Genomic DNA, 70,895 nt, shown 5'->3' on the forward strand with positions numbered 1-70,895 from the left:
TGCCCCCACCCAGCAGGTCTATGGAAGTCTAGTTGCTCTTAACTGTAATCCTAGGAGCTAAAAGAGGCTCAGAAATGTCTCCCTGACCATTGAACTTCCGCCAAATGACCTTAATGGGGAGACTGAACATCTACTCTTTCATTCTGAGGGAGGATAAATCTCTCTTGAAGAAGGCAGAGGAGGAGCGCTCACGAGGCAGAGGCAGGCTGATCTCTGAGTTCCAGTGAAACCTGTGGGAGGCTGGGGTTGGCTTAAGAGCAGCAGGAAGGGCAAATTTAAGCTCTTCTCTCCTTGACCTTTGCCCTCCCTGGAGCTCGAGGCTTGAGTGCAGCAGCAGCCTTAAGTATAGAGGGCGGGGTTTCACACACTTATCGGTTTCCATGACAGCGTGAGTGTTTCTGCCTTTGGCGCCGTGGCTTTAGCGTCTATTTATACCTCAGGGCTCATCCCTTCAAACAGCGGGTCCTCCAACAGCAGCTACCATTCCGCGCACTCCCTGAAACACACATTCCAAGGACCTAATCACCGCCTTTCACGCTTTCCAGATCTCGTTTCATTTTTGGCATTAGATCATTTTCCAAAATAGATCTTTTCTTCTTCCTCTCCCTCCCCCCCCCCCCTCGTCTCCCCGGCTGCCTTTTCTAGGGTTTTCCTAAATGCCTTTTCTTCTGCGTGCTCACATTCGTTCTAATTATAAACTAGCACGCATGGTGGCATATGTTATCTTCCCTAGGCTGGGTTGCAGAAAGCACTGACAAGCAGAGAAAGAAAGGCTCCGTACGAAAGCCACCTTTACTTTAGGACACGGAAAATTGCCGTTGCTGCTGCAGTATTTAAAGAAATAAAGAAAACGGGAGTTTGATGTGGAGCTGAGGCCTCCCTGGGTTTCCACCTCTCGATAAACAGGAAGTTTCGTGGGACAAGTAATGCTCTCGTCATGTTTGTAATCTCACCTCTAGTCCTTGCAGTGGAGGGCGGGAGTGGATTAAATGGCATCTCTTCCGATTTCAGGTAATACCCGTCAGCGCTGCAGGGGCTCAAGGAAATAAATCAATGGCAGCTTATGACAGATAGTCACGCGTGGGGTCCGTCCTGGAGCTTCCCCAGGAGCTCGTTCAAGACTTCAATGTAGTCTCTGCTCAGCGTTTCCTTGTAAAAACTCAGCCTCTTTCTTTTTCCTCAATTAATTAGCATGAGGAAAATCACCCAATACTTTATCACTCTGTAAGACATAATAACACACTTATATGTTTTCCTATATATAGGGTGCATACATTTTTTTTTTTAAATAAAGCCTTCGGCACTTCAAACAGAATGTGTTATTCTGAGCCCAGAGGATAAACCAGTGCGTGTGGCCCGTGCTGTGTAGCCTGTTCTTCCTTTATCAGTATTAGGGGCTGAGAATACTTTTTCATATCGATAGACCTCTTTCCAGCAGATAATCCTTAGCCCGTCACACGGCTGACTGTACCGTAGTTGTCCTAGTTAGCTTCAGCCGTCCTAGGGACAAGCCCAGTCCCGCGGGAAGAAGGAACCTGAATTAAGGAATTGCCTAGTTCAGATTGTCTTGTGGGCACGTCTGTGAAGCATTTTCCTGATTGATAGGCGTGGGAGGGGCCATCCCAGTGTGGGCGGTGCCACCTGGGAAGTTGTCCTGGGTAGTGAAAGAGCCGCCTGAACTCAAGCCAGGGAGAGCAGTGTTCCTCCGCGGACTCCTGCCTCAAGTTCTTGTCCTGACTTCCCTCAATGATAGACTGCTGCCTGTAAGATAAAATAAACCCTCTCGTCCCCAAGATGCCTTGGGTCACTCCTTTATGGCAGCAAAGCAAGGGAGCCCAACCTGGAAGGACAGTCGAGTCACTGTCTAGGGTGTCTCCACTTTAAAACTCAGCATAGCAACTTGAGCTCCTTGTTTTAAAATCTACACCCAGCTCTATTTCTCCAAGATAGATTACTGTATATAGACACAACTTCTTAAGTAAGAAATGCATTGGCTTTTAAACTGTGGACATATACTTCTGAATTACCCCAGTGAATTCACTGTTTTAGCCGCTAAAAGGGAGACTGAGCTGGGGATATAGCTCATTGGTAGAGTGCTTCCCTAATATGTACAAAGTCCTGAGTTTGAGTTCCAGAACCAAAGAGGGGGAAGGGTATTTGTCTCATTGATTTACAAAGGTGTTTTATCTATTACAACACTACACCTTTGCCATAAATCATATAAACTCAAGATTTTTGTTTTAATTTTATGATACATTATTTCTAGGTAGATAGAACAGAACAGCCTGTATTTTTTTTTATTTTATGAGGATTGATTTTGATGTCCTCTTTAGAAAATGATTTCCTACCTTAAGAGCAATCATTTCCACTTGAATTTTACTCTGGTTCTTTTATAGTTTCTTTTTGGCACTGTTCCCCTTGCTTTTCCTTTCTATTATTATGGTTTTGTTGTTGTTGAGGCAAGATCCCTCTAAAAGGCACAGACTGACTTTGAACTCACAATGCATGCCAGGCTGGCATCAAACTCATGATCTACCTCTCTCAGCCACTGAGTGCAGAGATCACATACATGGATCAACACACCCAGATTCCCATCATATTTTGAAATATATAGACTACTACTTCAAATATGTAGGGAGAGAAATGCAGTCTAACTCATGTGAGCTAAGTAATTTTATACCTAATACCTTTACCAGTGAATCCCATGCTTTTCCCACTAATATGAAATGTTTCCTTGTTTGTCTATAATAGAGTTTCTGGTGTTCCTAGTCTCTACAAGTATGGCAGACTACTATTTATCAGTCACATGTTATAGACACACCTGTCAAGCACCTATATGTCCTCAGACTCCTCTACATGCTTCTTCTATTTCATTTCAGTTAACCATTACAGCATCTCCACGGGGAAGCTTTGTCTTCAAACTCAGGACAGTTCCCTGGAGCAGACGCCAGCAACATCTCCACACAAGCCCGTGTTTTATAGACTTTGAAAAATAAGGTATTTCGCGTCAGTTAGCTGACTGCTGCTTATGAAAAAGAAAATCTCCCATGGCAAATTATGCGAGTCAGAGCATAAGAAGCTAAATGGGGTGCACTTAGCTGGGTTTAATAGCATACCCTTCTGGAATTCCCATCACTAGTGCTAGGTGACTGTGTAGGAAAAGCTTCCGGGAAGACTCCTACCGCCTACTCTGTGGATCAAGCCAGCAGCGTGTCAGGACACGGACCGGGTCAGAACTTTTCTATAGCTGTGGGTCAGTCCTACAGTGTATGTGTAGTAGAGGAAAAACAGTGTCAACATTTGCACAACTTGAAGCCAATCAGTCTGATTTCCTCCAATCCATCAACGTACAAATTTATGAGGAAACTTTGTTCTCAGTTATAGTTGATCAAGATGAAGTCTACTATCAAGACTATTCTTGGTATGTCACTGACTTCAATTGGATAATCATATCCTTTTTGTGAAATCACATAGAATACATTTATCAGCCTTCCCGTGTTTATAAAACACACACATCTGTACTGTAAACGTCTGTGACAGCTCCCACAGAGAAGCATCAGTCTTCCCTGGATTGCGGAACACCCCACAAAAGAGACTGTCTCCACTCACAACTATGAAAGCTGACGACATTTGCTCAACAACCAATAATAATTTTCTGATCATTTTAGAATATAGTCTTTCTGCTTTCTCTCTAGAAAACATTCTCTTACCATAGGACAAGTCGGAACTCCGGGGCACAGCATTACAGAGGTGTTTCAGTGACTTCATTCTTCCTCTTTCAAGTGTGCCGGAAGGTTTGAAAGACTTCTGTATGTAACAAAGGCTGCACAGGCCAGTTTCCTACTTAGCTTTGCATTATTTTTTCTTAAAAGTTCCTCATAAAATATGCATCTATGATGCAGTCATTTTACAGATGAGAAAATGAAATAAAAAGAGGTCAGGGCAACACTGGTTAATATACTGTCACTAACAGTATATTACTGTTATTAATTAGTATAACAGTATTTTACAGTACTGAAGTGCTGACCTAGGCTGTCTGTAAACAACCACGCTCCATTCTATCTCAGCTTTATAGTTCCGAGGACATTTTGTTTTAATTGTCTGTGTAAGGGTGTTGTGTCTGCCATTTCTGTGTATGTTTGCATACCACTTGCATGCCCGGTGCCCTCGGAGGCCAGAATAGGATGTCAAATCCCCTGGAAGTGGAGTTACAGATGGTTGTGAGCTGTCGTGTGAGTGGTGGGACTTGAACCTGGGTCCTCTGGAAAAGCAGCCGGTGCTCTTAGCTGCTGAGCCATCTTTCGAGCCCAATCTTGGGGAATATTGCTTGAAGAGCTTTCCATACTAGCACACATGATACTCTGCAGAGGGCTCTGATACCACCGTAGCCAGCAGAGTAACAATCCACAGGGGGCAAAAAGGCCATCTGCTCAACCTGACTAAGTAGCCAGTGTTGGATCAAACTTTGAGAGTCTGACCAAAGTAGTTTAGTTTGTAAACAAGGAAGTAGTTTAGTTAGTTTGTTTGTTTTTGTTTTTCCAGACAGGGTTTCTCTGTTGCTTTGGAGCCTGTCCCGGAACTAACTCTTGTAGACCAGGCTGGCCTGGAACTCACTGAAATCTGCCTGCCTCTGCCTCCTGAGTGCTGGGATTAAAGGCTTGCGCCACCACCGCCCAGCCCAAGTAGTTTAGTTTTTTAGGCATATTTAAGCACAGCACAGTGTGACGCTATAGCCAATAAAGCTTTCTGAAGATCAGAGTGTGGAGCTAAACCACTAGTTAGCCATAGAGGCCAGGCAGTTGTGGCTTTTAATCCCAGCACTTGGTAGGCCGAAGCAGATAGATCTCTGTGAGTTCAAAGCCACCCTGAACTACATGAGATAAATCCAGTTTAAAAGAGAAACAGAGCCAGGAGGTGGTGACTCACAGCTTTAATCCCAACACTAGGGAGGTGGAGACAGGATGGGATATGGCTGGGCAGAGAAAAGAGCTCAGGGCTTTCAGTCTGAGGATTCCCAGAGGCAGGATACCCAGCTGGTTGCTCTGCTTCTTTGACCTTTCAGCTTTCACCCCTAATAGCTGATATAGCGTAAGTTCTAATAGGTCTTAATAATAAAAGTCCAGAATCAGATATGGAGGAAAATGCTGAGAGATCAGAGAGACGAAGGAGCAAACCACAACCACCTTACCTACTCAGCTTCCCAGCTAAAAAGAGACTGAGTTCCTGTCTCCTCCTGCCTTATCGGTTCCTCTCTCCGGCCAGTCCTATCACTTCTGACTGTCTGTACTGACCTCCAGACCTCTGTGGTTAGCTAGTGGCTAGCTAGCTCTGCCCTCTGATCTTCAGGCAAGCTTTATTTGTACAATAAGATATCACCACAATCTAACTCCGGGTTTATTATTAAGACCAATTAGAATTCACACCACAGAACAATTTGATGAAAACATTCCTGGTGATAATAAACTCAAACCTGCATACATAATAAAGCAGATATAAATCCCCTGGAGGAATAAAAACCCTTTGCCAAGTACATGTGCCACCTTCCATAAAGATGGGTTCTATAGACTCACTGAGAATCACAAGCTTATGGTAGAGGTCTGTGGGAGGGCCCAGTGTGGGGTCTCGGACCACACAGAGAGCACACGGATCACCAGGCAGTCACCACCTCTTCTCCCAGGCTCCTGGGCAAGCCTTCCTCCAAAGGAACACCCCTGTGTGTTTAACATTTTGGGTTCCCTAGTGCTTATCTGTGAGCCCAAAGACCTCCATGCCTCCTATAATACTCATTTGATAAATGACTATACTTTTAGACTATATAAGTAAACCATAATTTAACCAGTTCCTTCTTGATGAATATTACGTGCGTTCTGAGAATAGAACTCAGGTGCTTTCAAGGCAAGCACATTATTGACTGAGCCATCTTAACAAGATTAAATCATTCTCCTAATTTTGTTTGGTATTATTCATTGTTAGCATACTGAAGTATAACTGATTTTCCCATAGGTTTTTTTTTTTTTCTTGGAATCCTGAATTGTCCTGACCAGCAGGACACGAACAGGATCCGAACCCTGGAAGAATGGGAATGAAAGGGACAAGAGACACAAGAAATGGACAGCAAGTCTGAATTCTGATCAAGCTGCAAACTTTATTTTTTTTTCTCAGGAGCATTTTATGGCAAAAGGACAGGGGGGAAGGGAGGGTGCTGGAATGTCAGGTCTGGAGACATCTCTGGCTGAGAGAAAGACATGAAGGGGATACTGAGGGTCTGTGAGTGTTAACTAACAAAATAAATGCTAATTGCTTCTGAAGCCTGGGGCCTGCAGGTCTCACAGGGAGATAAGATACAGGGTTAATTTCCTAGGCCTGGAACTTGCCCTGCGGAGGTGAGTATCTTACTTAATTTGTGACTAAGATGGCTATAATCAAAATACAGGTCTTTGCTTCCGGCACTGAATTTGTTATCTCTTTGAATTTTCATACTTGTGTGCATGTATTATGCATAAGAGCTCCTGTATTCCCTCCCTGATGCCCTCCCTCTCTCCTTTCTTCGTTCTGTTGAGAGGCCTATGCATGTAGCCCGTCCTGGCCTGGACCTTGCTGTGATGTGAAATTCACGCTGGCCTTGAGCTGACAGTCACCCTCCCACAGACTGTTAAATTACAGCATGTACCATCATGTCCAGCCCGTCCGTAGGGTTTTCCTACACGTAAGACAAATGTAGACGGTTTCCTCTTGACTGACTGGCCTGGCCAAATCCCCAGTACAATGTTGCATATACGCGGCAAAAGCAGATGATATATCCTTGTCTTATCCCTGACCTTATGGAGAAATTTTTTCTTTAAATTATGAAGTTAACAAAGAATTTTCTTTAAGCCCTTTGTCAGGGTCAGTGTCTTAGAGTTTCCTATTGCTGTGAAGAGACACCATGAACACCGGAACTCTTATAAAGGAAAACATTTAGTTGAGGGGCCTGCTTACAGTTTCAGAGGTTCAGTTCATTTTCATCACGGCAAGGAGCATGGTAACATGTAGGCAGATGTCGTGCTGGAGGAATAGCTGAGTGTCCTGCATCTTATAGTAGCAGGAAGTTGACTGATCATCACACTGAGGGAAGCTTGAGCAAAGGAGTCCTCAAAGCCTGCCCCCAGAGTGACACACTTCCTTCAACAAGGACATACCTCCTAATAGTGCCACTCCCTTTGGGGTCCAGTTTCTTTCAAACCACCACAGTGAGGTTGCCTTTTCTGTTCCTAGTTTAATATCTCTATAATAAATAAAAGAATAACTCATAATATTATTTTAAAATATAGTATAAATTTTTCTTTTAAAATGTATTTTATATAATAAAATGATATTGGGAACTGAAGATGCCAATCAGTTGATAGAGTATTTGTCTAGTGTGCATAAGACCCTAGTTCACCCCCTAAGTACATGAAAATGGGGGTGAGGATGTGGTGGTGTAGGTAGGAAGTTCAAGGTCACCCTCTACCACACAACAAGTTCAAGTCTAGCCTGGGATTCATGAATATGTCTCAAAAATGTGTTTGTGTGTGGGCGGGGTGTGGGTGTATTTTTTTTCTCAAATGCTTTTTCTGAATATAGTGAGATGATGATATGACTTTTGTCTCTTATTCGACTTACATGGTATGTATTATACTAATGGCCTTATAAACTTTGCATTTCTGAAATAAATTCCTTTTGATAATGGTATCTAATACTATACAGTCTTTCTGTCTGGGAAATAAACAACAAATTAGAAAATAGCCTCGAGTAGAGGCTGATCTGATGCTCATTTCTCTCAAGAATTCTGCTCCCTCAAGTTTCCAGATCTCTGTATCCATTACACAAGAGAGCTGGTACTCTCTCCTGGATCACATCTGAGGCAGGTCCTTCTGAGCCCTCTCTTCGACTAGGCTTCAACAAAGGCCCCTGTCCTGCCTTTGGTCTGTGCAGCCCAATCTTAGCAAGCATCTTCCTAACCTTCATGTGTCCTTAAAGTTTCCATCCGTTGACTCTTCTGCTTTGGTTTTTGGACACACCTCGCTAGCTTGCTTTGCTGAAGTTTCTCAATGCCCCACTGTAGCAATCTTAATGAAAGTCTTCTGTGCCGTTTCATCAAGTATCAGAATAACCTGTCCCTTAGCAGTGAATGCCCTCACGCAGCTCTTTATGTATTTTTCATCTCTGTATGGTTGAGGGTGGGAGAGTGAGCCAGAAGCGAGTTGCTACATTGTGACAGGGCAAGACAGTGCAAAGATTCCTCCATCTTGCTGAGGCCATTTCAGTTGTAACCAAAGTTTGATCTCTTCGATGAAGAATCCCACAGGAAATTAACAAACTCTGTTCTAGGAAATAGAAGGTCAGGATGTCCTGGATAACTTAGCTTCTCTTAAATTGCCTGTTTGGGCAGAACCCCCTCCAACTAACCACTTAGCTTGTATAAAATTGCTTGCTTACCTGAACTCCTACATCCCCCCATCTCCCCACCCCACCCACACCTAGCATGATGCCAGTAAGTGGTTTTTGCCTTCAAAACTTCAAAAACCCTGTGTTCTAGACAGTCTAGACAGCATCAGGTGTGAGATGTATCTGTTATCTCCACATAACAGCATTGTGGCTGAACCCATGCCTGCTGATTTCTGTAGCAAGAATACATTGTTCTGGATTTTTCTTATACCATTACAATTCAAAACAGTAATGGAGCTATAAGCAAGGGCTCAGAGAAACTATCAAGGGGGATGGGGGCCAGAGAGGAGAGAAAAATGGCAGAAAAGCAAGGGGACTTTTAAGTGACAGCAGAGTGGAGAAGCTGTTGGGATTGGTTGGGAAGTAGGTGCCCTTGTCTGAGGTAGTTGACCTTTGGGGCAAGGTTAAGGGAGGTTCCTGGAGGAGGATTTTTTTCCCTCCAGACTGTGTTTCTCTGGAAACACAGAGTTCCAGGGTGCCCTGGAACTCACTCTGTGACCAGGTTGGCCTTGAACTCAGAAGTCCACCTGCCTCTGCTGCAGAAGAATGCAGGGACTAAAGGCGTGTACCACCACCTACTGGCTGGTTCCTGGGGGGTTAAAGGAGATTCCTGGTGAAGAGCAGCTGCCTTGGGAGATCTGCTTTTCCAGCTACTGGAAACCTTTGGCTTGTTTATCCAACAACAGACCTCTGTTTACCCCAAATCCTCCTGCTTAGGACAATGTCCCCAGCACTGCCATTTTGGGAAACGGGGGACTTTGGACCTGACAGGAACTAATTTTATTGTGGGTTGCTTTTTTTTTTAAACTGTTTATTTCTTTGAGACAGGGTCTCACTCTGTAGTCCTGGCTGGCTGAGAACGTGCTTTGTAGAGTCAGGAATTCACAAGAGACCTCTGTCTCTCTAGTTCTAAAATTAAAGAGATTGGACATTGTGTTCCTCCCGCTTTGTAGATTTTTTAATTATTAATTTTTGTGTGTTTGTAGCTGTGTACACACGTTGGAGTACACAGTCAATTGTGGATGTCAGAGAACAACCTGCCAGTCTCTTCTGGGATGGAATGCAGGTCTTTAGTCTTCGCAGAAAGCACCTTTACCTGCCAAGTCATCTCTCTGGCTCTGTGTATTTATTTATTTTGAAGACAGAATCTGTCTTAGTTAGGGTTTACTATTGCTGTGAGGCGATACCTTGACCACAGCAACACAGCAACTACTACAAAGAAAACATTTCACTGAGGGGGCCGGAATACAGTTCAGAGGTTCAGTCTGTCATGGCAGGGAGCACGGCGGCATGCTGGCAGATGTGATGCTGGAGCTGAGAGTACTACATCTTGCAGGCAACAGGACATCAACTGTCATACTGAGGAAAGCTTGAGAAGAAAGGAGCTCAAAGCCCGCCCACAGCGACACACTTCCAATGGAAGATGTGCCCTCCAGTCTCAAGGTCTGGATTAAATGAGTATACCTGGCGGTGGTGGCGCACGCCTTTAATCCCAGCACTCTGGAGGCAGAGACTGCAGGATCTCTGTGAGTTCGAGGCCAACCTGGTCTACAAGAGCTAGTTCCAGGACAGGCTCCAGAGCTACAATGAAATCCTGCCTCAAAAAAACAAAACAAAAAGAGTGTGTCATCCAGTCCCCTCCAAGACCACATTTACTGATACTACTGACTGTATGGGAACCAAATACATTCGAACTACCACAGGGTCTCACTGGTTGGCCAGGAATTCACAGCACTCGGTAAGCCCCTGCCTCCTAGGATCAAAGGTGTGCAGCACCATGCTCAGCTTTTTAAATTACATTCCTTTATTAGGAATGTATTACCTAGAGGTCAAAGGGCAGTTTGCTAGGGTCAGTTTTCTCCTTCTCCTAGGTCCTGGGGATTAAACTCAGGTCATCAGGCTTGGGGGCAAGTGCATCTATACTTTTAAAACCCTACAATAAGCCAGGCGGTGGTGGCGCATGCCTTTTTTTAAAAAAATATTTATTTATTATGCATACAATATTCTGTCTGTGTGTATGCCTGCAGGCCAGAAGAGGGCACCAGACCTCATTAAGGATGGTTGTGAGCCACCATGTGGTTGCTGGGAATTGAACTCAGGACCTTTGGAAGAGCAGGCAATGCTCTTAGCCTCTGAGCCATCTCTCCAGCCCCTGGCGCATGCCTTTAATCCCAGCACTCAGGAGGCAGAGGCAGGCGGATCTCTGTAAATTCAAGACCAGCCTGATCTACAAGAGCTAGTTCCAGGACAGGCTCCAAAGCTACAAAGAAACCCTGTCTCGAAAAAAACCTATAAATAAATAAATAAATAAATAAATAAATAAATAAATAAATGAATGAATAAATAAATCCTACAATAGATCATTGAATTGTACACATTCACCAGACTGTTTCGCGTTTTGGTAGTTTCAAAATTAATAATAGAGCTTTTACAGATTGTTTTAATCGCCATAAAAATGAATATTAAAATATGGAAAGTCAGGAAAGATTGTTGCGGTATCTTGCTTTTATTTTGAAAGAATCATCTTAAATTTGTTTTCCAATCCCACTACAGAATCCAAGTTTAGGATTCTGGGATTAACTGACATTGTAAACCGGAAGTCTTTCCTAACTATTCTCACCTAGTAAAGAATCATTTTCTGGATCTATTTTTCCTTCTGCCTCTAACAACTGATTTATCTTGCGATCCACTTATTACTGCAGAAAGGAAGGCATATTACTTACTCAAGAGAGGTTCCTACATGACAGCCACACAGAAACACTGCCTGCAGGGAGATTCACACAGCCTTTCCCGCTTGTTTTGGAGGGGAGAGGAGTAAGACAGGGTCAGGCATGAGCAGTTTGGCCTACTGGGTTGATTTGTTTTGCTGGGGAACTGAAAACATGACCTAGGAGAGGGTTGAGCAGGAGGGGCCTCAACCACAGTAATGGAAATGGAGGAGGAACTCTCTCTCAGGGCGTAGGAGATCTGCAGATCCGTAGACCTGGGAAGAGACCAGCGGGAGTCCTAGCCTCTCAGCTCTGCTAATGGGGTTTCCAAGAGCGGTTGCAGCCATCAGGGAGGTGACAGGGCCACCATCTCATCTCATCTCATCTCATCTCATCTCATCTCATCTCATCTCATCTCATCTCATCTCGCCTGGAGTACATCAGGGCGTCTCCCCTCCACAAATCGCCTTGCCATGCCCTCGAGGTCCCTCCACTTCCAGCTCCTCCACCAAGAGGGCTGGGGCCGCGTCCTCGCGTCGCAGCAAAGACGAAGAGGGAGAAGGAACCCCGCGGAAAAGGGGGCCGCCGGTGGTGAGCAGCGGTGGGCGGCGGCCTGCGAACGAGCACGCGGGCGCGCGCCTCCACCTCCTCCGCCCTCCCGCGGGCGCGCGCCTCCCGCCTCGGCAACGCCGCCCTGAGGGAGGGCGGGGGCGCGCGGCCGGAAGCGCCTTTCCCGGAAGGCAGGGGGGCGGCGCCGGGCTCAGGGCGGCTGAACGATGGCGGCGGCGCGCCGACTGGCCGCTCAGTGAGCCAGAGCCGCGCAGCGGGAGGATGGCCTCGCTCGGGTCGGCCGCGGCCGGGGAGCCGGCGGCCGGAGCTGAGGCGGAGCTAGGTCCTCCGGCCCCTCCGCCGCCGCCTCCACCGCCCGCGCCCTCGCCGTCCGCTCTCGGGCCGCTGCTGCCCCTGCAGCGGGAGCCGCTGTACAACTGGCAGGCCACCAAGGCGTCGCTGAAGGAGCGCTTCGCCTTCCTCTTCAACTCGGAGCTCCTGAGCGATGTGCGTTTCGTGCTCGGCAAGGGCCGCGGCGCAGCAGCCGCCGGGGGCCCGCAGCGCATCCCCGCCCACCGCTTCGTCCTGGCGGCCGGCAGCGCGGTCTTCGACGCCATGTTCAACGGCGGCATGGCCACGACGTCGGCCGAGATCGAGCTGCCGGACGTGGAGCCCGCCGCCTTCCTGGCGCTGCTGAGGTGAGCGGCGGGCGCGGGGAGCCGGTGGCCGGCGGCTCGGAGGGAGGCGACACCCGGCCGGGCCTGCGCCGACTCCTGAGTGACCTTGGGCCAGGCGCGCCGGCCTCCCTCGGTTCCTTCCCGGCCGGAGATGCTCGGGAAGGTCGGCCAGTGTCGCCAGCCCCAGCGGTGTGTACTTTGCCGTTGAAGGGCGCTGTCATATTCTAGTGCCGCGCTTCAGGATCAAGTGGGCAGAGTAGAGGTCGGGGGCCGGCTGTCCTGATTGCCCACTTGCAAGATTTGTTTTTGTTTGGAGGATGGGGGTAGCGGTAGGATCTTGGAGGACTGGTGTTTTCAGGTTCCGTACTGTTTGTCGTCAAGACCCGGCAAAGTAATAGCCGTAACAGGTACCAGCTGACCTGCTTCGTGTTTCTGCAAACAAAGTGACATTTACTGTATCCGCAACCCCGGTACTGGCGTTGAGAGTTTGCTTTTCGATGCTCTGAGGGTAGGAGATTGATAGCTGACCAGTTTCCTCTAATGGAAGGGGGGGCGTTATTAGTTTGTATTATTTGTTTTCAATCACAACAGTCCTGCTAAGGAGGTATGGCGTGTTGTTTACCCCAATTTTACGAGTGGGACTGAGGCCCAGAAAAGCAACTTGGTAACTGAGCCAGCTCCCAGAAGACCATGTGGGCTTCATTATGCTAGGATGGTTTTGGCTGCCTGAGTGGTATGTTTTTAAGATAGCAGTCTTGAGTAATTCTGACGTACACAGGCAGAGCAGTGCAGCAGAAGCGGCCACAGAGGCTCTCAGCTTCGTTGCAAAGATGCATACGGAGTGGACTAGAAAGCCAGTAGAAATAGATGTTAAGATTCCATTAATGGATGGGTAAAGGACAAGATAGAGAAGAGAAAATACAACTAAAGTATGTTTAACCTCATTAGTAAATGAGGAAGTGCAAATTCAGATAGTGAAGTTTTTCTTCTCATAAACCCCCACCAGTTTTTTTGTTTTGTTTTGTTTCGTTTCAGGTTTTGGTTTTTATTTTCTGGGACAGGGCTTCATTTTGTAGACCTGGCTGACTTGGAGCTCAATATGTATACCAAGTTGGCTTCGAACTCATAAAAATCCACCTGCTTTCACACACACACACACACACACACACACACACACACACCCGTGCTGACCCATTAAAGACTTTTAAAAGATGACTGTAGGAATGAACACATTCTGACAAGGATGTTGATGGAAAGCCTTGGGAAAATAGTTGGACATCTTAGGTTTCTTTTCCACCCTTAGGAAACGTTGAAAAAAAATCTTCTGTAGCTTTCTTCATAATAATGGGGAGAGAAGCCAAGCCAAGGCAATAAAGAGTTCCACAAGCATGATAGGGCCGCTTGATGGACTCTAATGCAATCGCTGTGATGTTTATGAAAACGCAGGTAATACTGTGGAGAATGTTTATGATAGCATTTTGAATTTCCTGCATGCTAGTAGCAACTGGGAAGGAACAGAACAAACGTTATGTACCTGGAGATAGGACAGAAGGAAAACCAATATGCCAAGCAAGATGTGTCGGATTGGAAAGCTGATAGCACCCTTTTCTTTTTTTGTTCTCATATTTCTAGCGTTTAATTCACTTTGATTTATGGGATAGTTGTGCAGCCTGAAGGCTAGTATCTGGGTCATTTGGATTTTGAAGTTGACTAGGAGGACTAGATATTATCTTGCTTAATTATGCAGTTTAGAAGGCTTTCTTAAAATGATAGGGCCAGAGAGGTAGCACAATGAAGACCTGAGTTAGCTACCTGTGACCCACGTGAAAGGAGAGAACCTGCACCTACAAGCTGCCCTCCACCTCCATGTGTGTGCTGCTGCGTGCCTGCCTACACATACATCCATGTGTGTGCCGCTGCATGCCTGCCTACACAAATTTCCAGGAAACAAAAAGAATAGAAAATGATTCTTTGGCCACCTGCGCCATGATCCACTGGGAGGTTAAGTTTATACTCTCTCCTTTTGGTATCATGTTTAGATATGAAACCTTAAAGCATTGCAAGTACTTTTCCTAAGTGTTATTTACACTGGCTAAATTTGAGAATTATAGATCTAAAACTGTTAGTGCTAGAATAAAATTATAGAGGGGGCTATTTCATACTTTTGTTTCTAATTTGTATTTTCATTGAATGTGCTAATCTGTTTTACTAGGAAATAAGTGAATTTTAGAACCCTTGAAATATACAGTGACATTTGAGTTCTCATTTTTTGTTTTTAGTAAATTATATATTTTCATGATATTCAGGTTCTGGTCATTTTTCTATTCTGAAATGAATGGCTAGACTAATTTCTACTTAGGTATTAATTAGCTCTGAAATATTGATATCATACTTAATACTGTATGACAAAGAGTCTGGTGGACCTTGCTGAACAGGAAAAGTCAGCTGAGCTATCTTTATTATGTTTTGTTTGTTTGGCTGGTTTTGTTTTGTTTTGTTGCTGTTTTTGGTTTTGTTTGGTTTGGTTTTGGTTTTGGAGACAAGTTCTCTCTGTGTAGCCCCGGCTGTCCTAGAACTCACTCTGCAGACCAGGCTGGCTTCAGACTCACAGATCCACCTGCCTCTGCCTCCCGAGTGCTGGGATTAAAGCAGTGTGCCGCCACCACTTGGCTTTATTTTTATTGTTTTTACAATCTAAATTAATTAACATTACTTACAGGTTTATGAACTTGGGTTTTAAACTCTTTAATAAACTGTTCACTTAAAGCCCTCTGACTTCTAAACAGCATTCTTGTTCATTTGAGAAATACTGTGTCTCCCTGTGCAGCTTATGTTTTTGGTGTAGGATACAGCAGTGAACAAGGAAAAGTCCCTGCGCTCATGAAGTGAATAGTTATATAAGGGGAGACTAGGACAATACAATATTAAGAATTGACAGTATTTTGATAAAAAATGGTCACGCCATAAGAGAAGGAGCTTTCTAAGGAGAAGGGAAAGCATGTTTTAGACTTTTAACTTTCTCCTGTTAAACTACCAGAGTAAACTCGTGTGGTTTAAGGAGATAAAAAGATGACAGTGGTAAAAAGATCAGCGGCGTGCTGGGCTTTGCCAGACTGAGGGAGGACTTTTGAGTTCCATCTCAGGTGTGAGAAAACTGGTAGAGGTTTTCTTTCAGTGGAGTGCAGTGATCCTATTTACATCTTAAAAACTCGGCTGTTTCTGGTGATAGAAGGGGAGTAAAGGGGAAGCAGGGCCATAAAGGAAGAGGTTTTGCTGCAGTCTGCCTCGGTAAGAGATGATGGTGAGCTGCCCCCGAGGGAGTGGGTATGACGAGAAGTGGTCACATTCTGGTTATATTTGGAGGGTAGAAGCAGGGAAAGTCAAGAATGAATGGCAGTAAATGATTTAACGGAATGAAACGAACTTGGGAAAGAGTGGATGGTGAAGGGAAGGTTGAGCCTGGAGACCTCGCAGCTCACAGAGGTGTAGGGAAAAGGGAGATGAAGCAGGATAGATGGCAGCTATCAGGGAAGTGAGACAGGAAGCCGGAGCATCCCGAGCATCCCGAGACCAGTCATAGGAAACGAGTGTGGAACATTTCCTGCGTGCTCTTCCTCAGGACTCCTTGGGAAGAGACCTGTGGCCTTGATTTGAAGTTGTAGTTTTGGTGCTCTTGTTTTCTGCATGCATGTTTCTCCGTGCTTGGCCATGCCCTGGGTTTCTCTAGCCAGACTGCTGTCTTTAGACAGTGTGTGTTAGCGCCTCCCTCGAGCACTCCTGTCTCAGTGATTCCCTGAGTCACTTAGGGACTTTTGTCTGTTGGATACAGTGTAATACTTTGCAGGTATTAAAGGGCCTTGTGATGTGATCCCCTTCCCTTTTCCTCTGTCTACTCAGTGTCCCCACCTAATTACTGGTGGCATTTCCTTATTCAGTGTCTGCCTCCCAGGGCCTCTTCTAACTGTATATATAGCTTTACCTAAAAGACAGTAATTATTATACTTCAGGTATAATTTTGGGTTTCCTTTTTTGATTAAATCACTGTTTCTTTCCCCTACGGGCAGATTTGTACACTAGTTCATTTAATCTCTTGGGTGTTTTGGTTACATGTTGCCCTAGAACAAACCACTCTAACACCTGGTGGTTTTAAACAGCCATTTCATTATCTTCAGAGCTGTGTGGGCTGATGGGATCACCTGGGTGATTGTTTGGCTTATCTTTAAGGTTTCATGAATTGATTTCAGATAGCATCTAAGGTTGGCATCAGGTGGAGGATTTGACTCAGATTCTGAGATGCTTTACACCTAGTCTGAGATCCTTTCCATCTGTCTCTTCTGGTCATTTCTCGGACAAAAGTAGGAGGTGTCGGGTATTCTTAAAGTGTAGGCTCCAAACTGACACATTGGCTTCGTGCATTTGTTGATGAATAGTGACTGGGAATTATGTGACCCAGCAAAGGTCTATGTAGCAGCATTAATGTGGGAAGGCATGATTTAATGTGAGCATCTTAAGTCTTTGCATTTGTAAGATATTTTTATCTGGAAACAGAACAGCTAGCTGTTAACTACTGAACTTAGAGTTGACTCCGGACACACATAGAAAATCAGAACGTGAATGACAAAGACAGACAGAACATATGCATTTTAAGGGAAACATGAGTTTGAGGGAAAAGAAGAAACCTAAGCATTTCTGTTAAGTGTCTTGGAAACCTGTGAAAGTTTCTGTAGCCATAAAACAAAGGCATAAAGTTGTGGAGGGAAGAGGAAAGATTAATCAGGAACAAAGCAGGAGCTTTTAGAAATGTGAATATCATTGCCAGTTTGGAGGTGGGGTAGGACTAGAAAAGAGGGAAAAGAAATACCCTAAAGTACAGAGGAAAAAAATTTGAATGAGATCAAATTTAATAAGCAGATAGCATTTACTCAGATTGACTTGTACCGGGCTCTACCGAAAATCTGTGTTTCAGCTTGTGGGCATCCTCACCCTCACTGCCAGGAGGTACGGCTGCTCTCATCTCTGTGGAGGCCTATAGGGTGATAGTTTGCTTACAGCCACACACCACGTACACGACAGCACTGGCTCAGACCCACATGATTCCTTTTTCTTTTCCTCTCGCATATGTATTTTTTAAAGATTATTTGTTTATTTATTATGTATACAGTGGTCTGCTTACATGACAGAAGAGGGCACCAGATCTCATTACTGATGGTTGTGAGCCACCTTGTGGTTTCTGGGAATTGAACTCAGAACCTCTGGAAGAGCAGCCAGTGCTCTTAACTGCTGAACCATCTCTCCAGCCCCTCTCACGTGTATTATTAATAGAGATTTGGTTGAGTCCATGCATATGTAACCTGTGGATACAGGCCAACTGGATTATTATTATTTTATTCCTCTAAATAAAGCCACAACACCCTAATCTGTGGCCATTGAGCTAATTCTGGAATGACTATGAAAGATTTTAAAGAATAAGAAGGTTTTGCTATCAAGAAATGACTCTTAACATTTGGAAATGCGATCTTAGCGAACTGTAGATTTACTCAGGTGGACATCCTTTGATGAAGGAGGCATTAGTGAACTACTGTTCTAGGATGCAGCTATGGAGTGCTGAAAAGAGCCAGAGTTTCACTTGAGGGACATGTATTTGTTTGGTCTCCTGAGCACTGCTTAACCTCCTCTGAAAATGGAAATACTTCGTACCTCTCAGAAATAAGAATACGATGTTTGTACAGGTTTGTCTTACCCTGATGTAAATTTCAGGGGTTGTTTTGTTTGTTTGCTCATTAAAGTTTAATTCTGGTGGGATTGCTTTGTTTAAAACAATGTTGATCATCTATTTAAAATTTTCCATTGCTTTTCAGATTTTTGTATTCAGATGAAGTTCAGATTGGGCCAGAAACCGTTATGACCACTCTTTATACTGCTAAGAAATATGCAGTCCCCGCCCTGGAAGCACACTGTGTAGACTTTCTCACCAAACATCTTAGGGCAGATAATGCCTTTATGTTACTTACTCAGGTAAGTAAATATAGCTAAAATAGTAGCTTAAAAACTGGGCATGAGCTGGGTGAGGTGGTGCATGCCTTTATCCCAGCTCTTGGTGTAAGTGTTGTAGCTTGGATGGAAAGGTATCCTGGCAGTCAGGAGCCGAAGAATCCCAAAAAGTCACACCACACAACAAACTTTGCAGGAGATTTATTGGAAAGGAAACACTAGTGAGAGTGGCTGCTACTGCTTGGGGAGACAAAGCAGAGAACTGGGCAGAACACAATTTTATATAGGGTTTCTTTGCGGGGGTGAGGTAGTTGGGGGAAAGCTTCCAGGGTGGTCTGATCTGGGGACAGGCTCAGGGATGGGTGTGGGTTTTTTCCCTAAGGAGCAGAGCCTGGCCTCTGTCTGGGAGTGGACAGTTAGGGCCTTTAGGGAAATTTGTGGAGGGGAGGGAGTGGAGCCTGGCCTGTGGAGCTCCTCACTAGTCCGGCTCAGCCTCAAGGGGTTCCAGCTGCCACAGGTTTCCAAGAAGTTGCTTATAAGACGTCTCTGCCCATCTAAATTTGAGGCCAATCTGGTCGATCTGCAAAGTAAGTTCCAGGACAGTCAAGGCTTCACAGAGAAACCCTGTTTCAAAACAACCAACAAAACAATAAAAACTAAACATAAACATAATTATATATAAATATTAATATTTCCTGTTTAATTCTAGATCATTATTTTAAAGTGTGTAGTTATTTTTGTATATATAGTTAACTTGTGATTATTTGGGAAAATATGTATTTATAAGATTTTTAGAATAGAAATTCTCATGAGTGGGCATATACCCACACAGTATGCTCATATCTGCTATACACATGTGCACACACATGCACAGAAACTCAGCTGTTGAATCCACTAAACTGAATTTTATTGGGGCTTAAGAGATGGCTTAGCAGTTAAAGAGCATTTGCTGCTCTCATAGAGGACCTAGGTTCAGTTTCCAGCACCGAATGATGTATGTCTTAACCTTTTTAGCTCCAGTTCTAGGGGATCCAAAGCTCTTTGGTGTATGCAGACAGCAAGCACACACACAGTACCCATATATATGCTTGCAAAATACTCAAACACATAAAATAAAAATAAATCCTTAAGAGAAGAATTTTACCTAAAATTAAGTGAAGACTGCAGTCATGTCATGTTATGGCTGTCATTTCTAGTGTGGTTGGTTTGTCGGGTGCCAGAGCTGGTGCTCTAAACCTCTTTACTACAGTCTCCTCACAGCAGGAAATGTTAAAACAAACAAGAAAACGGATCTCTTTTTATCCTTAACAGTTGATGTTCTGGTTCTGGTGATGGTAAGACTAAAATTTTAAATACCAGTCTGCAACATTTCTAACTACATGACCTTAGACAAATAGATGCACATCACTGGACATTGGGTGCTTTCTCTAATCTAGAGTGTGCTCAGGATCAGACTAAGTGATGAAAAAGAAAATGGGCTGTAAAGAATATGCATATGAAAGTCAAAGCAAGATGGTTGATAATGTGAATTCATTGCTTGGTGAAACATTGGCATTCTTTAGCCTTCTGGTTCTCATTGTCAGTATAATTAGCAATTACAGTCGTCTACAGTATCAGCTTTGTGCACAGCCTAAAGTAACTGAAAGTAAGCTGGCTTTCTTTCTGTGTGTAGGCGCGGTTATTTGACGAGCCTCAGCTGGCTAGTCTTTGTCTCGACACGATAGACAAAAGCACAATAGATGCAATAAGTGCAGAAGGGTTTACTGACATTGACATAGGTAAGTTCCCTGTGACCAGAGTGTTTGTATTTTAAATACAGTGATGTCTTGTCTGCCTTGTTGGAAAACTATGTGTAAATTAGTGTTTTTTCCAAATAACTGAAGGATACCTCCATATGAGTTGTTCTTTCTTTCATTTTAATGAAAATATTCCTGAAAGTCCTAACTACCTCAATGTGATCCAAAATGTGCCAGGTAACTAAGATTGCACACCATCTTCATGGGATTGTACTAGGGTCCTAGAACAAGTAAAGAGTAAAACGTGTTTGTTCTGTTAACTAATCACTGGTTAGAGTTGTCGGAACAAAATATGTGACCATTAGGTTTTAGCATGTCAGTGGGGTAGCTAGCATGTAGTAGTAACGTTTACCTTTCTAAGTAGGTACAGACATGTGGAAAATAATTACTTGGCAACTTCAGAAAATGGAGATGTTACTTTAAATTGGGTTGTGTTAGGAAAATTATGGCAAAAAAGTTCTGATATGAGCCTTAAGGAATGGATAGCCCTTGGACTGGGGATGGCTTAGTGGTAGATTACTTGCCTGGCGTGCATGCGCCTTGTTTCCATTCCCAGCACCACAAGAAACAAAGTCCCCGTGTAGTGAAGATGGCAGCAGTAGAGACAGTGGCACTACGCAGAGTATATGTAAAGTCAGGAAGTGCTGGCAGGTTGTTCAGGTGGCAAAGGACTATGCAGTGACGGGCTTAGGATTCAAACTTTGTTTTGTAGAAGAAGAAAGCTAATTTCCATAGCTTTAAATGATCTTTTTTTTTTATGGTGAATTGGAATTATATGTTTTAGTCCCTCTCATATAGCCTGTTTCCTGTTTCATTTGTAGATTTTTAAAAAGATATTTCATACAGAACAGTCAAAAGAGCCCTGTTGATTTCCTTCCCTGTTTTAGGACTCTCCAGTTCTCTTCTGGTGTTTTCAGTATTCCCCAAGATGTCTGATGCTCTTAGTCACAACAGGAAATGCTCTTCAGTCTAATATATTTTTAGACCTGATTGCTCAAGCTTAAACCCCAGAACCTAATCTTGATTATTCTTTTTCATTTGTGCCCCACGTACAATCTCACCACTAAGTACCCATGATTCCATGTTCAAAACAAATCCTACATTTGACTGTTTCTTATCTGCTGCTACTGCCTAATATAAACCAGCGTTCTTTCTCATTAGGATAGCTCAGAATGATCTTCATAAATAGAAACACCAGGTTGTTTTATTTCTGTTTCCACTGCAGTAAGAGTATAATTCAAACTTCTTACAAAGCTTAGCAGATCAAGCCCTGTGTAAGGCAAGAGAGATTAGGCTTGGCTATAGCAACAAACCCAAAGTGTATTCTGGCTGAAATACAAAAGCAAGGTCATTTTACATTCATGTGTAGAGAGTGACGTCAGGAGGTAGTTCTTGAGGCCTGATCACTGCCTGTATGTTACTAGTAGATGAGAGGGAAAATAACCACATATTAAAACACTTTTCTCTGAAATTGCTTCTTTGTGTTGTCTGGTACGGGAGAATTATCTGTATTCTGTCAATCATGTATTTTAATAAAACACTGATTGGCCAGGCAGGAAGTATAGGTGGGTCAATCAGACAGGTAGTAGAGGTGGGTTGATGAGAACAGGAGAAGGCTAGGAAGGAGGAGGCCCATTCCTCCATTCCTGCCCAGACCACAGAGAAGCAAGATGTAACCTGCCCAGCTGGAAAAGGTACTGAGCCACATGGCTAACACAGACAAGAATTATGGGTTACTGTAAGATGTAAGAATTAGTTAATAAGAAGACTGAGCTAATGGGCCAATCAGTTTATAATCTTATGGAGTCCTGTGTGTAATTTTGTTTGGGGTTTGCCGGTTGTGGGATACTGGGTGGGACAGAAACCCACAAACAAGCAGGCGGCCCCTTTCATGTTACAGTTGTCCTTTATTTCATTGTCCAGAATTCAGTCCCAAGGTCTACCTGACTTTAGGACAAGCTAGTCTGTGCAAGACTAGTCACTTCCAAGATGAGAAAGCAGAATTGTGATTAACAACTCAACTCAATACTATTCTCTGGTCTTCTGCTTGTTCATTTCTGTTCATTACACTGGGCAGGATTCATTATATTTCAAACCTTTATTCATTGCTCTTTCTGACTGGAGTCCTTTTTCCTTGAATCTTTGTATGGCTACCTGCTTCTCAGGCCAAGGTTAATTGAGACAGGCCATGTCAGACTTAATTAAGCTAAATACTAAAACAAAATTCCTGTTCCTTTACTCTGATTTATTTTTCTCGTATTTATTGATAGTTGAGAGTCTTAAGTAGGTATTCATCTTCTCTCCCTCCCTCTCTCTCTCTCTGTTTTTCGAGACAGAGTGTCTCTGTGTGTAGCCTTGGCTGTTCTGGAATTCACTCTGTAGACAAGTCTGGCCACAGATTTACAGAGATCCACCTGCCTCTGCCTTCCAAGTGCTGGGATTAAAGGCGTGCGTCACCACTGCCTGGTTTGCTTCTTTTTAAAGTGTTGGCTGTCTGCTTTCCTCTCCTAGACTCGGTCTTGTTTACCACTGTATTTCTAGTGCAGAAGACAGCAGAACATAGTACGTGTTGAGTTAATACCCTGACCAGCTGCCAGATAAGGATGTCTTTTCTCTTCACCTCGTGGTTCTCACTCAGGAAGCCAGGATGCTCCTTTTCACTTAGCTCGTCTTATACCAGTGCAGTGAATTGTGTAAGGTCTGACACCTTACCCTTTTCCAGGACATTGAGTGCACTTCTTTTATAGTTGATGTAACATCCATTGTCAGTTTACCTGGACATCTCTCAGGTGCCTTGGGAAGAATGTATACATTGCGTTTTACTGAAGGCCAGGACTAGGGCACTGTTGACTTGTTAATGAAGCATTGTTTAATCTCAGATGTTTCCTGTTCAGGGTCTCTCAAGTGCTCCTTTTGTTTTTCAGCAACTCGTGAAATTATATGACCTGCATTACATGTGTGCTTTACATGTGGCAATTGTTTTATAAATAGTTCTTATGTTTTTCATGCCATTAGAGCCTGGGAATCTTACTTTGCTGAGTAGATTCTCCATAAATACTTGCTGATTTGTTAACACTCACTGCTATATTATGTTTACGAATCTTATTCTGTTGTGTTTTTATCATCTTAGGCTCGGCTATAATTTTTTTAACACTTGCCAGTAGAAACCTGCCAGTACAAGGACTTACGTGTTCCCCTACCTATTTCCATACCACAGGCCAATTTGCCAGACATGTGCTTGTTAAATTTGGGAGTTCTAAAAGTGTAGGAGTTGAGAGGAAAAGGCTCTGGGTTAAGGAGTTCTTGGATTTAGGATAGTTTTTTCTTCTCTAAGTTTTGAGCATGTGTTCCCGAGGAAGAGTTTGCTGTCTTAGGTTTCTCGCTTTAGAAATAAGATTCTTTTTTGCATGGATATAACAAAATAAATTTGGGCCAGCAAGAGAGCTCATCTTGTAAAGTGCTTGCTGCTGGGCCTGATGTCTGGAGTTTGAGCTCCAGGACCCGTATGGTAGACTCAGAGAGACAGCTCCCATATGTTGTCCTGGCTCCCACCCGTGTGCTGTGGTGCATGCACACATACACACAAATAATTAAAATATTCACATTGTGCCAAGAACAGTGTGATGTGCTATATCATATTCCAACTTTATTTTTAACTCAAGTTATTAATTAGACCAGGGGTCTGTTTTTCAGTTGAAGAGATTAAATAGTCTGTTCATTTTTTGAGGCAAGGGTCTCACTCTGTAGGCCAGTCCATCTTGGAACTCACTTTGTAGTCCAGGCAGGCCTTGAACTTGTGGCGATTCTCCTGCCTCTTCAGAGCACTGGGATTACAGCAGTTAGCCACCGTGCCCACCTCATTGTATATTTTTTAAAATTAATTTTATTTTATACGCATACATGCGGGTGTTTTGCCTGTGTGTATGTCTGTGTGAAGGTCTCAGATCCTCAGGAACTCGAGTTATAGACAGTTGTGAGCTGCCATGTGGTTGATGAGAATTGAACCATAGTCCTCTGGAAGAGCAGCCGGTGCTCTTGACCTCTGAGCCTTCTCTCCAGCCCCTCATTGTGGGTTTTTTTTTTTAATTTTTTAAAAATTTATTTTTATGTTATGTTCATTGGTGTTTTGCCATGGGTGTCAGGTCTCCTGGAACTGGAATTACAGACAGTAGTGAGCTTCCCTGTGGGTGCTGGGAATTGAACCTGGGTCCTCTGGAAGAGCAGTAAGTGCTCTTAACCACTGAGCCATCTCTCCAGCCCCTCATGTGTATTCTTAATCCAACAAATAATTAAGTATGTTAGCTTTCACTTAATTGTGAAAAGCTTTATAGAGTCTTAGTTCAAACTAATTTTCTCAGCTACAATGAAAATAAGAAAAGTTTGATGTTTAAAAAAAAATCCTGGGTACTTTGAGATGGCTCAATGAGTGACCTGAGTGCCCAGCACTCACATGGTGGGAGGAAGAGCCCGCTCCCATTGGTTGTCCTCTGACCTCCACTGACATACCACGACACCACCCTTGACAATGAATACACGGACATTTTTAGACATTTTTGTCTAACCAAGTTTTAACATATTATTGAACCCCTACTTTGTTCTAAAGACTAATATCTTTCAATGTTTCTCACCCTCGATAAGCAAAATTTGACTTTTAGTGTGAATGTATAGACGTCAGAAAGTTTTTTTTAAATAATTTTTATATGTATTTCTAGATAATGTACTTACTCGTGTTTAGTACTTTAGTTGATTTCTGCTACATATAAATATAGCATGCTTTTAATTAATTCAAATTTAAAATGTAGGGCAGGGAGATGGCTTGGTGGGTAAAGATACTTGCTACCAACGTTGACGCATTGAGATTAAGGCCAAGGACCTACTTGAGAGAAGGAAAGAACTGACTCCCCCAAGCTGTCCTGTGGCCTTCAAATGCATGTAGGCATATGCACATACACTAAATAAACGTAATTAAAGAATTTTAGATGTAGCTTAGCTGTTTTATAGTAGCGTCCATTTTACTTAAATTCTTTAGAAAATAGGATTCCAGGCTGGACAGTGGTGGCGCACTGCTCTTGGGAGGCAGAGGTAGGCAGATCTTTGTGAGTTCAAAGTCAGCCTGGTCTACAGAGCAAGTTCCAGGATAGGTCCTACAGCTACAGAGAAACCCTCCTGTCTTGAAAAATCAAACCCCGTCCCCCAGAAAAAGAGTTTAGGCGGGCAGTGGTGGTACACGCCTTTAATCCCAGCACTCGGGAGGCAGAGGCAGGCAGATCTTCTGTGACTTCGAGGCCAGCCAGCCTGGTCTACAAGAGCTAGCTCCAGGACAGGCTCCAAAGCTACAGAGAAACCCTATCTCAAAAAACGAAAAAAAGAAAAAAAAAAAGAAAGAAAGAAAAAAAATAGGATTCCATGAAAAAAATGTTTACATACCTTTGAATAGTTCTTGGGGAAAGATAAAGTACACTTTGCTTTACCAGTCTTTATTAAACAATATATCCTAAATAAATTTTGAATTCTTGTGATTATTAATGTTCATTATATTTTACTCTTACTCTAGAGTGATACATTTAGGGACTCTGGAGTGTTTTACTTATTTTTTTAAGCTCTTATATAAGACAAGATTGCTTTGCTTTTCAAATATGAATGCTTACTTTTTACGATTCTTTGTTAAACTGCAGCTTATCGTATTCTAGCATGCTTGCCTCAGAGCTCTCTTTTCCTCTAAACTCAGTACTTCTGGGCTGCTATTGCTTAAAAACGACTGACCTTACTTTAACAGTCTGCCTATGACAAGAGGAAAGGAAGTCTAAATGAGGATCTATGGGACAGGCTTGACATTATACTTGGATTTACATTATATATTTGACATTTGACTTGGATTTGACATTATACATATTACACAGGGATTTCAAACTTTATTTGTCCAAGATTCAACTTCATTCTTTCTCCCAGCCTAAGCCTATTCCTCCTGTAGTCTTCCCCATCTCAGCTAATACCTCCTGATCCCTCTGCCCTGGCCGTTATCCTTGAGTGTTAGACTCTGACACTCCCACTGCTGTCCTGGTTCAGGCTACTATCACCCTTGACCTGGGTTTGTACTACAGTTCTCTGACTGGTGACGCTTCCATTTATGCCTCCAGCAGATCTCTCCTCAGTACAGTAGCCATAGGCAGACAGGGTGATGTATATCTATAATTCTAGCACTCAGAAGGTAGAGGCAGAAGAATGATAAGTTTGAGGCTAGCCTGGACTATCTAGTGAGACTTGTCTCAAAAATACATACACACTTAACATACATACATATACCATATACATACATTGTCTTAGTCACTGTTATATTGCTATGAAGAGACACCATGATCAAGGCAACTCTTAAAAAGAAAGTATTTAATTGGGCAGTTGCTTATGGGTTCAGAGACTTCATTCATTATCATCGTGGCGGGGAGCATGGAGCTGGACAGTAGACAGGAGCTGCATTCTGGTCTGTAGAATGAGATGCTGGGTCTTGCTGTGGGCTTTTGAAACCTCCACACCAAATACCTTTTCTATGTCTGTTGAGATAATTATGTAATTTCTGTCATAAGTCTGCTTTTGTGTTGTATCATATTATTGGTTTGCTTATGTTACTCTGTTGAATATATCCTAGAGTTCTTGAAAGCTTTGGTCATTCTCAATTTTTTTTCTTTCTGTATAATCGGGATGGATCATTGTCTCCACCTGGTCCTCCATTCTTGGTATTCTTTTCTTTGCTCAGTCATGTCTTTTGAAGGTGCTTTCCACAATGCTTTTTATTTAGTTAACTCATTCCCAGAATTTCTACTTAGTTTCCTTGAAGAATTTTTCCCTTTAATTTTTAATTTTTATTTTATCCTCCAAATAACTGACCATTACATCTGCTTTGATACTTTTTGTGCTGTGGTTAGGTCCTGAATTAATTTCCTTATTGCCTCATTCTCCTGTTTGAGTCTCCATGTGACCATTGATTTTCGTATGTGTGTCTGTCTGTCTGTCTGTCTACCAGAAATCAATGTCTGGTGTTTCTCAATCACTTGTTCACCTTATTTTTTGAGACAAGATCTCTCACTGAAACTAGAAATCACTACCTGGCTACTCTAGCTACTCAGCAAGTCAATTCCCGTCTCTGACTCTCCTGTGCTGAGTTCAGAGTCATGCTGCCATACCTTATACTTTCCGTGAGCTCTGAACCCAGGTTTCCATGCTTGCAGAAGTATTTTACCGGATGACCCTTCTCCCTTGCCCCTTGTTGATGCTATATAAAAGCAGGAATCTGAAATTGTTTTCTGGCATTTCAGCGATCTCATTCAACTTGATTTCCTATGTTTGAGGAATAGTGGACTCGTGAAAGTGTCATAGGGGCTTGTAATCTCATATTTTTTTCTTTCTTTTTTGTGTGTTGGTTGGAGTAGTCTTCCAGCTTTTTATTTTCCCCTTTATCTTACTCTTTCTGTTTCTTTTCTAAGACTTTCTGGTAAATTATATTCATGGGATTCATGTTTCCGACCTATTCAGTGGGGAAGCCAATTGAATTAACACAACCTGGTCTGACAGCAGCTGTGATGTTGATCTGTCACAGAAGATGCTCATCCTGAGAAGGCTCAGAAACAGTGATGGCACTGATGGGGGAAGTGTAGTCATAGATTTTTATAGCTAAGATTATGAATAGGTTGTAAAATGAGGAAGTAATAGAAAAGAGAAAAGCAGAAGAATTACATATCATTGAGAAAGAAAGTATATGGGTCAGGGGTATGGGGAATAGTAAGAAAATAATACATAGTAGGTATGGAAAAAAAATGATAAAAGCCTGTTCAGACCAGAAAGGTGATTAACCAACAACCAAATATAGGTAAAATAAAGAATAATGTTGAGCACTAAAATGGAACTGGAGGTTATTAGGACCATGATTATTTCTGATTCCCAGTTGGGATGAATGTAGTTTCTCTTTCCCATCTGATGTCTTCTGTAGCAGTCTCTGCAGGTTGAGGGAAGACTGGTAGTCTCTCTCAGTCATTCAAACAGGTTGGTGTTCCTTGCTGGGAAGGGTTCCATGTGGAGGCTGGGGGGAGGCCTAGTGGGGACTTCTATTCTGCCAGAGACTCTATTGCTACTCCACCAGTTAGTTACAGCTTGCCATCTCTAGTGTTCGAGGGAGCAGAGGTTCTTTCCATGCTTGGGGTTCCTGAGGTTGAGGCCTAGGATAACCTGTGGTTACCTTTGCTGTGCCCAAGGAGAAGACAGCAAGTTCAGCAGCGTTCTTGCTGCTGCCTGTCTCGGACAGGCCTGGTGAGGAATTTCCTTCAGGCTGTTCTTCAGAGCTCTGCTGGAGAGTCTCCGCACAGGCTCCTCTGCTACACTTCTGCCTCCACTCCCACAGCCTGTGTCGCCCAGGCCGTCTCTCTGCTCACTGCTCACCGTGTCAGCCCCTGATCCTATCTCCTCTCCAGTTCACTACTGTGTTCACAGGAAAGAGCTCCCCCCTGGCTGCTGCTCTGCAGAGGTCTCATCTTAGTCTTGATTCTTTTTGCTTTGGCTCTTATAAAAAGTGGGTTGTTTTTACCCTGGCTCCTTTCTATCACTGGGTGGCACAGAGGAAGCTGCTAATCCACCATCTTACCTGGAAATCCTACTTTTTATTAATAGTTGTATCAAATCTGTAGTTTTGTTGGCTTTTTTTAGTGAGTTTTAAAAACTTAACATAAATAATACATTAAGAGCAAAATGTTCTTTCCTGTATTTTCTTTGTAGATACACTCTGTGCGGTTCTAGAAAGAGACACATTAAGTATTCGAGAAAGTCGACTTTTTGGAGCTATTGTACGTTGGGCAGAAGCAGAATGCCAGAGGCAGCAATTGCCTGTGACGTTTGGAAACAAACAGAAAGTTCTAGGAAAAGCGCTTTCCTTAATCCGGTTCCCACTGATGACAATTGAGGAATTTGCAGCAGGTAAGGCTGTACCTTCACTAATTTGAAACTATTTTCAAAGCAGAATAGAAAGTATGACTTAATAAGTACTAGTTTCATTTGTATCTTAGTTTCATTTTATATAGTTTTATTTAATTATCATAAGAACTATTTAAGATAACATCCACATTTTAGAGCTTAGAGGAGTGAACTAGAAAAGATAATTGCCTTTCCCAAGGTTATAGGGACAAATCTTTTTGCCCTTTATGGGTGCTACTTCTGATTAAAATGAGACAGACTTAATACTGAATTTCAGGTGTGACTAGCACTCACTTGGTGGTTCCCAATCCCAAAGGACCTGATGCCCTCTTCTGTCCTCTTTGGGCACCAGGGATGCACATGATACATAGATAATAGATGCAGACAAAACAGTCATGGAATAAAATAATAAAATTATAAACATCATATACATGTCATTTGTCCATTTGAATATTTCTGTTGAGTGTAGCAGAGTAGAACTACTAAGTTGAGAATGAGTGTGTGTAGCACTAGTCTATCCAAAATGAAAGAACAAAGCTCTTCTAACATGGAGGAGCAGAGCTAAGTTCAGTCTGATTCTGCACGTGACAGTCTTAACACTTTGTGCTGTTATTGTGGCAGTCTATTTTCTATAGCTGTGATTGAAAACTATGACCAAAAGCAACTTGTGGGGAAAGGGTTTATTTCATTTTAAACCCTGGAGTGCTTCCCAGCAAATATACAGTATTGGGTGTAACCTACAGCAGTAGCAACAAAAACCCAACTTAATTTTGTGGTAAAGCTTTCTTTTCAGAGCTGTGGTTAGAGATATTTGTTTTAATTTTCAAGTATTTGAAGATTCTATTTTTATTTTTTCTTAAAATTTATATTCCAGTATAGTTAGAAAATTCTGTGTCATCTCAGTCCTTAGAAACTTATTGACTTATTTTATATCCCAACATGTTCAGTTTTAATAAATAACCATATACTAAGATGAATGTATTCTTAGTTGTTGAGTGCAGAAAAATCTGATGAGTTCTGTGCTTGCTTAACAGCTTGAATAATCCCATATCTACAAAATAAATATTCTAAAAATAGTCTCCAAAATTTGTATCTATCTACTGTCTCCTTTTGTCTTGTCAGTTACTGAGAGAAATAGGTTCAAGTTTTTGGTTTTGGTTGCAAATAGGTCCCCATTTGGTTCCATAAATCTTTTCTTTGTATATTTTAAGATTCTATCAGTAGGTACAGTAAATTTTGTATTTAATTACTTTTACTGGATTTATTCTTTATCTTTATGATACATCCCGCTTTAAATCTAGTAAAGCTTTTTTTTTACATCTTTGACACTTACGTAGTTTTACAATCTTTTTAAAAAGTTTTTTGTATTCTATGTTTTCTAAAGATTCAATTTGATTATTTTAATTATGTGTGTGTGAGAGAGAGAGAGGTATATGTATGAGTGTGGCTGCCCAAAGAGGCCAAGGTGTTGGATCCCCTTGGAGCTGGAATCAAACTGGGTCTCTACAAGAATAGTTAAGTGCTATTACTTATTAAGTTGTTTTTCTAGACCTGTATTCTATATTTTTCCCATTCTTTTAATTAGGTTTTTTATTATCTTTGCTATCAGTTATGTTCCTGTAAACTGTATTTTTAAGGTATCCAATTCTACAAGCATTATCTTTTACTTGGAATATTTGATGTACATTTAATAGGTCATTGATAAATGTAAATTTACGCTTAAAAGGTTATTGGTACATTTGATTTACATTTAATAGGCACATTTGATTGACATGTGATAGGTCATTGGGATATTTGAGTTACCATCTTGCTACTTATTCTTGACTCAGCTCTGGTTTGTGGTAGATTTTGTTTGTTTGCTTTCTCTTTCTCCTCATTTTCTTTAGAAATAACCAAGTGATTTCTGGTATTTTGTTTTCTTCTATTTGCTTGTTAAACATTCTCTTAGTAGTTTCTAGTGAAAAGTAAGAGAAGTTGAGCAATTTTAAAGAGAAATAGTATTTTTTTACTATTTAGTGGATTACTTGATAATACACAAATGCTTCCTTATGAAATTTTAAAGTTAGATCTTAAAAATTAAAACTTTCCAATTAAAATTCCCCATGCAGTACAAAAGATACTTAACCCTCTTCAGTGTTTGTTACCATTTCATGTGTTTTAACTCTATATTTTAAAGCCCATAAGATGTTGTTATCTTAAAATCAGTAGTCATTTAGATCCTGTCAGTTCATCCTCTCTGGTGATTGATGTGCTTCTATCGGATCGTCCATCACACTGGGCAGTTAGCATCCTTACAGCAGGTGAGCTGTCAGATTCTCTTAGCTCTTCTTTCCGTGTGTCCGTCTGTAAACATCTTTTCCTACTTTCAGTTTTTGAGGAATACAACCTCAGTCTAGCAGTTATTGTTCTGTTATGTAGATGTGGTCCTGTTTCCTTTTGGCTTCCGTTATTTCCCTTGGCCGGTCTTATTTTTCCTCATTTTACTATAGAAGGATACGTACCTTTTCTCTGACACTTCTAGGATTCTACAGTATCTTTACTTTCTCAATAGGTTGTTGATGATGTATTAGAGACATGATTTTACACAATGGACATTAATTTTTTGATTTACCGCTGTTTTTGATTTAGCGCATGCTATTTTACCTTCCTTAAGCTTTTACATGTTCTTCATCACCTGAAGACTTTCTTTTTTTCCCTTTTCCTCCCCTTCCCTCCCTGAGACAGGTTTTTTTCTGTGTAGCTCTGGCTGCCTCTGGCACTTGCTTTGTAGACTAGGCTGGCTTCGCACTCAGAGATCTGCCTGCCTCTGCTCTTCTGCTCTTGAGTGCTGGGATTAAAGGTGTGCCACAACTACCCAGTGAGGACTTTCTTTTCAGATAAGGAAAATTCTCTTGCTATAGGCTTGACATGCATTTTTAACCTGAAAAGGGTGTGTGTGTGTGTGTGTGTGTGTGTGTGTGTGTGTGTGTGTGTATGTTGTAATGTTATGCACAAATATGTAGAGGCCAGAGGTAGCCTTGAGTGTTTTTCCTTAGGAACTGTCCACATGGCTTTTCTTTTTGAGACAGTCTCTCACTTAGACTCTGCCTGGCTTTACCTCCCAGTGCTGGAATTGCAAGTATGTACCACCATCCCTGACTTCTTACATGGGTGCTGGGGTTCAGCCTTACAGACTGAGGCGTCTCCTCGCCCTTATCTGGAGGAAATTTCCATCTTCATCTCTTGTTTCATCATACGTAGGTTCAGTTCTGTTTTTTTAGTACTCTCCTTCACTCCTTCCCTCTCTGTCAGCAGCTCTTTCTGATTGCTTTATAGTCTTTCCTTATCCAGAGATTACAGTAAAGCTTGCATCATGTATGTCAAGCCAATATATTTTGTCATTTTATATGTGATTCTTAAATTTATTTATTTATTTATTTGAATCAGGATCTCACTATATAGCTACTGTGACTGGGAAATTGCTATATAGAGTATGCTGACCCTGAACTTACAGAAATTCAGCTGCCTCTGCATCCCAAGTTCTGGGATGTATCCCCACACCTGGCTCTCATACAGAATTTTTTTTAAAATTCTGGGTTTTAAAATCAGTAGACTTCTTATTCCAAATTTCCTAGTATTTTGAAGATTCTTACTCCACTGTTTCTACTGGCTTTGCAAGGGATCTCCTGGCCTCTTTTATGAGGGAGCACTATTAGTTCTGGTAAGTTTAAAGGATTTGGCATTTTTCTCCAATAAGAAAAAGTGAATTGGGAAATTGTGCTGTGTAGTTTTCTATTTCCATAGCTTTCCCAACCACAGTTCTCACCTTGTGCTCGCTTTTCTATCCCAGGAAGAAAGCTTTAGTCCCTGTCTGTGTGGGCAGAAATGTCCCTTGTTCAGATTCTAGTGTTGGACAGGTAGGAAGTGGGAGGTGAAGGGTTCCAGGTACCTGCCTGTCCTGGAGACGATTTGCCACAGAGAGCATGTTCCTTCTGTTGGCTGGAGGAAGTGCTGCTCAGAAGAGAAGACAGAAAATGATTTCTGTTATGATGGAGTTCCATCTAAGTCTTCACATACCTTAACACATTCTTCCAGGTTAGTTTTGAAGATTGATCAAAACTTCAAATCTATGCTAAAATTTTATATGCTAAGTTTATTTTGTATCTCTGCAGGTCCTGCTCAGTCTGGAATTTTGTCAGACCGTGAAGTGGTAAACCTCTTTCTTCATTTCACTGTCAACCCTAAACCCCGAGTAGAATACATTGACCGACCGCGATGCTGCCTCCGAGGAAAGGAGTGCTGCATCAATAGATTCCAGCAAGTGGAGAGCCGCTGGGGCTACAGTGGGACAAGCGACAGAATCAGGTATCTGCCGGAGTGTGGACTGGGCACGTGCGGGAGGGCGGCAGTTAGTGCTTAGCCTTTCTTTAGCCTCCTCGTCGTGTGAGAGGCAGTTAGCCAATATTTCATTCTATAGTTTGCTTAATACAGGATGAGGCCAAAGGTGCACACAAAGAAAAAATAACTGCTCTTAGGAAATAAGAGTAGGAACAAGTGATTTAAGTATTTAGTCAAAGTAAATAGAAAATGAATATAGAAAGAGCACTAGAGAAATTAAATAGACAAATGAAGAACGGAGTGAGTTAATACTGATGAATACATAATCTGTTTTCCTTAAAAGATCAATAGGACAAACCGTCCTAGAAGAAGCAATTCTTCAAATTCCTATTTAGAAATCAAAATGTGACTATCATATGCTAAAATTATTACTTTAATTCTGGGTTTACTCTGTGCTTATAAATTGAACATCTTGATGGAATGGATCATTTTATAGGCAAATATAAATTATCAGAATTGACCGGAGAAGAAAGCCTGAGTAGACCAGTTACCTGGGAGGAGTTAAGTTGTCAGAGAACTGTCATTCACAGAGTTCACAGGTGAGTTTGTGTCAGAGGTTCCTGGAGCACCGAGAGAAGGAAACACCACGTGGTCAGTTCCTAAAGGAAGAGACACGCAGTCTGGACCCTCACCATAGGGTGCAGAGGGAATTGTACAGCCCGCTCTGCCCTGACAGGGCAGCGCTATGAGAACAGATAGAGTGCATTTGGAGTGTGAAGAAGTAGCTCGGTGATCTGTTAATATAGCTCATCACTGTGGGAGACTAAAGAACACAGTGGCTCCTATAGACAGCCAGACTCCGGAGGTGGTAGGGGTGCCACTGATAAAATTTTACCTTTGTACATGGTGATAACTGTTAATAGTTTAAGTCTAGAAAACATTTCACTAACAATGATTGACCACTGAAGAGAAATTAAGAATTGAAACTCTAGCTAGAGATACCCACCTTGCTAGGTTTCGGCAGTCATCAATGCAGTCATAAATTGGAGCCCCATGTAATCAGAAAGGAAGAGACCTATTAATTCTGGATGTACCTTAGTACATAGCTCTAGGAAACTCAGTTTTTCTATAATATATAAATATATAATATAAAATACTGTTTTATACACACACACACACATATATATAATTTTTTATTTTATTTTCCCTAAGACAGGACATCTCTGTAACAGGTCTTTACTGTCTTGAAACTCACTCTGTAGGCCAGGCTAGCCCCAAACTCACAGAGATCCATCTTTCTCTGCCTCCTGAGTGCTGGGATAAAGGCATGCACCACCACTGCCTTTTGTTCTTCTTCCTTTACTGACTTGAAATGAAATTCATATTGTCATGCTTAGGAGATAAATGGTCTGTCTGTAATGCAAAGGAGAAATAAATACAGCTGGTAATAAAAGTGTAAAGTAAAACAATGCAGCCGACAGGAAGGTTCATACTTCAGTACACAGACTTTTGGGAGGACGCTAGCAGGCAAACCAAAGTGTACAGCTCAATGTGTATGTGCTCATACATGTGTCGGCTACAAAGCATGCACATGTTAATGCCTTACATTCCAGAAGTTGACAAAAGTTGAGTCACTTCTCTGTATTCATATTTCCATATCTGAACTTACCTAGTGGCTGAAAGCTGTTTCGAATTCTAAAATCTTTGCTTAGATTTTTTTAGTCCTTTTCTGCCAGAGACTTTATTTGCATGTTCCCAAGCAAGCTGAAGCTCAGCTTTCCTGTGGAGCTGGACCAGGAAAGGACAGTGTGTGCAGTGCAGGAGACTGCTCTGGGCTGCAGCAGCTCTTAGTGGGGCAGCCTTGGTCAAGTCACCGGATGCCTGAACTCCAATTGCTCTTTTGTAAAATGAAGATAACAGTGTAGGATGTGTCGTTCATGGGATTTAAGTGGGAGGTAGATAGGCGTGTCTGTGTGTGTCTTCACATATGACATATGCATGTTTGGGTATAAATTTGTGTGTCTATGAATATCTGTATAATTACCAATGGCAACAATGAATACGTAAGTTTTATTTATTTATATGGTACTTGCCGTTTATGGAAATCACTAAAATATCTTTGGCTTTTAAATAAAATATGATTACAGCTTACAGTCACAACAAAAAGTTTCATTTAATGAATTCTTGGAGTCTTGGTTCTGTTCTGTACATCACAGGAATTGTAGTGTCTCTGGCTCCTGTACCTGAACCTTAGGGTGAAGAGAACCTAACAAAAAGCCTATTAGAACTAATAAAAGAATAATTGCTGCTTTAAAATGTGAATTTGAGATTATTCTTACCATTATTATAAACCCTGTTAAAATAAAAGCCCTCAGTTACAGAAATAAACAGTGGTCACAGTGTGCAGTGACGTAAATATACTTAATGCCACTTACTGTACACTTAATGATGAACGTGGTATAGTTTATATGTGTATTACCTCAATAAGAAACACAAGACTTTAAATGTAAAACAATGAGATATATTGAGTAAATAACATTTTAAGTACATATTTTACTATATTGTAGTGATATGTTTCTATATTGTAGTTATATATTTATTATGTTGAACGTTACTACAACAGAGTAGGATTAAACTTCAAAATGGTTCTTCTGTGTAGATCTAGAGAACCTCCCCTGAAATCACACTTTACTAAGGATGAATTAGCCTCTTAAAGTGTGTATTTTAGAAAGTTCCTTTCAGAAGTCCCATGTTTTTGGTAGAGGAATGGCCTCACAAAATATAAAGTTAATCTGGAAGAATAAATTCTATTTTACCAAAGGGAGGAGCAGCTCAAATACGAAAAAGAACGCTGAGTCTCTAAGGAGTGTTATATGGACCCCACTATAGAGGTCAGAGCCATGAGGCCAGGTGAGCATTTAGAACGGAATAAAAGAGGGAAGGATTGGCCACTGGAGTTGGATCCTTACTGATTCCCTGCAGTATTTATATAAATTAAAGTTTTAACATTAAACAAAAATGAAACTTTGAACATACTACAACAGATGAGGATGATGGGGGCCTCTCAGCCTAGAACAGATCATTGTTTGGTAAAGAATTTTATGTCCCAAGCCATGAAGTTTAAAGATAAATGACAAATGGGGGACTCTTTGAAGCAGTTTGACAAATACCATAAAGCTTGAGAGTGTGCCTTTGAGTTTCCTCAGCACTGCTCCTGGGAATTGAGTCTAAGGAAATGATGGGAGCTCTGAAACAGTTTTGCTATGAATCATATATTATCATATAATGAAGAACTGCAATAAGCTAGATTATCCAAGTACATGTCACTTCTTCCCTTGAAGATGGTTCGATAGTTAGGCTACATGAGTTATCTTAAGAGCCTATGGAGGAGGTGTGATCTAGGTTATATAGATAGGGCAAAGGTCATCTGGGTTATTAGCCGCCTTCAGTCTGGTTGTGGCAGCTTGGAGGAGCCCCTCCTCATAGTAATAATACAAAGGTCACCTGGAGTATTAAATGTCTCCAGTTCTGCTTGTGGAGCTTGCTGTATCCGGGTCCTGCAGATAGTGCATGGACCACCTAGGCTAGTAGCCACCTCTAATCCCAGCCTTCTGGGCAGAAAGCAGGTTATACATCTTTCTCCTTGAAAAGACAACCCTGAATGAATATTTCCTAGTGCTCTGGGAGCACAACTGCCTATGTATGACCTTTGTGTTCCCAGCACCTTCTTTCTCCCTCTGTGTTGTCCGGACGGTCTTGATCTTGCGAGCACAAGGTTTCCTCCTGCTTTGACTTCCTGGTAACCTCAACGTGAAAGTTGTTGCAGCCATGCCTGGCTAAAGCTTGTTTCACTGACTACAGAAACTGGGGAGAATAAAAATAGATAGTTCACTAATGTGTCGGGCTGCTGTGCTATTTAAAGGAGGTGAGTTATAGTAAGCAGTGGAGCTGCGGGCTCAGTGCATGTGCAAGTACTCAGGAAACTGTCGTGGTGTGCCAGGAGTAGTAATAGTGATTGGAACTGCAAATGCTGAGATTACAGGTTACCTGTAATCATTGTGTGTAACAGTCTTTTCAGTTGCTTTGTAGGTAATATCTTTTTTACACATATAATAAATGAAGTAAGATAGATCAGTATTTCTTGACTATTGTGACCAAACTAGACTTGCTAATTATTTTCTGGAGCCTTTGTGAGTTGGTGCCTGTCTCCCCATCTACCACCAACTGTTAGCTTAGTGCATTTACAGCTCTTCCCACAATATAGAGTCAGTATTTGTCCCTCTCTTCTTGTTTATCACTGTCTCCCATATGGCAGAGACGGAAACTGTGCCTTGTTCGCCATTGTTTCCTGACCAACCACACAGACTGAATATGCTAGGCCCTTGGTATGTGTTCACTGAGCTGACAGAAATTAATGACTAAAATGGTCATGAGGGAGATTTGGATGAGGGCAGCACAGAGCCAGCCACTGTAATAAGAGCAGGTATTCAGGTTACAATCCTCTGACTGTACAGAACAAATCCTGCTTGAGGTTCTCTTCCATTCACATTAGGATTTGTGGGCAGTGAAGATGACATTTTCAAAAGTGTCTTTTATGATAATTTTCCTTTTGTAACTAAAATCCAGATACCACTTTTTAAAAGCTATAATCTTCAAAATATGAACACTTAGAGAATTTTTTATGTTATTTTGTAATGGGATCCTTTCTCGTAGGTTCACAGTTAACAGAAGAATCTCTGTAGTTGGATTTGGTTTGTATGGATCTATTCATGGGCCCACGGATTATCAAGTGAACATACAGGTATGCCCAGCCCTGTTATGAAGATTGCGTTCTGTTCCTTACTGCCCAGCTTTTTTTATTTGTTTTAAAAGGCAGCCACTACTTAGCCACTGCCATTAAATAGTTCCCGTCTGGGTACAAGGGTCTAAAAATAAGGAGACAGAATGATGGATTTTCATGTGAAATTTCTTGATGTTTCATCTCAGTGTTGACCAGTATTTAAAAATGTTTAGATACCCTCCATGAAGTCCATCCAGAGTCCACCTAACCAGTTATGTTACCAAGTTACAAGAGCCATTTTAACCACTGTAGTAAAGCCTCGTTTTTCTGGGCAACTTCTCCTAATACCATGTGTCTACCAGCTGAGATATGGTTCCTAACATACCGTAATGCCAAGTCCTATAAATGAATGTTTCCTTAAAATTAGTGTGTGAGTGTGTGGGGCGGGTAGTGGTAGGTACATGTATGTGCTGGTCTGTGCAGGTGGGTGTGAGTGCACATAAAGGTCAGAGGTTGAAGTTGCAAATAATTCCAGAATCACTCTCTATCTTGTTTCTTTTGTTTCGTTTCTAGACAGGGTTTCTCTGTGTAGTCCTGGCTGTCCTAGAACTAGCTCTGTAGACCAGGCTGACCTTGAACTTAAAGAAATCCATGTGTTTGTGCCTCCTGAATGCTGGGATTAAAGCATGGACCACCACCCCTAGCACTCTCTGTCCTCTTATTTGAGACAGTCTCTCACTTCACCTAGAGCTCACTAATTTAACTAGGCTGACTGTCCTGTGAGCTCCAGGGATCCTCTTGTCTCTGTCCCCACCTCTCCTCACCATCTCTGGGGTTGCAGATGTGTGCTATTGCACCCAGCCTTTATGTAACTGCTAGGGATCTTAACTCAGAACTTCGTGCTTGTGCTGCAGATACTCTGCCCAGCACTAAAGCCATTTTCCTAGTACTTTAAGCTTTAGTAGAACCATATAGGGGACTTTTTCTTTTTTTAAGTATTTATTTTATTTTGTGTGCATACACCTGAGGGTATGTATGTCCTGTATATGCAAGATCAGAGGAGGCATTGATTCTCTTGGAAATCAGAGTTAGACAGTTGTGAGTTGCTGTGTGGGTGCTGGAACCTGAACCTAGTCTTCTGCAGGGGCATCTTCCAGTCTTGAGAGCTTTTCTTAGTACCTGTACTGGGTCATCATCCCAGAAACTTGTCACATAGAAAGGATAGTCTAGTGTAGCAGACAGAGATGGCTTCTTTTTTAAAATGTGAAAGTTCATCTTTATATGCCTGTTTGTTTTTTGTTTGTTTGTTTGTTTTTATTTATTTTTGAGATCCACTTTACCTTTCACCCTAAATAAGAGCCTTGTGTATCTCAAGACAGTACTTTGGCTCAGATGAAAATACCAGAGACTTGTGTGGTAGAAAAAGGATTTGATAACTTGCAACATTTTTGAAAGTTATCCATGTCTCTCCACTGCCTCTAGCTACATGGACCACCATTAAGGAAAGATAGATCCTTGGGACTATAGCAGTTCTATCACTCAAAGACCCACCCACACCCCCTTCAATCTCAGCTCTCCAAATCCCATGGGACAGCAGTATTGAAGCAACAAGTACGTGGAGCACGAATAATAAAAACCCAGAGACAGATATTGGGGTTCAAGCTGAAGATCAGAAAAGTAAAGGAGCCAAGGCACTGGAGAGTTTTTACCTCTACCAAGGCTCAAAGGGGCAATCCTATCCTTGGTGTGACTGCAGACTGCAATGCTCTCTACCAAACCTCAGCTGCCTTATATACCTCTCTCTGCCTAGCCATATCACTCCTGTCTCCACCTCCCTAATGCTGAGATTAAAGGCATGTGACTCCTGAGTGCCCGGAACACCTTTGTGTGAGCTCTGTTTCTCCTTTTAGATGATTCAGTCTTGTATAGCCCAGAGTGGCCTTGAGTCCTGGGATTAAAGGTGTGTGCCACCACTCCCTGCCCTCTAGAAGTTTAGCACTCTAATCTTCAGGCAAGCTTTATTTATTAAAACACAAATAAAATATTATAAGTATATAAATTGATGGCAATTGATACAAGAAGGTGTTGAAAATACATCCATATGCTAATAATGGCACCTTGTTGTAGTGTAATGGTATTTTCTAGAGATTTTAATTTTATAGTTAACCTTTTATTGAGCTAATAGATACTTAAAAGGTATATTCACTGAGCATGGGGTGCACACCTTTAATTCCAGTCTTGGAGTGTTCCAGGCCAGCCAGAGCTACATAGTGAGACCTTATGTTTAAAGGGAGGCAGGGTGAGTTATATTAGTAAATCACACATATGGCTCAGCTGTCACAGACTGTACACATCTGTGTAGCCACTGCCTAGCTACACCTGGTACTCTTCCTTCCCCTCTCCTGCAGAGAACCTTAGCTTTAGGTGACTCTTGCCCATTTTAGTACTGTTTCCTAGACCGTTGGCAGGAAGGCAGGCTTGTGAGGGCACTGTCCCATGTATGGAAGCCCTCCTAGTAATTGGTAGGCTCTGCCTTGAGCTTTTCAAGCCGTCCTCTTTAACAGAAGCGGTTTCCTCTCTGTCCAGCTTCTTTATCATCTGAACTGGCGCTGCCTGCATATTTCATTTCCTCTATTGGCTGACTCTCCTGGAGGGTGTCTCATATATTGCTTAGAACTAATAATATAGGAGCTAATTTAAATTATTCACAGACATGGCAGTACATTTGGGGCATTTTAATTTCAATAAATACTGAGGCTGAAAATGTCAAGAGATTATCCTATGAATAAGACATGGGCTAAACATGGAGAAAGATTTTTTTCCCCTCTCCACTCCTCCGCAGATAGAGTTCACATCTCCACTCCTCCGCAGATAGGGTTTCTCTGTACAGTCCTGGCTGCCATGGAACTCACTTTGTAGACCAGGCTGGCCTCAAACACAGAGAGATCACCTATGTCTGCCTCCCAATGCTAAAATTAAAGGCATGCACTGCCATGCCCGACTCAAGTCCACATTCTAAAGTTCACATACCAAACTGTGTTTTGTATGGAGCCCCTCTTCTGCAGCCAAGCCCCCACAGCTTGATGCCTTCCCCACCCTTCCTGTGATGCATGAGTTAAAGAGCTATTTTCTGACCATTGAATGCTTTAAAAAGGCATCTTTGATAATTAGAGATAAGTGGAGAAAAATTAGAACATGGAAAGTTTACACTCTGGGTCACAGCTTCTAAAGCTTCGCATTCTTTCTGCAAGACTATTACAGTTTAACTTAGATGTCACTTCTCTTTAAAAACCATAGATCATTGAATACGAGAAAAAACAAACCCTGGGACAGAATGATACTGGATTCAGTTGTGACGGCACTGCTAACACATTCAGGGTCATGTTCAAAGAACCTATAGAGATCCTGCCCAACGTGTGCTACACGGCATGCGCAACACTCAAGGTAAGAGGCGCCTGGACTCACGTGTGGCTCCTGCCTTCCATGCTTTACAGAGCCCCTGGTAGGGGAGCCTCTTAGAAACGGGGAGGGGAAAGCGGAGCGAAGACACTCCACGGCTTTAAGTGCTGTCCAGCACTGCACTATTCCAAGAGAACAATTCTTCCTAAGGACTGCCCCTTTGTTTAAAGAAATTGAACTTTCCACACAAGAGAAAGTACTGTTCCCTTAAGACTAAGACTTTCCACAGTTGTTAATGGTCTAACTCTTTATTGGTGTTTTTAAATTGTTTTTAAGCAAAAACTCCATATTTCATTGAAGGACTGAATGAAATTTTATATGGAGTCTGTAATGACTAGGGCAGAACACAGCGAGCACTTCCTAGACGACAGTCACTAAACCATCGCTTCTCGTTTAGGGTCCAGATTCTCACTATGGCACAAAAGGACTGAAGAAAGTGGTCCACGAGACCCCTGCTGCAAGCAAGACTGTTTTTTTATTTTTCAGCTCCCCTGGCAATAATAATGGCACTTCAATAGAAGATGGACAAATACCAGAAATAATATTTTATACATAATCTAGTGTTAATGACCATTCAGTCTAATCACAAAGCATAAACAACTGGCCACAAATAGTTGAGTGTCATGAGTATTTATAATTATAGAGTAAGAAACATTTTAGTTTCTTAGAGGAAGTAAAAAAGTTTATTTAAGTCTCTGCATGATTCAAAGGCAGATTTTCCATTTTCTTCTAACCCTCGGGGCAAAGAGAACCAGGTTTGTGTGAAAAGCGCAGTCTTTCCGCTTCGTCTTGTGTGATTCATAGCTCCACTGACTCGTGATCTTTCAGTAGTTTGGGAACTGAAAGATTTTTGTCTTATGTAGCAGATGTGGGTGTTTTCGCTTTTTTAAAAGCTTTTGTTTATACTATTTTGAAAGTTAGGTGAAATGGGTCAGTATTCTTACAGAATTCTTTTTAACTCAAATAACTAATTTTAGAAAATTAAGAAAGCTGACTTTATATTTGGGATTTTGAAATATCGAGTTGTTAGCATTTGGAATAATGCTAAAAGTAAGACTAAAAAACACCCAAGAAAACTTTCAGTGTATTTATAGAAAGGTATTTTGTAATAGTATAGTAGTGTATTGCATAGTACTATTTAAAACTGTAAGTGGAGCTTGTATACAGTGACAATAATTGTTACAAACAGATCACAGGGATGATCTAAGTGGATTCTTTGTCACGTCCATCCTGCTCTGCCTGTCACGGGGCTGCCAGTGAATCCTAGATGACTGAGATAAGATGGAGTGCCAATAGATAGCACCCTCGCACAGCGAGAACGGGGTGGGTAGAGCGCTAAGCCCCTCACAGCTGCTTTGACACCATGAAGCTGTCCAGCCAGTCACTCCTGCTGAAAAGGAAGGAGGCTTTTTGTCAGCTACATAGTTCTAGCCAAGGAGCAACATGCTTGATAATTGTGACCTCTTAATGTGGCTGGCGCGTCTATAATAAGAGTGGGTCAGAAGGATATCTGGCAGAGTGACATTTCTACATTTTTATAAAGCAGATTTTTAAAATACAAGTGAGATAACATTTTCTCCTTGAAAATGATTATCTTACAAAAAATTAACCTTGTGTAAATTAAGCTTAAGGTGTATCAGTCTATCAATAGTTGTGGAAAATTGTTAAAAATAAAAATTCTTCTAAGTATCAACTTAAGAATTTTTTTCTAAGTAGGATATAAAAGATCTCATCAAAAGTAATATTTTGTATTTTCAAGAGGGCAGGGAGATGATGTGCTGGTGGCCAGGGCCTCTTGGAGTTGCTGAAGAAGAGGCACTGTTTTCTGTTTGCCCTGGTACCGTGCTCTCATGTTACCAGCCTCAGTTAGCTGGAATACCCATGGAATGTGTACTTCTGCTTAACCGAAGTTTAGCAAAGACTAGTGGTCGTGGGGAGTACTTCTTCCTTATCAAGCGTTGCACACAGAGGTAGCTAGTGCTTCTGACTCTGGGGCACTCACGTGCCTTGCTTCTTATGAACAACTGTAAAGGGATGTGGCTGATGGAAGCTACAAGAAACAGAACCACTCACTGACATTGGGACATCACCTGGAATCTTTAAAATAAATTTATCCTTTTTGTTTACCTATCTTTTGTCATGTGTCTTTTTCTCTAAAAGTTGAATGTGAGACACTTTGGAACAAAGGTTCTAGTTAATTAAAGTTTAGCTCTTGAGCACTTCTAATTTTAACCAGTACTTACAGAATGGGGCGGGGGACAGTTCAGAGGTACAGCAAGTGCCTAATGTGGTTTGAGTGAAGGACCCAATAGGCTCATGGAGAGTGGCCCTACTAGAGTGAGTATTGATATTTTTCTGTCAGCTTAGCAGCTGCGAAGAATCTACTGATAGTTTAATTCTTCTCTGTGGCCCCGCAGCCCTGCAGTCAATGCCCCCTGGCCCCTGGCTGTAGCCTGTAGGGCCTTCCAATCCCGTGGCCCAGGCTCTGCCATGGCCACAGTATGTAAGTTTAAACTAAGTCTTGATTGTTCTAGTTACCAACAGTGACTTAGAAGTCGGATGTGGGGGTGAAAAACTGCTAGATTGGAGAAGCTAACTGTTAAGTGTCTAGGGGATTTCATGATTTCCTGAACTTTGGTTCCATTTTCTGCCTCAATTTAATTTATTTAAAAAGAAATAGATGCGGTGTGGCTAAATACATGGATCCCTGCCTGAGCCTTCAATCTTGCTGTCCCTAGCCTTTAATGAGCTTTCCTCTCATGAGCACATCACACACACCCTTGTCCTATGGGACTGCTGTGTCTGTGAGGTGAACTGAGATGCCCCATTCTGAGTACAGCCTTCCATGGCTGTGTTCAGCACTCATGCTCCATCCTACCTGTTACTGCATCTGAGCACTGCAGCCCTTTGACCCTCTTGACTTCCCTACACAGACATTTGGTCTTTACTCACTTTAGTGACCCGATCAATATACACCCAGATCAACATGACTGCCTGAATTAAAGGTTGGCGTCTTAGCTGCTGAGGCCAGGCATTCAAAGTCCTGTCATTTGGGATATAGCTCAGTGGCAGAACATGTATCCAACATGAGAAATAAATGATGTAAGTGCACATTGGGGTTTTGATTTCCTCTGGCTTCAGCCTGATGAGATTGCCGGTGCCACTGGGTGAGTTTCCATAGACAGCGCTGCCGTTTTCCAAACTGTTATAGCTATTCCTCACTGCTTACCTTCAGCACCTCCCCACCCCTGGCTGGTGAAACTCCAGGTCCTTTGTCTGAACCCTCCCTCTTTTAGCTCATTCCTGTGCTTTCAAAAGTAAAAGTCCCTCTCAAGCCACTCCAGATTCCTGTTACTTCGCAAAGGGTGAAGTCTTACCTACACATTTCTGTTTATCCGCTAAAACTGCCCCACCTGGATCACCAATACCACTAACTTTTAACCTGTCAACACCTGGTCATTTCAGTTTTTGTGACAATTGTCAGTTGACCACTCCCCTTCGCTGCCATACCACCTCTGGCTAGTGTTTAGCTGTGGCTTGTCTCCCTGACCCTTTTGCTCTGTTGGACCTGCCTGACAGCTCTGCACATTGGGAATGTGATGATGATCCATTTCCTTCTGACCATCTGTTCCCTAACACCCGCACAGGACTCTGATGCTTCAGTAAGGCACAGGTAGCTCCTTAACTATTCCACTTGGATATCCCCAACCATTTCAAACTTACTGTACCCTAAAACCTCACCTCAAACTGCCAATTCTGTTCACTAGCCCCAGACTTGGGCATCTTCGGTCTTAGTTGCTACATGTGATCTTTCTTCCATCTCTGACTATTTAGGACCCAAAGACCCTCAAATGGTTATACACTGTCTCCCATTTAGGTGGCAGATACCTTCCTACCTCTGGGCGTATCTTGTCCATACATTCTACCCTAACTAAGCAAGGCCAGTGCCTGACTTCAGCAGTCGTGTTGACTGGTCTCGGCTCCACTCTCGCGAGCCGTCGTATTCCATTTCCCATTGTAAATCCCCTCCTTTCGCACTGCTGTGCGAATGGCCACGATGTCGCGTGGGGAAGACTAGCGCTGAGGCTGGCTGCTCTTGTCACCAACTTCTAAGGACAAAGATGGCTCTCCACGTGATCACACCCCTGGCAGGCAGGTTCCAAAAGAACGAAACCCGGGCGCAAGGTGTCGCTCTCAGATGAGGGCAGGGTGTGCACGCTGCTTCCGCCCGCGACGTGCGCAGGCGCAGAGGACTCTTCCGCCGCTCCGCTCGGTGGCTCTCCGCGGCGCCGGCGGGCTTGGGATGCTGCAGCTGGCGGTGGGTCGCGGCGCCTCGGCTCCCGCTAGACTCCTGTCTGGTTCCACGATGCCTAAGAAAGCCGGCGCGACGAGCAAGGCCAGTGGCAAGTCCCGTGGTGTGCAGAGGGTGGGCCACGGGGCTACACCCGCAGGGACTAGAAGCGGCGCCTGGCAGGTGGGAGACCTCCCGACACCTTGTCACTCGGGTCCAGGTCTGAGCCTTCTGGACCGCACATTAGCCCGCCTGAGGACCCCTGGCCACGCTCCCGCACTTCGACGGTTGCACTTCCCGGCAGACTGCGTTTTGCCTCCCTATGGTCGAGGAGGCGGCATCCCCTCCTCTGACATCTTCCTTCCTCAACTCCAACTCCTTTCTAGGACCCAGCTCAGGCACTGCCACCTGCTGGCCCCTTCCCCAGCTCCCCAGCTCCCCAGCTCCCCAACTCCCCAGCTCCCCAGCCCTGGGTGCCTTTCTCCATGCAGAAATGTACTGTGTATGTGTACTTCATTGGTTCAGTTAGCACAATTATGTGCTTTATTATGGTTCTCTCGCGCTGTGGTCCCAGCTCCTCTAGGTCAAGGGAGTATCTCTTCATACCCACTGTCTGCATACTGCCATGGAATTTATGAATAAAATGTTCTTACCGTGGCGTGTAAGTGCCAGTCATTATTCTTTCTGCAGCCCACCCCTCACCCTCTCACCCACTCCGAGCTTTAGGGTGCATTGGATATAAATATGACTAGTAAATGGCTCTACTTGCGAGGAATAGGAACTATACAGCAGCCTATAGTAACAAGCTCTAAGGTAGCCAGAATGAGATCCGAGCAGGGCGCGCGCATGCGCACGTACACACACACACACACACACACACACACACACACTTTCAGCTTTAGGCTACACCAAGTAAATGGTAAGTAATAGGCTCTACTTGAGGAGAAACTGAATTAGTTGAAACTAACAAGAGAAAGCAGCATAAAGGTGTGGAGGCCAGAGTCAGGCCTTCCCAGGCCGTATAAACACTGTGGGCTGGTGGTAGGCTGACAGGGACCCTGAGGGACGCTGGGAACGCTCCCGGAACGCTCCCAGGCGGCCGGCTGATAGATGGGAAGCCCGGTTTAGTGAAGGTGAGGGGCAGTAATGGGTCAAGATAAAAGTGCGTTGAAATGTCTTGTAACCTGTAAACTTGTGTGTGTCATTTCAGGGTAAAAACCAAACCAAGGAACCAGAGACACCACTTCCTCCTGCAGGGCCTGTGGCAACCGACCCTAAAGGCTGTGTCACCATTGCTATCCATGCCAAACCCGGCTCTAAGCAAAATGCTGTGACAGGTACATCTGAGCACCGATGGGATTCATGTGTGGGCCAGGCTGTCACTTCACCTTCTCTCTGCCTCGCTAGCTGGTAGCCTAGCCTGTGGCTAGAAATGGTATTTTTAGATATGCTTTAGAGCTTCTCTATTTAAAACCCTATTTTGTCACGCAGAGGTATTTGAAACAGATGTGCAATAGTTAATACCAAGTTAAATGGAAGCCATTGTATCTCTTCCTTTTTAAAAAAGTGCTTTGGAGATGGCCTTGTTATATCGTGTACCAGTAAGTCACGGATATTTAGAAACTGAGGCAGGGGGATCTTGAGTTTGAGGTCTGTCAGTACAAAGAAGACCCTGTCTCTAAACAACAAAGCATTTGGGAGGCACACATAAGCAAACAGATGTGTAGCCTGGACACTGACAGAGAGGAGCGATGCCTTGGTATAGCGTTAATGATTATTAACGTGAAAAGTGAGAGACAGCCTGAGCTCTGAGACCCCTGACTGATTCCTATGCAAAGTTAGTTTGAACTGAATTATCTTGAGAAATATTTATTTTCAAGATAAAGCTTTGTATACCAAATTATTTTTTATATTTTGAAAATACTACACGAAGGGGCTGAAGAGGTGGCTCAGAGGTTAAGAACACTGGCTGCTCTTCCCGAGGTCCTTCCCAGCAACCGCGTGGTAGCTCACAACCATCTGTAATGAGATCTGGTGCCCTTTTCTGACCTGCAGGCAGACATGCAGGCAGAATACTATACATAATAAATAAAATCTTAAAAAAGAAAATAAAATACTACACCAAAACCAAAGCGCTAGATAGGCCTGGTTTGTGCTAATGCCCTTGTTATCTTGTATCTGTTACCCATACTTTGGCCAGTTTTTTTTCCTTCCTTCCTTCCTTCCTTCCTTCCTTCCTTCCTTCCTTCCTTCCTTCCTTCCTTCCTTCTTCCCCCCTCTCTCCCTCTCCTCCTCCTCCTTCTTCCTTTCTCTCTCTCTCTCTCTCTCTCTCTCTCTCTCTCTCTCTCTCTCTCTCTCTTTCATTGCTATGTAGCCTGTGCTAGGTTCAAACTTACCTTCTGCCTCAACCTCGCAAGGATTATAGGTTTGTGCCCCAAGCCCAACTTTTTGGTCAGTATTTCCTAAGCCAAATCTAATATGGAATCAACTGTAAGATACACGAGTGTATATGTACATTCCAAAAACTCAGATCAACTAAACTCTTCTATCTCCTATAAGACATGGTTTGTTTCAAAGATGCTAGGATGAAAAACTGAGCATCCGAGAGATAATGGAAGAGCCACTTTACTGTCTCGTTCTTGTGGCATATATAGACGTGCTGTTACCCGGGGTGCAAGTGTACAGACATGGCCGAGTGGCCCCAGGTGCAGGACCAGCTTGAGCTCGTTTGCAGGCTGCTTTGAGTCAGAGCTTTCTTCCCCAAGAACTGGGAAGTGCTCCAGGGCGCGTACTTGACTTCAGTTGCCTCACCTGTAAAATGGGGATAAAATGGCACCAAGTTATGGGGAAGCCCTTTGGAAAAGCTTGTATGCTCTTCAAGGTAATTGTGAGATAAATGCTAAGTGCCTGGCATGTTGGAGGCATTTAAAACACATATCACAAAAGAGAGGAACCTGGCCTAGTGCTGGGCTTTTCCTGATGTGACACCCTGAACCCTGTGCAGTCTAGGGTGCCGCTTCATCCCTGCACTCCCTCAGTGACGTTGAAGCTGAAGGCCAGCCCAACTCCCTTCCTGGAGCTCTTGCCGTTCAGAGGCAATTTCTAGGTGCCTAAATCCAGGGTGCTCTCTAGGACTCTGGCCCTGTCCAGTTAGGGTGTTCTCTTTTGTGGGTGTGTACTCTGTAACTGTAGGGACCTGTTTATCCGGTTCCCTGAAGTATCGTTTAAACGTTCAGTCCAGTCCTTGTTTGTGCGCAGGAGACTGGACCTAGCTCAGCAGTTATCAACCAAAAGCCTCTGTCGGGTAAATCAAACTGTTGGGCAGTTCCTGGCTCCCTGGAGGAAAAGATCCCCTTAAGAGTGAAGTTTATGCCATGTTTTTCCAGATCTGACCACTGAGGCTGTTGGCGTGGCAATCGCAGCCCCTCCATCCGAGGGAGAAGCGAATGCGGAGCTCTGTCGGTATCTGTCCAAGGTCTTGGAGCTCAGGAAGAGTGACGTGGTTCTGGATAAGGTAGGGCTCTCCCTTCTAAATTATTGCATATGGACCATAGTTCATACGTCCTATAATTTTTGTGAAGCCAGTTTTTAAAATAGTTTTATGTGTATGGCTGTTTTGACTGCATGTATGTCTGTGTACCACATGTATCCCTGGTGCCCTCAGAGCCCAGAGGAGTGTGTCAGGTCCCCTAGGACTGAAGTTACAGATGGCTGTGGGCCACCATGTGGGTGTTGGGAGTCAAACCTGGGTCCTCTGGAAGAACAGCCAGTGTTCTTAGCCACTGAGCCATCTCTCCAGTCTTGTAAGGCCAGTTTTAAAAACTCATATTCTTTTAAATACAAAATTCTGTAGCTTCATAGTCTCTTTCAGCCACACTGCCACTGTTTTATTGAGATGGGCCCTATCTACTTATAGTCCTTTGTTTTGCTCATTTACAGTGTTTTTCTCCTTTCTAAATGCATAACTTGGCCAGGTAGTGTTGGTGCACACCTTTAATCCCAGCACTCAGGAGGCAGAGGCAGGCGGATCTCTGTGAGTTCGAAGCCAGCCTGGTCTACAAGAGCTAGTTCCAGGACAGGCTCCAAAGCTACAGAGAATCCCTGTCTCGAAAAAACAAAAACAACAACAACAAAAAAATTACATAACTTACTTATTGTCAGATTAATCTTGCTCACTTCCTTCAAGACATCACCATATGGAAATACCGAAAAATGGTCTCTGTTTGTCATCTCCATTAAGAAGTTCACCAAGTAATTATGACCCCACGCTGGCTATGCTCGTTAGGGGATACCCTTGTGAAGATTAGTTTATATGACGTTAATACCTTGGTTTTACTTCCGAATCTTCAGAGAATGATTTTTAGGAGCAGGCCCGTGGTGTCTCTGTGGTCGTGCTGAAACAGAGTCTGTCTGCAAGAGAGCAGGCCAAGTTCATGTCTTAAAGTTCTCCATGCTGTATGCCCCCTGCAGTTCATATCTGGGTGCCATTTAAAGTCACTGATTAATAATCAATGACAATTAATAATTGATTAATAATCTGTACCTAAAAGTCCTCTTAACAGGCCACTTCCTTTACCTCTCCCAACCTGTGGCAGATAATGTCTGACATTGGCAGTACTTCAGGTCTGACAGTAGCCTAAAGGCACACTTCCACTCTCTGTGTACACACAGTCCATCCAGATAAATTCCCGCTCAAATTCTGTTCTATAAAAGGCATGTTTCAAGTAAATCTTTTTAAGAGTTGTTTTAGATGATTGTGAAATCGTAGTACTTAGATGTATGGTTGCTTTTTGTTTGAAATTTTCAGAAATGTGTAACAGTTTAGAAAAAAGCAATTTGTTTAAATTTAGGTGTTATAAAAAGTTTATATTAAATTGTCATACTTAATATTTTGAAATTATTTTCCTTTGTAATTCAAACAAATTACTTGAAACTTTCGAATACTGGCCAGGCGTAGTGGGATGTACCTGTAATCCCAGCCCCTGAGAGAGGCAGACAGGATTGGGGTCAGGTTCATCCTTGACTATATATTGAGTTATTACTAATCTGATATGTGATACCCTGTCTTGAGAAAAAAAAAAGAAGAAATTAGAATATTGTAAACCATTCATCTTGAAATTTTAATGCCAAACTTTTATTATAAAAATTGAAGTAGAAAGCCAAGAAACCCTGGAGAGTCATACAAATTTGTTTTAAGGTACAAGTGTCCAGGAGAGAGTGTGCCCAGATGTCTTAGGGTCTCTATTGCTGTGAAGAGACGCCATGGCCAGGGCAACTCTTCCAGAGGAGGAAATCATTTCATTGAGTTAGTGACTTACAGTTTCAGAGATTTTAGTCCATTATCATCGTGATGGGGAGCATGGCAGCATTCGGGGAGACATGATGCTGACTACGCCTTGATCAGAAAGTGACAGGAAGTGGACTGAGTGTCACACTAAGTGAAACTTGAGCAAAAGAGACCTCAAAGTCCACTTCCTCCAAGGACACACCTAATAGTGTCACTCCCTCTGGGGGCTATTGGGGTGAGGGGCCATCCTTGACACCCCGTGAAGACCTGCTACAGGGGGACAGAGGTCTGTTGCTCCTGCAAGTATTAGGATGCTAAGTGTGTCTTTTTCCTTCTGGTTCAGGGTGGTAAATCTCGGGAAAAGGTGGTGAAGCTCTTGGCCTCTACGACTCCAGAAGAGATCTTGGAGAAACTGAAAAAGGAAGCTGAAAAAAAATAAAGGCAAGAAATGGTACGTTCGTTCTTGAGGAATTTCAATAACAGCACAGAGGTGGCTAAATAAGAAAACATGTATGTGTCCAAACATAGGGAGTGGAATACACACACACATCTGCACACACACACGCACACACACACATGTGCACACACACACACACACAAATCAGATTAAAATAAAAGTAGAAAATGTAAGTCTCTACATTAAATATAGGCTCTAAAACCCCTCACTGTATGAGCCGAAGAGATGCCTCAGTAGTTACGAGCACTTGGTGCTCTTCCAGGAGTCCTGGGCTTGCCCTCCCCCCCCCCCCCCCCCGCACCAACATCAGAGGACTCACCCTGAAACTCCTGAAACTCCAGTTCCAGGCTGTCCCGACATCCTTTTCTGACCTCCGAGGGCACTTGCAGGCATGTGGTTCCCGTGTGTGCCCACCAGGCATACACATACACAAACAGCCTGGAATATGTTACTCTAATTTCATGGCTTCACGGGACAGCTGGACAAGCCAATCAGGACGACCGACCCCACCCTCTGCTGGACACGGTGGTGCCTCTGATCTGCAGACATCAGGAGACAGTTGAAGATCACCGCGTGCAAGACGACAGCGGGAACCTAGCTCCCCTGACTTCCAGCGGCGCCTTGAGCCTCACATCACCACGGTGTTTGTAGATTCTGGGGGTTCCTAATTCTGTTTACAAGTGAAAACCATTTCATGCTGCTTTATAATCTACCTTCTATTTTAAGATGTTTTACTTAAATGCCAAAATGTTTTTTATATCTTTTAAAAATTGTATGGAACATTTTGTGGAAAAGTAAATAATCGTAGACCTGTAACGTAATGTCAGTTTTGAAAACCTTGTAAATCTTCAAATCGAGTTCTTAGGAATCTCTAAAGATCTTAAAAGAGTAAAGAAGTGGCGGGGCGATGGCTCGCGGTTAAGAAGCTTGCTGCTCTTGGAGAGGACTTGAGTTCACTTCCCAACAATCCAACGTGGGATGCCTCACAACTGCTGGTAACTCCAATTTCAAGGGATCCAGTGCCCCTGATGTGGGGGCACCTACACTCCTATGTACACACATACACAGAGACAGACAGACAGATACATACGTATAAATTAAAAATTAAAAAAAAAAAAAGTCTTTTAAAAAGAGGAGGAGAAAGATTACCTGGAAGTCCTTTCCATTTTAAAGCCCACCAGAGATCACATCCGTGAGCTGGGTTGTAGCTCAGTTGGTAGTGCGTCCTGCTTTGCACAGAGCCTTGGGTTCAATCCCCAGCCCTGCATAAACTGGTGTGGTGGTTCACACCTGTAATCCTAGCACTCTGGACATGAGGGCAGGGGGTGATAAGTTCGCGATGATTCTTTCCATAATAGAGTTCCAGGTCAGCCTGGGATACGTGAGCCTGTGTCCCTAGATCTGTATAGATAGCGTGTATCTCTCTCAATAACACATGTTGTCTATGTCTCTATGTAGCTAAGATGATAATAAATACGTTTTACATGTCTTACCTACATTATAGTACTCTAGATTGTTGTGGTTCATTTTGTTCTTTGAGACAGGGTCTCACTAAGTCAACACGCAGCTCCCACTGCCCTAGCCTCCCACATGCCGGGTTATACACAGACACGCACAATGCTCCCAGCCAAGTTAGACTCATCTAGTTAATAACATAACTGCTGATTTGTAGTGTGTGCTTTGCCAGTAAGTACATGAGAAAATGTACTGATGACCTGATCATTAAAAACCAAGTCCACAAGAAACACCGGTTGTAGAATTGCTTGGTGTAAAGGAACTAGCAGTTCCTTCTCAGGAGCCTAAGACAAGAGCAGCCGGGAAGCTTATCCAAAGCCCAGTGCTGCTTAGAAGCAGAACCAGCTTAAACTAGCTGCTCTGCCTTGTAAGACCCTCTACGGCGCACACACACTGCTTCTGAGAACTTGTTTTGTGTGGTTTGGGCTGGAGAACTTTCCCACAGTTCCACTGGGTATCACAAGCGTTTCACCTGTGGCGTTGCGCGGCTCACTACAAGAAGCTTCTCTTGTAGCAGAAACAGGTTTGATCTCACCTCAAGAATACTGAAGTAGAGCCAGGAACAAGGACACAAAATCCAACATCTGTTAGCCTTTTCCAGGTAGGATTCTAACCTGATCCACTCCCAAGTAATTCTGAGAGGCAGATACCGACAGTCTACGGAATGGCACCGCTGTTCTTGTCCCGTGCTAGCCTGGGGACTCTGGCTTTGCCAGCGCTGTAAATAAGGTCTGAGGTAACCGAGGACCAGTGTCAGGGTGATGCTATACCGTAGCCCCGCATCTGTGACCCTCGCTTCCACCAGAAGGAACAGTCTCCCCTGCACGACTGTAGGAACTTGGGTTCTCGCACCATAGATGAGCAGAACATGCGAAAAGAAAAAAAATGGGCTCATCCTGCTCAGGAGGCAGGGGCACACTTCGGGCTTCTGATTTCTGGAAATCATTCCATTTCTTTCCTTTGGCTCCAGGACAGAGAGACAATCAGAGGACCCAGTGGGACCTTGGCAGTGTTGAAGGCTCCAAAAAGCTAAAGATAGGAATTTTAGAAGGTTCTCGAAGGCTGCGAACTACAGTGTTCTATCTCGAGTTTTCAAGGATTTGGTTAAGTAGTTCCTTAACTGTAGGGCGGAATATAAGTATTTAGAACCTGCCATGACCCCAAATTCAAATCATTTTAATATATGTGATGAGGCTGTAAAAACTCAGAAACTTCCGTTTACATCCAGGAGGTGGCACTGTAGCGCCGCAGCAGAAATCGACGAATACTTTGCTGCCGTCAATGCAGTTGTAGGACTTTCCTTCCGCACTGCCGTTCCCACACGGTCAGAAGTTCTTGTCTTTCCAGAGATGTTCTTTCAGCTTAGATCCCTTGAACCAAAAAAGTTTTTCTCAGGACAGTGTTGGCTGAGAGCCAGCTGGGTACTCAGCAGTCCAGGTGAGCGCCATGGAAGGCAGCAGGATCCTAAGCCCCTCCCTCTGCTCCGGAGCTTTCAGAGCTCCCACCGCTTCAGCGTTTCCGAAAATGGAACTGAGCAGGACAACTGGCCAGGTCCCTAACGTGCCAGCTCACTTGACTGAAGAACACACCCGCCCGTAGGCTGTGTAGTGGGATCTTCTAATGAGAACAGTCTGCCCCTGTGAGAAATCTACAAATGCCATCATTTGAAGGTGTCTCAGAGAGGCTGGGATTAGAGCCAGGGAATCCCCGAACTCCGCAGCCAAAGTTAGAGACGCCTTGGTCATTTCTACACGACAGTCGCCTTGCCGGTGATGTGTTCTGCCATCACAGGGGCTTCTAAATTATGGCAAAGCCTCAGATCCCTGGAGGTCAGCGGCACAGTGAAGAGTAAGGAAGGAAATTATTGGTAGGAGAGCAAGCTTCTACTCCTCTTCTGAGGCTGTATTGTCTGCGTGGTAGGTAGCTGCTTTGGCACACGACGCCTGCTCACGTCACGTCCCAAGGAAACACCCGAAGCAGGCCTGAGTTTAAAGAGAAAGAGCTAGAAAGCCGACTAACAGTTAGGATCCGGGCTGCTCTTCCAGAGGACCGAGTTCAGTTCCCAGGGCCCACATTCATGATTCACAACCACCTGTAACTCCAGCTCCAGGAAGTCCAACACCTCTGAACAGGGACGCCCACGCGCACACGCGTACTCACACATACGCCTGATTAAAAACGATACGTCTTTGAAAATAATAAAAAGAAAAAAAAAAAGCATCAGGGAGCTAAAGACCATGCTGGAAACAAAGTAACGGGCGGAACACAGGACAAGTCAGAGGAGCCGGGGCAAGGAAAAGTTTAAAGACATAAGAAAACGGTCGAGAAACGAAAAAGGAATTGACAAAAAGATGCAGCGTCCCAGATGCCAAAGGCGTCATGACAGCCAGCAGTGAAGCATCCTAGTAAAGGCTGGGATTACAAAGCCTGAGCGGCTTGCGACCAATCAGCCACCAAGCTGAAGTTGGCCCAGTGAAATGGTTTAGTGCAGCGGGTCTCACCCTTCCAAAAGCTGAGACATTACAATACAGTTCCTCATGTTGCGGTGACTATTTTTGATGTTAATTCACAACTGTCCGTTTGCCACTGTTATGAGTTGTAAGTATCTGATGTGCAGGATGTGTTAGCCCCAGGCTGAAAACCACTGTAGTGGGTTCAGACACTCGCTGTGCAAGCTTTGACACCTGCTTTGAATCCCAGAATCCAGGCCCACTGCGAGAGAATGGACTCCTGGAAGTCCCGGCGCCACACATACACTATGACACGTGTGTGCCCGCTCATGGGCACATCATATGCTTCACCCACTCACCCACACGTTGTCAAGGTTAAAAAACTTCTTAAGGTACTGGGGAAATGGCTCAGTGGTTAAAAGCACTGGCTGCTCTTCCAGAGGTCCTGAGATCAATTCCCAGCAACCACATGGTGGCTCATAACCATCTATAATGAGATCTGTTGTCTTCTGGACTGTGGGCATACATGGACACAGAAGACTGTGTACAGAGTAGGAAAATAAATCTTCAAAAAAAGAAACAGATGTGATGTAATAATAAAATCAGTAAGTCCTCCTTTAAAAAAACTTCTTAAAAATTTGAAGTCTTTTTTTGTTTTTTGTTTTGTTTTCTTTTATGGTTACACACACCTTTAATTTCAACACTCAGGAGGCAGAGGCCGACAGATGCCTGTGGGTTTGAACCCAGTCTGGTCTACAGTGTGAGTTCCAGGCCAGTCAAAAATTTGAAGTCAGAGGGGAAAAAAGCCACTGTAATTTTTGCATATTGGCCACTTTCGTGACAAGGCATTGGACAGAAACAGGCTAAAACGGGTTCTTTCAATTCAGTTTGAGGGTACAGTCTGTCAGGATGGGGAGGGCACAGCAGCAGTGGTGCGAGGCAGCTGGCCACACGGCACTGTACTCAGGGAGTCATGCTCGGCTCCTTACCTCCTTTCTGTGCAGGCCAGGGCCCCAGCCCAGGACACGGTGCACCCACGTTTAGAGCAGATCCTCTTACTTCAAGAACAATACAAACATTATAACTTGCATGTAGTGTTTTAAGTGGTACCCTTTGACCTGACAACTTCCCTTTTCAGAGTGCTCTCCACAGAACACAGAATGAAAGCACCAAAGGGCAAGTCTACATACAAAGGTAACATAGCACTTTTAGCTAGTGTGTGAAAAATGAAGAGAGAATCCCTGAGGATATACCAAGAGAATAGTTATTTACTTAGTGGCAAACCCATACAATATTGTTAAAATTAAATCATTAGTTTTGAATCTGTTATTGACCTAGAGTGATATCTATTGCATTGTTAAGTGAATGAGGAGGTGTGTGTGTGTGTGTGTGTGTGTGTGTGTAAACAGGTCTAAGAATATATAATTGTTTGGGTGAAGGCTACTAATTTTTATACCACCTCACTCACTTTTTACATTTATATTGTATATACATGGAATATACATAATTAAAAAATTTTAAAAGAGGAAAAAGGATGCAAGACAGCCAAGCTCTCTGGCTTTAGCATGGAGAACAGTTTTGTTTACCTCATGCAGACAAAGGCTGAAGACTGTAGGGAGTTAAAGGCCCTGGCAGTGGAAAAAAACCATGAGATCATAATCACATCCTCCCCAGAACTGGTCTCAGGAGATGTTACTGAAACCCAGAGAAAACTTAACTGGTAATTAATACATCGGGCTCTTTGTGCCCTTAGGGAGAGAATGAAACACCGACTAAATTAGTTCGTCGGCCCGTGAAGAACCTGGTGAGGTATTTGTGAGATGAACTTTAATTTTTTTTTTGAGACAGGGTCTCTTGCAGCCAGACTGGCCTCAAGCACACTAAGTAGCTGAAGATGAGCTTGGAGTGTGTAATAATCTCCCATTATTATAGAGATTAAACCCAGCACTTTGTGAGGGCTGGGCGGGCTCTTCCAGAGCCACACCCCAACCCTGTGAGCCTAACTGCGTACTGTTTTGCTCTGTTTCTCTGTCCTGGAACTCACTCTGTAGACCAGGCTGGACTTGAACTCACAGAGATCTGCCCGCCACTGCCTCCCGAGTGATGGAATTAAAGGCGTGTGCCACCACTGCCTGGTGAGCTGAATTACTTTTTACATTTTTTAAAAAAAACTTTTTACAATATATTTTGATCATATTCTTTCCCTCTCCCAACTCCTTCAAGATCCTCCCCATCTCCCTACTCATTCAACTTCATGTTCTCTATCAGAACAAACAAAACCCACAGGAAAAACAACCAAAACCAAAAAATGTTAAGTCAAAATTTAAAAAAGGAAAATCAATACGAAAAATTTTTAAAACAAAACAAAAGTGTAAAAACACATGGAGTCTGTTTTGTATTGGTCAAGAAATCCTGGGCATAGGGCCTGCCCTGGAATGTAGTGGATATACCCAGGGACTCAGTGGGAAGAAACAGATTCCCCTTTCCCATCAGGTATCACTTGCATATAGCTTCTTGGTTAGGGGAGGGCCTGGGTCCACTTCCCCTTCTTAGTGCTGGGATTTTGAACCTGTGAGCCCTCACCAGAAAAGCTTGTTTATGCAGGCGATGGTGATTAACACAGAGACCACAGCTGGACAAAGTGCAGAGCGTTAGAGACTTGGGAGCACTGAACCCCAGTGGGACGTCCTCATCAAAACCTCTGTGGAGGAGGAGGCAGACGAGGTCATAAGATTCAGAGGCGGCTGTTGTGGAATATCGTCGCATTTGTTGACGCTGCGGAATATTACTTTAACTGTGTAAAGCTGTGTTACTTTTGCTTTCTGCTGTGTTTGTTAAATGACGTAAAGATGTGTTGCATCTGGTTCACCTTGCCGGCCTGAAGCCCCTGATGGGTCTGAGAAAGAGCTGAACGGCCAATAGCTAGGCAGAGAGAGGACAGGCGGAGCTAGCAGGCAGAGACAACAAATAGGAGAAATCCAGGCTTGAGGAGAGAAGAGGGAAGATGTCAGGGGCCAGAAGCCAGGTGGCTGCCAACCAGGCAGAAACAGAGACACCAAGAAAGTAGGAACAGATAAAAAGCCCCAATGTAGATAAAGAGAAACAGGTTAAGTTAAAAAAAAAAAAAAGCTACACAGAAACGTGCCTAAGGCAGGTCAAGCCCTGAATGAGCCTGGTACAGGTCACCAAGGAACGATGACTCCAAGGAAGCAGCATTTTCCAGAAACAACAAGATGGATACACGTACGAGCAAATGGAGACTGTGAGCTGAACCTCTTAACCCAACCCAGAAAAGCCTTCTTCAGACTTGGGAGGCAGAGCCTGTGTTCTGTGCTCTAATGTGCTAGTTCTGTGTTCTGTGCTGTATACTTGTCTGCTTTGTAATTGTCACAGTATTTGCATTTTTATGGAATATAGTATAATTTGATACCGCGGACAGTATGACAACAAAACCTGGGTCATTAGCATCTCTGTCATCTCACACTATCATTTTTATGTGTCGGGAATTCAGTTCTCTACTTTGGAAAGTATAATGAGTCTTAAAAAGATTCCATTCAAGGATATTAGAACTACTTCCCACCACTAATTTTATTTTGGAATCCATTATTAGCTCTACCCCCTATTCCCTTCCCTTCCTGGTTTCTAATAATCTCTGTGCTATCCTATACTTTCATGTGGTCAACATAATTTTAGTCTCTGCTAGTGGGTGTGATATTAAGTCTTTGTGTCTGGCTTATTTCACTGAACACAGTAACCTCCACAAGTTCTATCCATGTTGTCCTATGGTAAGATTCCATCCCCCTCCCACAACCACCTTAAATATATGATCTTTTTTTAAGATTTATTTATTTATTATGTACACAGCATTTCTTCCATGTATGCCCGCACACCAGAAGAGGACACCAGATCTCATTATAGATGGCTGTGAGCCACCATGTGGTTGCTGGGAATTGAACTCAGGACCTCTGGAAGAGCAGTCAGTACTCCACTGAGCCATCTCTCCAGCCCCCAAGATATGGTCTTTCTATGTAGCCCTGGCTGTCCTGAACCTCACTACCAGGCTTGCCTTGAACTTGAGACTCTCCTGCCTCTGCCTCCTCGTGGCAAGATTAAAGGTGTGCGCCACACCCAGGGGATTCCATCCTTTTTGTGTGTCTGCTTTTAACATCATCCTGAAAGCAGTCACGTCCTGCTGGCAGGTTTGCTGGAAGCTTATCTTGTGTTAAGCTGCTCCTCCATCCTACCTACCCTGTGAAACTGTGAATCTGACAGGTACTACCCACTGCCCTTCATTTTTCTAATCTGACAGTATGGATCAGAGTGTGTGATCAGAGTGTGCCAAGGCCTTTGCACTGTTCAAGTAGCTGAAGGGCTACTCCCTCCTCACCCCTGCACACCCTGTACCCTCTCAGTACAGCCCAACTGATGGGCACCTCCCTCCTCACCCCTGCACACCCTCACAGTACAGCCCAGCCGAAGGGCTACTCCCTCCTCACCCCTGCACACCCTCACAGTACAGCCTTCTAGAAAGGAGGAAATATTTGCTCTCAAGGCTCCCCTGGGTTCCAATCTACCAACTGGATCTAGATTTTAATTTATTCTTTAATAATGTGGTGGAATCTGGGGAAAAAATTTGATATCACAGAATGTCATATATACCTGTATTTTAATCTCTAAGTAGTAATTTAAATATTGACAATACAGATTTTCTTTACTATAATCAGTAGTACTAATTGAAAGTCAATATCCCAAGTAGGACTGAAAGTTCAAGGTCAGCCTAGGCAAACCAGGGAAACTGTCTCAAAAGGAAAAGTAAAGATGGAGCTGGGGTAAATAGATCTGCCTAGCACATGTGAGGCCCTAGATCCCATTCCCACTATCAACAACCTAGACATCAATAGCTCAGGGTATAGATTGCCACAACCAAATCTTTGGATCCCTAAAGACCATGTGTGGAAAGTTTTGTCCCAGCCTGTGGTGTCACTGGGGTTTAGAGGTAGGGCCTATAGGGTTCTTGAAAGGGGCAAAGCATCCCCAGCCTCTTCCCTTATCCCCTTTCATTTTCAAACCACCACCAGGTGGACAGGTTCCTGCCACATGCTCCCTTCATAATTCAGACTTGCCAGACGCCCAAAGCAATGGGGCCAACCACGACAGAGGCCCGAGACCATGCCCCTCAGCTACCTGTCATCCTTGTGAATTTCCTCAGGATACTGAATACCAACACACGCAGATTTTAAAAGTCAAGTGGAACAAAAAAATTGAAAAAAAATGAAAGCATAAGAATGTTATGGACAAAGTATAGCACTTTTATTAGAATTCAGAATCAGTGCTGCCGATAGCCTTCAGGCTGAAAGGTCATTTCCGTCTACTTTAGCACTCTCAAGACTGACATTTTGGTTGGGCAGGGTGGCACACACCTGCAGTCCCCAGCTAATCAGGAGTCTAAGGTGTGGGGACTGCTTGAGCCTAAGAGAGCCAGGCCAACCTAAGAAACGAAAAATCCCACTCTTAAAAACCATTTTTTTTTTTTAAAAAAAGCTGATATTTCTTTCCTCTTCACCATAAGGTCATATATTTTCCTTGAGGTTTACAAAATACAAAAGGAAATTTCACCTTCTCTGTTAAACATTTAAAGAATGCCAGAACTCTTTCCAGATGCCTTTCCTAAATGATTCCAAGAACCCAAAACCTATTCTCAAAGCTACGACACGAGGTCGTTTATATGCTTGATGCCCCACACCCTCTAGCACCCCAAAACACATGCCAACAAGCTGTTCTCAAATGGATCCAATCTGATGTGCTCAACAATCAACACGTTTTAAAGTGAGAGCCACTTTCCAGTGTGCACTCCCAGTTCTAGCTCAGCTTTTATATAAGCTTCTTTGAAATCTATTTCCTAAACATAATTTGCTCTCCCTTTGCGATACACATAGGAATACACACAAGGAAACAATAAACCCTGTCACTGCTTGCCTTTCCTCGTCGCTGTCTGTGCAGTCGTCGCTAGGCTGTGCAGACTGGCCTGGGACGTCAGGCCTCCCCATCTCGCCCTGCTCTGCTTCACCACGTACCCAGCATTCCTTCCCCACCAGCGTTTCCGCTGTGCTTATAGCGGAAGAGCAGCCATCAGTTTCCAGTTTGGGTCTCAGGCTCTCCCATTGGCCACTCACAACTCTGCAAGGGGGGCAGGGCGTGCACTTGAACTGTTAATCCAAAATTGAAGTGATTTTCCTCAAGGTCATGTACCTTTAAAGACAGGACTGGATATCAGGGCATGCCTAATGCTGTGTGTTGTAATAGACTATTTGAAATTAATTTTTATTCAAAATTTTTTCTGACTCACCCTTAAATTATCCTTCATATTTTCATGTTATTTCCTGTCGTATGAAGCAAAAAACATCCCTTTTATTTCTTCCTTATTTAAAGTGCATGGGTGGAGGGGGGGTGCCTGATAATAATTACTGGTTTTAAAAAAAAAGAACTACTACCACATGGGTTACTCATACTCAATAAAAAAAAATTCATGTTAAAAGGACTGTTTTTTAAAAAAAAAGGCAGGGTCATATTTACATAATAGCACTGGCCCATTCCTTACCGAAAAAATGAGAAGGGCACATGGAAAAGCCCTACTTTATGTTAAAATCATTACTGTGAAAACCTAATATATTAGAACCTTTTTCATAACAGTTACCTAAGAGAAGAGCTGCAGTGGTATTTCATTGGTATCACACTAGTCAGCTCTACGGGCCAGGCAGTGGTAACACACACCTTTAATTCCAGCAACCACACTAGTTAACCATAGAGGCCAGGTGGTGGTGGTGCACACCTTTAATCTCAGCACTTTAATCTCAGAGAGGAATATAAAGTGGAATGAGACAGGCACTTGCTCTTTCAGTCTGAAGATTTTACAGAGATTAAGCTCTCTAGTGGCTGGCTGCGTGGCTTTTCTGATCTTCAGGTTGAAACCCTGTATGTATCTGGGTTTTTATTATTCGTGCTACAGATGACTCTTCCAGAAGAGGGACTGGAGAAGATACATTCAGATCACAGAGAACCTGGGAAAGTCCATCTCAAGTGGCTGAGAGAAAAAGGTAAAAAGGTAACTCTTATTCAATACATAGAAAGCACAGCATGATAAAGTCAATTAGGTCGTTACCATGTAAATAAATGAGCTGTCAAAACATAAAAGTTGCGTACATCTTATGCAATTTATTAATTCCTTCACATATTTGTACACATATGATATACTGAATTAGTCCTTAAAATTTTTACTTGAGCTGGACAGTGGTAGCTCACACCTTTAATCCCTGCACTCGGGAAAAGGGCAGGCGGACCTTTGTGATTTTGAGGCCAGCCTGAGCTACAGAGTAAGTTCCAGAACAGGCTCCAAAGCTACACAGAGAAACCGTCTTGAAAAAAAAATGACTTGAATAAATCTATTGTAATCATAAAGTATTTCAAGAATGATTGTTCTGAAAGAAGTGACAGTCTCACTGTGGCTGTAAAGCATCGAAGGGAAGCATTTCAAAATGAAAATAGCCTTATAGAGTCAATAGTTTTATTTTTCTCCCTCTTTTTGCTCTTTTACTCTTTGTTCTTTTAGAGTGCCCGCCCCCTAGCTCCCAAGTAAATCCACACGGAGTCTTATTACTACAAATTCCCAGTCTTAGCTTGGCTTGTTTCTTGCCAGCTTTTAACTTAAAATTATCCCACCTACCTTTTGCCTCTGGGTTTTTTCCTTTTCTTACTTCTGTATACCTTACTTTCACTATTACTCTGTGGCTGGCCCCTTCTTTCCTCGACTGATCTCTCCCAGATATCTTTCTCTTTATTCTCTCTGCCTGCCAGCCCCGCCTATCCTTTCTCCTGCCTTGCTATTGGCTGTTCAGCTCTTTATTAGACCAATCAGGTGTTTTAGACAGTCAAGGCAGCACAGCTTCAGAGTTCAACAAATGAAACATAACGGAATACAACACATCTTTGTACCATTAAACAAATGTAACAGCTTAAAATAATATTCTACAACACACGTGAAATACCAAAATAGTCAAAACGCAGCAATATTTACATGAGTATTGTGTTTTAGAGAACATCCGTTTCTTCCCTGTTGCAAGTTTGCAAAAATCTTGGAGCACACAAAATATTCAGTGCTGCAACCCCAGCAGCTCAGGAGGATGAGCTGAAAGAGTCCTTCTTCCACACAGAGATCAAACTGGTTCTAGAGCGGATTCACATTTATAAACCACATTTATTTACCTCTCAATTGCTGCTACTGTGTACAATACACGATAAATAATTACGGGTGTTTTTCACAGACTGACTGTCCTCACTCTAGGAAATGTCCAAGGTGAGTACATCTGAGCATGGAACTCTTCTATAAAGTAAAAGTCAGCATTTCCTATTTAAAATTTTTCTGTTAAAGATAGAACTCCTAGAGGCCAAATAAGGAAAACATACCAAACTCAAAACACTATTAAATCATTAAACAAACAGTATTTAAGATAAAGCCAAACAATATAATCCACACTTTATTCCCGTCAAGTGTCACACCTCTAGCAAGACCAATTTATTTTCAAGCCTCAAGTTCTAAACAATTAACAACCCATTCTGTAAAACAGAAAGAAAAACTATGATCAAGAGAAGACAAACGAACATTTAGCACATTATCAAAACAAATGGTCTTTTGTTAAGGCCGCTTCGTTTCTGTCAGTATTGACTATATGGAGGCCGCAGGTTGGGGCCATATTGTCCGTACTGTGGTTGGTAGTAAGGCTCTTGTCTCTGCTGTGGGTAATTGTTACCCCATGGCCGTCCACGCCACTGGTTTGATCGATTGTCACTTGGCCATCCTCGTCTGTTATCCCGACCTCTAAACTGTCTATTATCTTGCAGCCTACCAAAAGAAAAACAAAACATTAACTTTCCTTAAAAACAAAACAAAAGAAAACACAAAGACATCAATCCCAGGGCATTAGAGCTCTCACTGTAATACAGGGTAATTGGGAGTGGAGCCACATTTCTGGGGCCCGTCACAGCACTTGTCCTTTCTCCTAGGACCTAAGCTGCTCGTCCAGCATCACACTGGCACCTCTTACTGTCAGAGGCGGGGTAACAGGTCCAGGTATCATCACACTGACATCTACTAAAATGCTAAAACCGGGTTGCTTCTTTATTGTTTTGAATTATTACACAATTTTCCGTTTCAGTTTAGAAACTTTTTAAATTAATCAAAAGACTACCTTTAAGAAATCAAGTACAAAACTACAGTTTTATTAAGTATATTTGTAAATATTAGTTTGAGAGAGGGTCTCACTGGATAGTCGAGGCTGGCCTAGAATTCATGCACCTATGACCTCAACCTCCCAAGTGCTGAAAGTGTGGCTGGCATCGCTATGCCTGGCTTAACCAGGACACCTAAAGGCAAGTACGTATAGTGCTTATCATGCTCCAGGCACGGAGCTGGGCTGTGGGCGAACCATGCTGTGAACACTGGTTGCTACTTTCACCGGCTTTATTGGCAAGCACATTAAAGCTACCTTCTTCCAGTCAGCCCTCTGCATTATCCTCCGGAAATAACACATACCAGTTGCCTCTATTTCTCTGGTTACCACCACCTCTGCTATTCCACTCCTCAACAATTGGAGGGGCGTCAGGGGGACGTTTCAAGTATTCCTGGTATTCTTTGTCGTCTTTTGTGAATCTGTTTGCAAACATCTCTTCAAAATTTGGATTCACTTCAGAATTACCGCTCATCTTGAAATTCTGTACAATTTTTAAGATCTGTAAGAATTAAAAAAAATTAACACTATTTTATTAGCTTATGAAAAAACCTGGAAGTGAACAATTTTGGACAGAGTATTGCAGCACAAATTCTAGTGTCTTAATAAAAACCTGGAATCAGATATCGGGGAGTGGAAGAAAGCTGAAGGACCAGAGAAGCAGAGCAGCCAGCTGCTAGACTTTTTACCTCTCTATCGAGTCCTCAAACCGAATGGGCAGGATCCTGTCTCCACCTCCCTAGTGCTGGGATTAAATGCATGGGTCTTCAAATGCTGGGATCGAAGGCGAGAACCTTCAACTCCTCGTTCTGTTTCTCTTTTAGACTGCTTCAATCTCGTGCAGCCTGGAGAGTTGAGGCTGGCCTACAACTCATGCACCTTTTACCTCAACCTCCCAAGTGCTGAAAGTGTGGCTTCAAAGTATGGCCAGTATGGCCTTGAACTCCTCATCTTCCTGCTTCCTCCTCCCAGTGTTGGGATTAAAGGTGTGTGCCACCACTGCCTGGCCTCTATGGTTAACCAGTGGCTAGTCCACCCTTGGATCTTCAGACAAGCTTTATTTGTCAGAACACAAAATACCACACAACAGAGCATTAACAAAAATCCCTATGCATTTTTAAACTTAAGACTATAATAGTTCTTGACTACACTGTGCTACCTGAGCCTGCAATACTAAGATGAACAATACATCATGGGCCATAGCCCCTAAAGAGTTCCTAGTCTGTAAGAGACGGACAAGGTGGCTGGGGAGGACAGTTCAACTGCTAACAAGCTTGTCCTGCAAGAACGTGGACCTGAGTCTGCTCTCCAGCACCTACATAAAAAGCCAGGTCAGTGGAACAGACTTACAATCCTGGCTGGGGAAGTGGAGAGAGGGAGATCCATGGAGTTGGGAGGCCAGCCAGCCTAGTTAACTGTCAAGTTCTCAGTTCTAGTAAAAGACCGAGTTCAGAAACCAAGGTAGACAGCTCCTGAAGAACGACCCTGGAGGGGACATCGGTTTCCACATGCACCCCACACTATAAAACGCATAAAGTAGATGTGATATAAACACAAAGGGAGAAGCAGAAGACAACAAGAAATAAAACTAGAGAGGTCATTAAGGGACAAATTGTGGAACATGCTGAATCCAAAGCAAATACTTTTGTATCTTCTTTCTGGGAGGCAATGAGAGGAAGCCTGAAGAGCAATCTACCTTTATGTATGGCGATACACACCTGTAAGGGGAAGCAGAGGCCGGAGGGACTACTGTAGGCCAACCTGGTCTACAGTTAATCCCTTGCCAGCAAGGGCTACGAGTAAGATCCCATCTCAACAAAAATAAAAACAAGACTCCTGCAGCTGCAGAGGCCAGTGGAGCACAGCTAAAGCAGACTGCTGCGGGAATGGAGGTAGCACGCTGACAATGTGAGGCAGGGACTAGAAAACAATACTTAAATCTCCAGGAAGAAATAATCACCAACTAGACATGGGAGAAGGAAAAATAAGAGACGATTCTTATTGATCTACAGAGTGAGTTCCAGGACAGCCAGGATTACACAGAGAAACCCTGTCTTGGAAAAAACAAAAACAAATAAGGTTCGCTATGGTTCACACATCTGAGAGTCGATTCGGTCAACTGAGAAGAACTGAAGATGAATAAGGGAGACACGAGCAATGTTTCTGTAGCTAAAGCTGTAGAAGAGGATGAGACTCAGGAGGGAGAGCGTGGAAGAACTCTGGAGAACATCAATATTCAAAGAGCACTCAAAAACAAAGGATAAAAAGAAAATGCACAGAAGCCAACCAGACAAGACTGCCATACAAGGTAAGAGAATGAAGAGTGGTGGATATTGGCAAATCAGACAATGGTAGAAAAAAACCATAAAGAGAACTGGATTCAGATATCAGGTGATTGATGTTTTAGAGGAGTAGGAAATTTATTTAATTTTATGTGTACAAGTGTTTTTGCTGCATGTATGTATGTACACCATGTGTGCGCCTGGTGCTCTTGGAGGTCAGAAGACGGTATCAAAGCCCTCAGAACTAAGTTCTCAGAAGGATGTGTTCTTACACACTTTGTGTCAGCTCTCTCAAGCACTGAGCCGTTTCTCCAGCCCCCAGTAGGAAATGAAACAGCACTGCAAATGACTGAGAATTAACTGTAAGATGAGAAATTAGAATTTTTAAGAAGAAGCTTGAGTAATCGAATCAGTAGCTGTAATCTCAGCCAGCACTCAGGAGCCTGAAATAGAAGGAGTTCCAGTCCGAGGCCAACTTGGTTACAAAGTAAAACTCTGTGTTTTGCCAGGTGGTAGTGGTGCATGCTTTTAATCCCAGCAGAGGCAGATGCAGGCAGATCTCTAAATTGGAGGCCAGACTGGTCTACACAATAGTCCTCCCAAGAGCTGAGCACGCAAACCGGTTATTCAATACAATAAAGATCAGCTCTGAAAACATATACATATAAGTAACATTATGCAAACAGGTTTGAGCAGGTTGTGTATGTATATGTGTGTGCACATATATATCACATATATAGTATACATGTACATAACAACTAAAGAGGCCATGAATTTGAAAGAGAGCAAGCAGGATACATGGGAAGGAAAAATGTAATTATAATTTCAAAAAAGTATAGATAATAAAGAAAATTAAGCAAATACGGCTTCAGGGTTTAAAGGAAAGCTCAAAGGTTGGGGGAGCGGCTGGAGAGATAGTTCAGTAGTCAAGAGCACTCACTACTCTTTCAAAGGACACAGATCAGATCCCAGTACCCACACTGGGCAGCTCACAACTGCCTGTAATTCTAGCTCCAGGGGATTCGACGTCCCCTTCTGGCGTCTGTGAGTGCGCGCGCGAGCACGCGCACACACACACACACCTGGCCTCTGTAGACACATATACACACACATTTTTTTTTTTTAAAAGGTGTGGGAAGACGGGGTGAGCACATACACGCGTCGGTTTAAGGGGACTGGATTAAAAGGACTCTAGAATCTCAGCGCTAACAGCCCAAAGAGGAAACTCGCTCTTCCATGGAGGGAGACAAGAGGCGACAAGGCTCATCGTCTGGGCCTTCAACTTCAAAAGTAACAGGCACAGTGGTCGGAACACGCGGCTCCTTCCAGAAGCGCCTAAAAGAGTCACTCCGAGAGCAGAGAAGCTCAGACGAGGAGCGACCGCCGCGCCTCCCCCTCCTCCCGGCTGCAGCCTCCCCGGTCCCTCCGCCGCCCCGTCTGGAAGCGCCACCAGCCGAGGGCTGTGCTCACCCTTCCGCGGGACGCCCTGAAGGGGCCTCGGTCGTTGACACAGCAGCACCCAAAACGGCTCTCCAAGGTAAGCAAACACACAGGGATCCCTCACTACTCCACTTCCGCTTCCGGAGCGCAAAAGCCGAAGTTGTCTATCAAATCTCGCGGTATCTAGAGGTCGCCGGGTTTGGGGTTCCGTCCGGCCACGCCCCTCGCGTTCGAACTGCTGCGCTGGCTCGTGAGGCGTCGTGGAGGTGGGCTGTCCTACCGAAGGGTAAAAGACGTCGCCGTGTATTAAGCTTCCTTGGCCTGGCAGTCGCTGACGCACGGGGATCGGGCAGGAAGGCGGCTCGCGACCCCGGTGTCTATGGAGACCGGAAGCGGAGCCGGGGCGGCGTGGGTGACGAACGGACTCTACTGCACCGCTTAAGCGGCGCCGACTCGGTCCTGAGCAAGCCTCGGCAGTAAGGTTCCTGCGGCCGCCCTCCGCCTCTCCACCTCTCCGCCGTCCGCACTCAGTTCCCGCCCCACGTCTGAGCGGCTTCTAGGAGAGTTTGCCAGTGTGGAAACCCTCACTAGCCAGGTTCTAACTTGACCTTTTTCTCAGGTTGCTTCTCGGGCAGTCCACTCTTCTCGGGAATACAGTTAACTTGGAAAAGTTCAGTGTCTATCTAACTTGAATACCTTTTCTTGCTACGCCACATTCAGACGTCGTGTTCTGTTGTTTGTCCCTGCAGTGGCTCCGGCATCCATCCATCTATCCATCCATCCATCCATCCATCCATCCACTCCCATATCCATTCCTTGCACCTCGTCAAAGTTCTCACCCTGTCAAAATTGTCAAAATTGACATTGTTTGCACCTGTCAAAGTGGACAGTGTAAATGCAACATTTTTTGAAGAAATGCTTTATTCCTAAAGCATATCCCCCCACCCCCCAGCGTATCTTCTGCTTATTGCTGGAGGTGTACCATATTCAAGCACAGTTAGGGTGCGAGATATTCAACAGCCCCTTGCTGTTTCGGCCCAAAATATTAATTTGGTTTCAAAGTTCTATTTTCTGACGTTTCTCTTTCATTCTCTCGCCCATGGTAAACCAGACCATATGCAGTACTTAATAAATTATTTATTCATTATATTTCTCTAGATTGCCAGTGCCCCCTTGCACTTGGAATACTTACCATTCCCCTACAGATACAACACACACACCCCTCCTGATGTTGACAGGTTATATCCATTCTCTAAGACGTTACAGTGTGGCATCACCATCTGGAAATAAGTTTTACCTCTGATGGGTTCCATAATACTTTCTGAACTTTATGTGTTATTGCTGCTTTCTGACTGTGGGCTATAGTTATGCATAGACACCTTTCATTTGTGCACCTTACAGTATATAACGTTGTGCTTCTCATAAAGTAAGCCCTGAGTACATACTTGTGGAACGAACAGTGGAGCTATGAATAATCCAGGCCAGGGTTTAGAAAGATTAATGTAACAAAAATAGGATAGGATTGATGTGGTGTGTGTGTGTATGTGAAAGTCTTGGTATCAAGTAGGAAGAGATACCACGGTCAAAGTTACAGAAATGGAATATCCTTACTAATTGAGTAGGTGACAGGAGAACACTAGGAAACAGAAAATTCCACGTTGAGCCTGGGAAATTGGCATTGAGAAGGAATTTCAGTTTCATTTCATCGAAGTGTAAAAGTAGTTCAGGAGCACAGATTTATGTGTGGGGATGCCCCAAGTAATCCCAACCCCCGAGAGGTGGAGGAGAGAGGATGACGAGTTTAAGGCCATCCTCAGCTACATGAGAATCTATTTTTTTTAAATTAATTAGCCAGCTGGTGCTGGCATATGCCTTTAATTCCAACAGTTGGGAAGCCAGCCTGGTCTACAGGACATCCAAGGCTACACAAAGAAACCCTGTCTTGAAAACCCAAATATATATATTTTATGTGCAGTGGTGCTTTGCTTACATGTATGAGGGTGTCCAATCCACTGGAACTGGACTTACAGATGGTTGTGAGGTGCCATGTGGTTGCTGGGAATTGAACCCAACTCTTCTGGAATAGCAGCCAGTGCTCTTGTTGAGCCAGCCTGGAGATCCTGTCTTAGAAAAAAAAAATCCCTAATTTAATAGTTCATTGTAAAAATAACAATGTGTGTGGTAATGACTATAT

The 70,895-nt window shown here is 43.2% G+C and overlaps 3 protein-coding genes across 6 annotated transcripts; 2 read left to right on the forward strand and 1 right to left on the reverse strand.

The window, feature by feature from the left end:
* Positions 1-11,951: 11,951 nt before the first annotated feature.
* Positions 11,952-43,828, forward strand: Btbd1 (BTB domain containing 1). Its single transcript, XM_085683054.2, has 8 exons — positions 11,952-12,421; positions 18,259-18,415; positions 20,064-20,169; positions 28,948-29,145; positions 33,294-33,486; positions 38,173-38,260; positions 41,537-41,683; positions 42,096-43,828. Exons 1-8 carry the CDS (start codon positions 12,006-12,008, stop codon positions 42,252-42,254), a joined length of 1,464 nt encoding a protein of 487 aa, XP_085539180.1. The 5' UTR covers positions 11,952-12,005; the 3' UTR covers positions 42,255-43,828.
* Positions 43,829-45,937: 2,109 nt separating this feature from the next.
* Positions 45,938-53,229, forward strand: C24H15orf40 (chromosome 24 C15orf40 homolog). 4 transcript variants are annotated; one of them, XM_087901398.1, is made up of 5 exons: positions 45,941-46,172; positions 47,200-47,326; positions 49,376-49,503; positions 51,620-51,727; positions 52,075-53,229. In XM_087901398.1, the coding sequence occupies exons 1-4, from the start codon at positions 46,002-46,004 to the stop codon at positions 51,713-51,715; spliced, it is 522 nt and encodes a 173-aa protein (XP_087757524.1). In that variant the 5' UTR covers positions 45,941-46,001; the 3' UTR covers positions 51,716-51,727; positions 52,075-53,229. The 4 variants fall into 4 exon arrangements, with proteins under 4 accessions (XP_085539183.1, XP_087757524.1, XP_087757525.1 ...); XM_087901399.1 differs by having other exon boundaries at positions 52,212-53,229; XM_048435284.3 differs by having other exon boundaries at positions 51,620-51,717; positions 52,212-53,229.
* Positions 53,230-62,890: 9,661 nt separating this feature from the next.
* Positions 62,891-68,890, reverse strand: Ramac (RNA guanine-7 methyltransferase activating subunit). Its single transcript, XM_048435286.3, has 3 exons — positions 68,732-68,890; positions 65,285-65,481; positions 62,891-64,594 (listed from the first exon to the last, which is right to left on the reverse strand). The coding sequence occupies exons 2-3, from the start codon at positions 65,452-65,454 to the stop codon at positions 64,408-64,410; spliced, it is 357 nt and encodes a 118-aa protein (XP_048291243.1). The 5' UTR covers positions 65,455-65,481; positions 68,732-68,890; the 3' UTR covers positions 62,891-64,407.
* Between the last annotated feature and the right edge of the window lie 2,005 nt (positions 68,891-70,895).

The sequence above is a fragment of the Myodes glareolus genome, chromosome 24 (genome assembly GCF_982192425.1).
Source record: "Myodes glareolus chromosome 24, mMyoGla1.1, whole genome shotgun sequence".
Taxonomy (NCBI): domain Eukaryota; kingdom Metazoa; phylum Chordata; class Mammalia; order Rodentia; family Cricetidae; genus Myodes; species Myodes glareolus.

Coding starts and splice junctions, on each gene's coding strand:
- C24H15orf40 (XM_087901398.1), top strand. CDS start 46,002: ATGCTGCAGCTGGCGGTGGGTCGCGGCGCCTCGGCTCCCGCTAGACTC. Junction 46,173..47,199: donor CTAGAAGCGGCGCCTGGCAG/GTGGGAGACCTC, acceptor GTGTCATTTCAG/GGTAAAAACCAAACCAAGGA. Junction 47,327..49,375: donor TAAGCAAAATGCTGTGACAG/GTACATCTGAGC, acceptor ATGTTTTTCCAG/ATCTGACCACTGAGGCTGTT.
- Btbd1 (XM_085683054.2), top strand. CDS start 12,006: ATGGCCTCGCTCGGGTCGGCCGCGGCCGGGGAGCCGGCGGCCGGAGCT. Junction 18,416..20,063: donor CCTTTATGTTACTTACTCAG/GTAAGTAAATAT, acceptor TTCTGTGTGTAG/GCGCGGTTATTTGACGAGCC. Junction 41,684..42,095: donor CGGCATGCGCAACACTCAAG/GTAAGAGGCGCC, acceptor CTTCTCGTTTAG/GGTCCAGATTCTCACTATGG.
- Ramac (XM_048435286.3), bottom strand. CDS start 65,454: ATGAGCGGTAATTCTGAAGTGAATCCAAATTTTGAAGAGATGTTTGCA. Junction 64,595..65,284: donor CAGAGAAATAGAGGCAACTG/GTATGTGTTATT, acceptor TTCTTTTGGTAG/GCTGCAAGATAATAGACAGT.